The 71,732-nt window shown below is 47.3% G+C and overlaps 1 protein-coding gene across 1 annotated transcript; it reads right to left on the bottom strand.

Annotated features, from left to right (window-relative positions):
- Nucleotides 1-18,397: 18,397 nt before the first annotated feature.
- On the bottom strand, nt 18,398-48,415 carry LOC133264976 (AF4/FMR2 family member 1-like). The gene is made up of 20 exons (XM_061445173.1): nt 48,411-48,415; nt 48,147-48,267; nt 46,677-47,582; nt 40,202-40,246; nt 38,812-38,898; nt 38,404-38,440; nt 37,980-38,031; nt 34,187-34,244; nt 30,134-30,184; nt 27,959-28,059; nt 25,129-25,378; nt 23,936-24,027; nt 23,581-23,584; nt 23,369-23,428; nt 22,445-22,575; nt 21,221-21,292; nt 20,507-20,609; nt 20,379-20,416; nt 19,576-19,790; nt 18,398-18,510 (listed from the first exon to the last, which is right to left on the bottom strand). The coding sequence occupies exons 1-20, from the start codon at nt 48,413-48,415 to the stop codon at nt 18,398-18,400; spliced, it is 2,541 nt and encodes an 846-aa protein (XP_061301157.1).
- Nucleotides 48,416-71,732: the final 23,317 nt, after the last annotated feature.

Raw genomic sequence — 71,732 nt, 5'->3', positions numbered from 1 at the left:
ATACTGAATGCAGTTACATTTCTTATTTCTCCATGCCATAATTCAACTTCTGTATTTCAGTGCTTGTCTCACTAATGCCTATGAAACCCTGCGAGACAGTTAAAAAACCTAACCCTGCTTCACGCTGCCTACCATCCATTTCTTCAAAGCACAGAGCACAGACTTCTGCTGAGGCTCTGAAGAGACTGCAAACCTGCAAATAATCAAGAGGATGACCCAATAGAACTGTGGCACAGAGGTACCTGCTGGCCTTTTTTTGAACATATTCCTTAAACAGATACACTGTGATGAAAAGGGCACTTAAGAAATGTTAGAATCACTGACACCCAGGCACTGACCAAGACATGACCATGAACCACTGGTAGTCTTCAGGACAAACCTATCCTGGCAGTGAAATACCTGCTTACAAGAGAAGGGGAGTCAGTGTTCGTAACAAGCTCTTTGGGTCTTGCTCCTCGAGCCTCTACCCCAGTGCTGTCATTGCCCCAACAACAAAATGAACGCCATTTTCATTGCAAGACTTGATGAAAAACGCTAAGTTCCTGGGGAACATTTCAAGTCTGATAAATGAGCGTTTCCCTGAAGAAAGCTTCCTGCCAGAACATACCCTGTAACCTGTAGACCCCCCCTCCCTTGCTTCTCTTTTCAACATTAGCACACTGCAGCTTTTCCCACCTGTGTTTTTATTCACTGATCAGGGATAGAAGTGTCCCCTTTTTCAGGTCCTTGTCTCTGACAGATGTGTTGCAAGTGAAGGAAACTGACCCCATTAGGTACAATGCAAACAAAACAAATCGATAACATAAGCTTCTTGTACTCTGCAGCTTATCCTTAACTCAAAAGGGCACTTCTGAGGTGAAGAGGATTACCAAAGTAATACTTCTGAAAAACCTAACAGGACAAGCTTCCTACTGGTGATCCTAATTCCAAATGTATTTAAGCTGTTTATGAGCATGTGAATTTTAGAAGATCCATTCTTACCTACTTATGCACTGAATAAAAATGGGGGTCTCCAGAGAAAGCCTCTCATTTAAATAAACACTGCATAGAAATTCAAATCCAAGAGAAGAACAAGCAAAGGTGTGCAGGCAACCTGGATGCCGTTGTTTCTCAATTCTGAATTCCTGAAAATGCCGCGCTACTGACCTCAGGCATCAGCGATGAAGCACAGGTGGTGGGAACATTAGATGTATTTTATGTACACAGCACCATCTTACCTCGCCATATACTTACAATTTTACATGGGAGAAAGAAAAAAATCCACAACACGACTCAGAGGTTTCAAGCCTAAAGTGACAGCGTTTCCATACAAAGTGCAGGTGCTGATACATTGCCCAACCCAGTACTTCCAGACGGAAGTGTGGCATCTCTTTGCTCTCCATTTAACAGTGTCTGCCCTGAGTGTTGGTTCAGTCCTACTCACCTCACACACCCATGGATTTTCAAATCTCTTCCCTTGTTCCTCTGTTCAACTGAGTCCTCCTGAAGCACCTGAGAGTTTTCCACATGTCCCCAGAGCTTGGGGAAGTCAGTAATTTTCACCTGCTGTGAAATTTCCTTGCTCCTGGGTCTCTTCTGTTACAATGCTACTTAGGGGGCTGGCTGGGTGGGCACGCATGGGGGTAATATTACGAAATAAATCTTTGCACATTGTGTTTTCAAGAAGCATTAAATAAAACAAACACCAACAGAAAGAAAAACTTAACAGTAGCAATCAGTACCTAGCGTTGGTTGCAAGATTCCAACAAAACCGAATCAGGGACTGTTCAAAGGGGAATACAGCATCCCTTACCTCAAGAAAAAATGCAGTGTGACATTACACTAATAAAGATATGATAACCCATTAAGTTTCTGGCACAAATCCCAGAAGCTTAAGTATTGTGAAACAATCAAGCAGAGTACCAATGAAGAAGGAATAGATACCAAGCGATATTAAAATCATTAAATGCATGGCTAGTAAGCTTTCCTAAAATCCCTTTGCTGTAAAGTAGAACATCTTGCGTCTTTCTCCACCAGTAGTCCAGGAATAGCCATGCAGCCTGTGCTACTGTAAAGCACAGGTTATAAACCATAAACCACACAATTTTAAGGGCTCCATGTACCTGGAGAAATAGATTCACCTGATCCCCGAACTTCTGCTTCCAAATACACTTGGAAGGCAAGCAAAATTCAGAAACCCATACGTGGAAGCATACACAAAAACCAGCTTAACAAGGTGAATGAAGCTGTGTGCTGTAAGCAGTGGCAAGTCTGAAGAAGGCTGAGGCAGCAAAATTCTCTGCTGACCCTGAATCAGCAAAGCACTTTTACATAGCCTTGCTTTATAGCACCTTCTTAAACTTGGCACTTTCCAGAGCCAAAGCTGACTGCCAGCAGCACATCCTTGCTGGGCAAATCATGAAAAGCAGTTAGATTTCACCACACAGCATAGCTACGGTGAGGCTAGAGCAGCAGCAGGCCAAAGGGAAGAAACTGAGTAAAATACCTGAGAGAATCAAAAAAAAAAACCCAACGACTTTAACAACAACAGAAGACTAAGTTGGATGCAGCCTGTTACGAAAGAAACTGCTTTACAGATGTTAGGAATCGAACAATTCTGAGAAAAGAAATTGAAACAACCTTTTCTCCTTCAATATTTAAATTGATGAAAATAGATTTCAAAGAGAAATCACCTTCTCCCAGGAACCAGACCGCAGCAGAGGCTGCGCCCTACAAGCTTTTGACAGCCATCGGGAGCAATTTGCATCGTCTTCCTTGGCATTATCCACTTATCGTTCCGAATGCCATAAAATATTCCATAACCATATGAACCAGCACTGCTTTTCTCAATCCAAATGCATGCAGAAATCCAAATGAGTGCAGAAATCCTTACTTTAAAGGCTGGCTTGCTTCACACAGATCACTGGGATGGCAACATTGCCCCCTGCTACGCTGAGGCTGTGAAAAGGACAGGATGCGAAGCAGGAAGTATCAAGGCAAGGTGTGTTGTAAACAAACACCTCACCTCCCTGCGATGAGTAGTTTCCATGGGACAAGGGACTGCTCTCATCCGTGAGAATCACAGAATCATTTAGGTTGGAAAAGGACATGAAGATCATGCAGCCCATCCATTAGCTAGCACTACCATGTCCACCACTGAAAGGTGTCCCTAAGCGCTACATCTACACGAGGGTCACGTTGATATCCAGTGTTAATCACTGTCCGTTTTGCAGCAGATTCTGGTTTACCAAAGAGCTGATGCCTTTCGTAAAGACAGAATGTTAGATATGAGACTCCTCCTCTCCCACTCAGTCATTATGATGCTTGCATTGATGGGGGGACTATTGTTTTCAAACCTCTCAGAATTTGTCACAGCACCTGGGAAGCCACGGATACATCAAATTATCCATACCTGTCGCTGCTGCTCTTGTCCATTATGACGCCTTCAGGTGAGTCACGTCAATACTAATGGAGTATCTTCAACTGGAAGACGAAAAAAAGATATCAAACATCTTTTCTACAAAAGAACAACGCATTGTGCTCAGTAGATGTCACTCAAGCTGTGCTTCAACGGTCACAAAGGCCAACCCAGGAACGTCCTTCCTCAGAGTCAGCAGAGAGAAAAAAGAGAAAGTCAAACGAGCAAGCGTGAAAAATCTTGGGTTTCCAGAGCAGCGACTCATTACAGTACAGTGATGGCCAGAATGCCTGTTACAGCAAACAAAACATAAACCCCAACTGTTAATTTCCTTTGTCTGTGTGTTTCGGTGCACACAGTCTCCAAAGTTATTTTTTCACTGCAAAATTTAAGACTCACCCCTCTGCACTCTCCTGCAGGTATTTCAGAGCTGTGTGAATCCCTCAATTCTCCCCAGCAGCCTAAATCGTCTTTCAGTTACGTTCAGGACGATGGTGTGAAATACTACACAACAGGAAGGTTAGATGTAACCTAAAGAACAGATTTCTTCCGCAAGACAACAAATCCTTTGAATTTCTGAGGTTCACTAGTTTGACAGATTTCTGCACAATCCTCAATATTGGCAGGCTGAGGCACAATCTCTGCATCAAACACACCTACAGTTCAAGACACCGACTTCTGGAAAAGCTCGTAAATGCTGGGAATGCTCCCGTAAACACCTCTGCTGGTTTCAGAGAGACCTGTTAGAGCCACAAACAAGCCACAAGCACTCATCACTATATTGTAACGAGTGTTTGCAGAGATTGGCCTTAGATGTTTAGGAACAACAAAATATGTTCAGTATTCACCTGCCTGGAACAGCAAGGCAGCAGGAGCCCCCACGTGACGCTGGCTCTCACGGCAGGTTTCCCAAAGGACTAGCAGCTACCGAAGCCAGCATCTGTGCCAATCTCTGCTGAGCCCTTCATCATTCAACCCAGCGAGCTACATGGCAGCTGTTCTGAATACCTGCCTAAAGCAAGGGGTCTGGGTCAAGATCTCCAGGGAGCTATGCACAGAGCCTGAGCTGTCCCACTGGCATCCCAGGAATTCCAGGATGAATGGGAGAACCAAGATACCCATTTTCCCCTTCCCCCAGCAGTGATGCTGCATTTCAGGGCAGCTCTTAAAGAGAACTACAGGCTTGGCCAAGAGTATGACAAGCCAGGCTATAGGCTCCACTACAGTTAGTTCAACTTCAAATATGCCATCAGGGCACTGCCTTCAGACAGCCAGATAGCCCTGTGATGAATGGAAACAGCTGTGAAAAGGGGAAGGAGTGGAGAGAAAAAAACCAAGCATTAAAAATACAGCTACAGATTAAAAGGTAACTCCAAATACAAATTCAAAGCAGCAGTGTTGAGGAAGCAAGGAGAAAACAAGGGGAAGGACGTTGCATCAATTACCGCAAGAGAGCGACCCCCTCCCATCCCTGTAACAGCAGAAGAAAAGAAACAAGCCTGGAAACACAAAGACATGGAGAGCAAGCCTAGATTAAAGCGCAGGAACACCTCAGTAGAAGCAACAAATCTCCAACAGGAAGAAATACGACTGAAAACATTCCTGTTTCAGTTTGTGACATTCATTTGCAGCATCTCACACTCCTGAGTGAGCAAAATGATTTACGGCTGGGGAAGAGGCCACACTAGCATGATGTGAAACCTTGTGAACCCACTTAGAGCAAGTGACAGTCAACAGGAGCACAGATGCTTTGATGATTAGATGAAGGAGCTGATCTCTGGGTCATGGTTTTAATCCCAGGTAAGATAACATGGGATAACCCTTCTGCAAGCCATACAAAGATACGGATGGGAAAGACGGGATGCCTCTCAGGCACCCACCTCAACCTGCAGCTAGCGAGACTAAGTAGTAGATGTGCACACTAAGTTTACAGATCTGAAAGCAAACCAACCCTTAATATTTGTTCCCTCCTCAGAACCATGAAAAATGTCACTTTTGCTGGTAAATAAACAGCCTTAAAAGAACAAGAGGTCCACTTGAATTTAAAAATAAACAAAGGCAGGAGAAGCAGGAAGCACATACTGAAAGAATTCCAACTTCTTTTTAACTCCTGTTTCTTTAATTCTACATTCCTGGTCTCCAAACGTTCAGCCACTGCACGGATGTCACAGGGTAGTAACATATGCAGAGAGATGCATGCCCATGTTTGACTAAACAGGCTGCTGGGGAAGCCTGCTCTGTCACCAACTTATCCTTGACAGGGCTATGAAGCATGTGAGCGGCCAGCAGTAAAATCTACATTTCCCTGAACAATCCAGGGTTTGCAGGTGCCTTTGACAGGGCCAGCTTTTCAACCGTACTGATGCAGCATCCATTTGAGGGTGCACGGGCATTACTACTGTAACCTATTTCAACAAGGTACAAACGCCTTTGCTTTTACTTTCTGCAAACAAGCTGTGTATGTAAACCCAAGCTTTCCTCCCCGACGGCTTCTGGCCTAGCTGGTTAATTCAGTCAGGAGCTCCCGTCTTGCTCTAAAGCAACTGTTCCGTTATTAACTTACACAACGGGAGGTGGCAGAGCTCACGTCGCCGCGCGACGACCGCGACGGGCTGCGGGGAGCACCAACGGCTGCTGGCCCCGGCCCGCCCTTCCCCGCGGGTTGTCCCCGGCAGCTGCAGGCAGGCGCCGGGAAGCTGCTCCCGTCCGCCTTAACGTGCACCTCCGTGACGCCGCTGCTGGCCGCGCTTCGGCGCTCCGGCCTGATGCGGATAAGCCGCCCCGCACCGCCGCAGGGGGAGCAAATAACGTGAGCTAACAATGGGAGCTCCGTCGCGCCGCGGCGTGCCCGGGGGTTCCAGAACGTGCTAAGGGGCAGTAGTGCAGAACTGAGCCTGCGAGCGCTTCGAAGCCATTTTTAAATTCCTTGGGAACTGGATGAGAAAAGCAAACCACAGAAACAACAAAAACAAACCAAACCCCAAACTACCCCCCCCCAAAAAAAAAAAATAAAAAACAACCAAACCACACCCCCCAAAAAAACCAACAAAAACCAACCAAAACCAAACCACACCCCCCCCGCAAAAAAACAAAAAACACCAAAAACCAACCAAAACCAAACCACACCCCCCCAAAAAAAAACAAAAAACAACAAAAAACAACCAAAACCAAACCACACACCCCCCCCAAAAAAAACAAAAAACAGCAAAAAAAAAACAAAACCAAAACACACCCCCCCCCCAAAAAAAACCAAAAACCAAAAACCAACCAAAACCAAAGCAAAGCAAACAAAACCCCACAACAGAACCCCACAAAAATAGAAGGGGAGGGTTGTGAGGCCTCACTTGCAGCACCGTGCACGGTTCCCCTGTCCTCAGCGGAAGAAGGACATGGAGTTGTTGGAGCAAGTGCAGAGGAGGCCACAACAGACCAAGATAGGCTGAGAGAGTTGGGGCTGTTCAGCCTGTAGAAGAGAAGGCTGTGTGGAGACCTCATAGCAGCCCTTGCAGCTCCTGCAGGCTTTGCTGAGTAACCCCCTTAGCTTGTGAGTGCAGTATTAAATCATCTCAGTCAAATACACTCTGTTAATCTAAAACACAATAAATGAACGCATCTCTGATGCGGTGCGAGTTACCAGTTCCACAAATTGCTCATGCGCTGAACAAGAGGATTTGCTCAACCCTATGCTGGAAACTACTCACCAGGTGATTGCTTGGTGAGAGCTGATCCCTGCAACTCAATTTCTGAGATTCCCTGCCACTTCCACAGTCTTCTGTGATGTTTGGTTGAAGATTTTCTGTGGAAAGGGCGAATCCTGTGTCAGGTTCCTGTTGAAGAAAGCTTTCCGTCACGATAGCCTGATCCCCTACAGCGCTGGTGGGTGATCGACTGGTCTCCAGGGGCAGGCTCTGCACACATAAATAGTGGAATGCTGTTATTTCACAAAAAGGATACCGTATCAAAAGGCACAGAAATTAACAAGAATTCTAGATCTTTCTCCCCATCAGCCGTGCACAAACCAAAACAAGCTTCCAGCCTGTTCCATGGGAGGTTAGCGTAACACGCCTTGTGCAATGCGTTCAGCTGCCTCATTTTCAATCTTCCCACACACAGCTCCACATTCTTCTGCGTTTTCCTCAAAGAGCCGCAGGCACGAGATCCTGAACCAAAACATACTGCCTGAATGATTTCATTTTGGTGCAGCTGATCCTGTGGAGCTTATGGATCTTCAGTATACCACTTCCTACAGGAGACTTGAGATCCATCAAACAGCACTGAACTCGGAATCAAAACTGCACCGTCGTTTCCAACTTGAAAGCCCAAGTAACCGTTTTGCTGCCTGTACTGACTGGGGACACAATACTGCCCAGCCTCTTTCCACCTAACCCAGGTTCCCAGCCTGAACTTGTGCGCTTAAGAGCTTGCAGAGACACAGATTATGGCAAGAATCGGCGTGCCCTTCTGCAAATCTGACTTTGCAGACCGTTACCCTGCGCTTGCAGAGTACACGTATCAAGCCAAACGTGTACGTCAGCGCTCTCCTCTAGGAAAAGTTCTGGGCTTCTCCACCTTTCTTCCTTTAATACTGGCATGTGACCGTCAAGTCTACCTTAAATGCTGCTTGTGACATGCGTTATAACAACACGTGGCAGGACCTACTTACAAGCAGCTGCCTTATGAGGAGGAGCTGAAACAGACTCAGTGAGTCTGCCCGACACTCTTCTGTTCCTCACCTGCTTGGCTGTTTTGGCCTTCCTTTCGAGTTAAAACAGGACTCACACCTCACCCACCAGGACTGCAGCTGAGAATCCCCTTAGCTCCAGTGTGATCTTCAGATACAGTGGAGGTGGTGGTGGGGAAGAGGAGATGGGGAAATATAATTCTGGTTCATACAATTCTAGTACATATCTAATTCTGGAGTATTCATTTCTCATTGGAGCTTTCTGTAAAACCTCACACAACTAAAGCCAATTTTCAACAGCGGCTTTGGGCTGCTAGAAACCAAATGCTGTGCCTAGAGGAGATACTGCCCAGCCTCTTTCCACCTACCCCAGGTTCCCAGCCTGAACTTCTGCAGTCACTGGCAAGAAAATCCAAGGTTTAATGAGTGTGGAATTTTCTGCTTCCTCACCTTTAAGCGTGCAGTTTTGGTTTCAAGCACACCAGCTCCTGAGTCCCCACGTTATTATATGGGATGCTGAATTATGTAAAAAATAAATCAATCCATGTTTATTTCTTGGCAAATTTCCTTTCAATCAAGCTTGCCGTTTCCCAGTTATCACCGCTCATTGCCCACTTACGCTGCACTCTCCTCTTCGGGCAGTCCTAAGGATCCACTGAAGAAAAACTGCTGCCACATACACAGCAACACTGCTGCAGATACCTAGAAAGGACAACATGCTCTAGAACTCACAAATTAGAAAATGAGTTTCTTAATTGGCGACTGAGCTAAAGAGACAAATATTCAGGTATCACCTCAAAGTTATGCTGCCACAGGGTGAAGGCACGACCCTACTGGACAGGAAAGCTATCTCACTAAGTATCAAAGGATCTCTAACAGAACAAAGATGACAACAAGGGCTTTGAAACAGCCTAGTGATGATACCTTCTTTGCTCCTCTGACCACTTCTTTGGTAAAGACCAGCTCCGCCTGATACACGGTAACTCTGGACCTCGTAACAAAGAAAACCCCTTCCCAACAAGAAGAGGTGGGAAAGAGAGAGCAGAAACATACTCATGGCCCCTAATAGAGTAGATTTCAGGTGGCAAGAAAGAGCAAATGGAAAGGCACTCTCACATGCAGCTTGCAACTCAAATACTCCAGCTGCTGTTTTCACTCACACCCTTATGGGCACATTACAACCCATGTATTTTCAAATCTTACCTTGCAACAGACGGAGAAGGTGCTTTTGTGGGAAATCTCTGCAGCAAGAAAAGAACTCTTGTTAGATTTGGGCTGCTCAGCTGCCATCAGTAACTAGCGCAGCCATGCATCTGGCAGCTCAGTTACGCGTGCCCTACCTTGAAGTGGTCGTTCAGAATGCTGGAATACTTTGCTGCAGTCTCTTTTTTGCCACGGAACAGGGCCATGTTCAGAAGGGACAGGCAGCGCATGCTGTCAACAGAAACACACCCAAGCTTCGTCAATATTCACGCTTGCTGCTGCCTGCTCAGCAGTCAGCAGCCTTGCGGGACGCAGGCAGGCATGCCTCAGCTCTACTGCAAAGTCCAGAAAGCTCGGGATTTCTCCTCCTTCTGCCTATCTTTAAAAAAGTCACTGTGAAATAATCACAAGGGGAAAGAAACCAAACGAGGGCGGGGTCTGGTCTTTCATATAAACAGGTGCCCAGCCTCTTACAGGTGCCACAGGCTGAGTAAGCCCCCCTGCAGCCACGTGCCTCAGCTACGTTCAAGCTACAGCTTCAGTTAGGTGGCTCCAACATGAGCAGCCAAATTGCATTCTTTCACCTTAGGTGAAAGCCCTTAGGTGCTCTCGAGTTACCAGAATATCAGATTTTAGAGCCTGTGCCTTCCACGTGTGGTCCCTTGTGATATGTTGGCTCACACTAGAGGTGTTCCAGTTCAGTCTGGATTTTCAAGTGTGAGGATTTCTTCCTTGCAGAACCCTGATTCCCATTTCACTCATTCCTTTTCCCCTGAAAGTAATGAGTCGTTCACTCGATCAAGTCTAAAAAGTACGAAGGCACAGAAAAAGAGTTACGCACCATAACACGGTAAAGATTTCTTCATGTGAAGGTGCTGAGGGGCTCATACAGTATTTTAGCGTCATGATGAATCTAAGGAAACAAAAGAAGGAGAACCTTGTCAGCCGTCAGTGATCTGATGGCCCGCTCTTTATAGGAGAAAACAGTGCATGCCATTATCTCAAAGGCTGGTCCAAAAGTCAGGGAACCTGCCCTGAGGAGGGGCAGGACTGAAAACATCCGTAAAACGGAGGTTTCTTCCTTAGTAATATTCCCCCCCATAGTCCCGTTCCCGATTGCTCACCTTTTCCAGGTGATCGCATGTCCAGACCTCTTCAGTGCTACCCCAGCAGCCTCCTCACCTCTGCCAGGTGACAGGTCCGTGTCTGGATCACTTCGGTGCTCCCCCACCGGACTCCTCTGAGTTCAGCAGAGCTATGCCACCGGCCGCCGACTCCGAAAGATTAGCCCGAGTTCCTCCTGTTTGGGCACCGTTTGTGGGGTATCAAAGATGGACTCCAGCTCTGGTGAAATCTGAAGACCTTTATTTCGCCTCTCGCATCCCTTTTAGAGTTTCCTAAGTGCTAAGCAGTAACTTTCACACTTTTACTCCCTTATCATCCCCATTTAGCAAAACTGCTAGGGGTTACAAATATTCACACTCTTTGGTCTGTCTTTGAGATGCACATCCTGCTTTATCTTGCAAACTGCCTGCTTTGTTTTGCTAACCAATGTTTACCCTTCATTGTTCTCTTTACAGTTCCCAAGGCTTAGGCCTCATCAGGGCAACAGCACCTGGTATTTTCTTTACCATTCCCAAAGGCTTAAGCCGGACCAGGGCGATAACGCCTGGATCCATTTCGTTAACTATTTTTATCCCATCACCCACAGAACGCTTGGTGGATAAAAAACTGGTTGGATGGCCGCACAAGAGGAGTTGTGGTCAATAGCTCAGTGTCCAGCTGGAGACCAGTCATGAGTGATGTCCCTGAAGGATCAGTGCTGGGACCAGTCTTGTTCAGCATCTTCGTCGCTGACAGGGACAGTGGGATCGAGCGCGCCCTCAGCGAGTTTGCCGATGTCACCAAGCTGTGTGGTTCGGTTGATACGCTGGAGGGAAGGAATGCCATCCAGAGGGACCTTGACACGCTTGTGAGGGGGACTGATGCCAACCTTAGGAAGTTTAACCATGCCAAGTAAAGGTCCTTCACCTGGGTCAGAGCAATCCCAGGCACAGCTACAGGTTGGACAGAGAAGAGATTCAGAGCAGCCCTGCGGAGAAGGACTTGGGGGTGTTGGTCGATGAGAAACTGAACTTGAGCCGGCTTCAGTGTGCGCTCGCAGCCCAGAGAGCCAACCGTATGCTGGGCTGCATCAAAAGGAGCGTGACCAGCAGGTCGAAGGAGGTGATCCTGCCCCTCTACTCTGCTCTCGTGAGACCTCACCTGGAGTATTGTGTGCAGTTCTGGTGTCCTCAACATCAAAAGGACATGGAACTGTTGGAATGAGTCCAGAGGAGGGCCACGAGGATGACCAGGGCACTGGAGCACCTCCCGTATCAAGACGGGCTGAGGAAGTTGGGGCTGTTCAGCCTGGAGAAGAGAAGGCTGCGTGGAGACCTCATAGCAGCCTTCCAGTACCTGAAGGGGGCCTATAGGGATGCTGAGGAAGGCCTCTTGATTAGGGACTGTAGTGACAGGACAAGGGGTGACGGTTTAAAACTGAAACAGGGGAAGTTTAGATTGGATATAAGAAGGAAGTTCTTTACCGTGAGGGTGGTGAGGCACTGGGATGGATTGCCCAAGGAAGTTGCGAATGCTCCATCCCTGGCGGTGTTGAGGGCCAGGTCGGACAGAGCCTTGGGTGACACGGTTTAGTGTGAGGTGTCCCTGCCCGTGGCAGGGGGTTTGGAAATAGATCATCTTAAGGTCCTTTCCAACCCTAACAATTCTGTGATTCTAAGGTATGATTGTGGCTGGGGACTCCAGATGACTCCCACCATTAAATGGGGCTTTCTATCTTGAATTAGGCTGAAACTGCTTTCAAAACTGTTCTCAGCACTGCTGCAGTGCAGAGTTGTGCAAACCCAAGTACTTTATTCCAGATGCTCCACCTGAATTGTTTGCTGGCTGCTGTTACCACATCTGTATTTGTTTTCTGAACCTTTGCATGTTCTCTCGACTGGAGCCGGCAGCAAATAAAGCGCTTCTAGCCAAGAGATGACACTTAGATCTGCAGTTCCTTCCTGGCTCTAGCAGCAAGGTTGGTGGTGTTGCTGCCACTTCGTGGCATTCCAGCGCAGCTCCTTGGATTCCAGACTGTTGCATTTCCGAGCTGTTCCAGCACAAGAAAAGCCACCAGGAAGCTGTGTGGTTCCTGCCATCTGACTTGCCTGGTGTGCAGGGGTTGTGGCGCTCCATCGCTCCAGGCCAAAAGCCCATGCCAATCCATACCTGCCCTCAGTTTGCCACCAGACCGGTGACTCGGGCTTCCAGTGAGTGCACACAACCTATGGTAGGTGGGGCAGCAGTGTCCTCACAGAGATCAGACACACGGGCACTGGGCTGCGCTGAAGAGAACGCACGTGTGCCTGCGGCTGCCTGCCTGGCTTCTGAATCAGATTGGATTGGGTTGGGTTGGGTTGGGAGGGACCTTCAAAGCCCATCCAGTCCAATCCCCCCGCAATGAGCAGCGACATCAGCTACATCAGGCTGCCCAGACAGACCCACATCCACCCTGGCCTTGAACGTCTCCGAGGACAGGGCGTGGACCACAGCATCCCATGGGCACAGTTCTGCCAGTCCCTGCCTTTGCCTTCTGTGACTTGGGCAGTTGGCTGGAGCTCCGGCGGGTGAAGACCGAAGCAAAAAACTGTCCCTGAGTACCTCAGTGTCCCTTCTCCATGCCCCAGGTAACTTGGTCTTTCATTTCCTTCTGCAAGGGGGCCACACTTTCCCTCGGCTTCCTTTTATCATTGACACACCTGTAGGAGTTTTTCTTGTTGCCCCTAACGTCCTTGGCCAGATTTGGTTCTGCCAGGGCTTTTACCTTTCCTAACCTGATCCCTGGCTGCTCTGACTTTTCCTCAGTATTCCTCCCAGGCTGCCTGTCCTGGGTGACAGCGGACAACATTGCCGTATCGTTACAGTACGGAACGCTGGACCCAAGGAAACATTAACCTCAGCGATACGGAGTAGGAGAGGACAAAAACCAGTGGGAATCCCAGGAATCCCGTACCTTGACTGAACACGTCGCTTGTGTTTGACATGGGCTGTAACGTGCCCAAGTCCTCACTGCAGGAGCATAAAGGTTACAGAAAATGGTGGCCCAAGAGCACTGCTGATTTCAGGTAGTGATGGGTTACTAAAAGTGCCATTAGCATACAGAAAGCAGAGGCTGCCAGCAGGCTATTTTAGTGTTTGGAGAGCAGCACGGGGCTGAGAAACCGCAGTCAACTTGAATGCAGCTGCTTTGCCAAATGTAACATTTGGCTTTGAAAAGGATAAGCCAAGCCGAAGCGACAAAGCCAGACAGTTTATGGTACGTAACAAATCTCAAAAGAGATTAAACACAGTTGCAAAATGAGATTTAGTCAAGAAAGGCTCAATAAACAAACAAACAAAATCTGATTGCAAAGCAACCCCAACGTAGTTTTGGCTGCTTTAGCTGGGGATGGGGCCACTGCCTTGGGCACAGAGCTGAGTAGGGCCGTGGATGCTTGCTGCAGCCCCACGGCCTCCTGCTCCCCCTTTGCCCTCCCTGGCTTTGAGATGACCTCCCTGCTGGCACGTCACACCTCCTCTTCCTGCTGCGTCCCTCCTCTTCCGCTCCCCATCTCCATCCCACCTCCAAAATGAACCCTCCTCCCTTTAGCCCCAAGCAAGGATTGTAGGAAACAAACCTTTTGGGGTGCGAGGGGTAGGGAAATGATGGAACAGAGGATGCGAGTGACACAGGTGCAGCTGCACCCTGGCCAGCAGAGAGGGCAGCTTGTGTTCAACTCACCCTCGCTCCCCACCAGAACCACAGCAAGATCCACACATGTATGGCCACAACCACGAGCTGCCTTCCCATGCTCCTCTTCTTACCTTCCATGCATCTTGCAGCCGGCCTGGGGGAGACCTGCTGTCACACCACTTGAAACACTGGTTGATGGCAGTGAACTGAGTCCCAGTCCCACCTTGCCTGAGCAAAGGCACCACCAAGCTCCTCCTGTCTAAGCCTGTAACTAAAATTCCCACCAGATGCTCACATGGGGATGTTTCACATCTGGGTTATTTTACTAATGAGATACTTCTTTCCTTTACTCTTTCTTCAGTACCAGTTTTGCCACTGGGGCTTTACGTGTGCAGCAAAAAAGCGAACTGAGCCCCCCAAAAGTGTACCTTTTCTCTACGTCTGTAACAGGAAAGTGTCTGGTGGGTATTACAACAGGCTTCAGAATCCTCTACAGTTTACAGACTACGTTAGAAAACCACATCCATGCTTAGCAGACGTCTTTGGCGCAGAGTCTGATGCAGAAAGGACCTGAATAATGCACGAACTGTATCACAATAGTGCATAGAGACATGCAGAAATCATGCTTCCAAGGCACAGTTACACTGCCCAACATAAAACCAAATAATGGGAAAAGCCCCAAACAAGAACTGTTAAGGCCGTTGCAAAGAGCTCACCTCACACAACCCACGAGAAGCAGAGCTACCACGGGGCATGGAACCCTGTGGGATTCCCTGAGGCAACGGGATTTCCCTGTCAGCGAGTGCTCAGAGCCAGGCTCTGGTGGCTGCCGGCGGCGGACTCTGGCACAGTCTTCTCTGAATCCATTTCAGGAGGAGAAGAGGCTGATGCCTTGAATCATGACCCTCCTGCCACTCTGAGCACCTAGATTTGCACACATTCTTGTTCCCAAAGGAAAGGGCAAGGGGTGACAAACAGGGGAGCAATTGAAACGGAGACTTCTTGTACATAAATTCATACTTAAACCTCATTCAAAAGGGAAACGCTATGACCAGTCAGAGAGAAAAGGCAACCCGCAACTTCTCTACAAGAAGCACGAAGACGCTTGCAACAACTCATAACAAATGGGCTATTTCATTTATTGTTTATTTCCCCACATAAATGAATCGGCCAACTCAGAAACTCCATCACACACAGGGCAGAAAACATCATTTACAAGACGAACCTGTGTCCCCAAAATAAGTTTCAGGCGTATAGATTTAGAATGGGAACCAAGAGGGAAGGGAGAGGACAAAACAAAACCAAGGACATCGCAGTCAGACTTTGACCTTAATTTACAGAAGAGATCAGGGCAAGGGATGCCAGAGGGGACCAGAGGGCTAAGGCACACTGTGAGATATGAGGAGGGCAGGATGCTGCTGCCACACAACAGGAAATCTTTGGGTAGAGAACGGTGTCCCCCTACTGAACACACAAGTGCCGCAGATGCTGCCCTCACAGTTACTGTCACCTGCAAAATCACATTTTCAAAACGCAGCCCCCAACAAGGAAAAAATTGCTTGCAAACAGCTCATTATTCCCTCGGGTGTCCCCTTGACAAATTCCTAAGTTGCTGGGCCCATCCTATAGTTTGGTTCAGAGAGAGCACATGAGTTACCTCCCACACGAAGGAGGTCCTACTTTGCTACCAAACCCTGCTTTTACATAGTCACTGACACCAGCAACGGTTACAGGCAAATACCCAAACACAAAATTTGTCTTGTGTTCCACATTCAACCACTCAGCCCCTCCTTAGAGAGAAGCGATTCCTCCCCGTGTAAGCTCTCAGACCCAGAACAGCGTCCAAACAACCACAGTGACCCAGTACAAGCCGAGTACCCCCACTAGTCAAAACGGCAAAAAGCAACAGGACAAGGAGTCCTCAGTGTCAGTGATGTCCCTTCACCACAGCAGAGGCAGAGCTCTTTCCAACCACACTTCGTCATTTTGCCACCCCAACTGTGTTTGGCTTACAAGGTTTAAGCCAAACAAGACCCTAAGTAACACAGTTCAAGTGCTAAGAGCATGTGTGCGTGGCCAGAAGGACCAAAGCAGCGATGACTGGAGGGAACTTGCAGCACTGAAGGCGGTGGCTTTCCCCCAGTTCTCAGGACAGCGGGTGGCTGACAAATGCCAAAGGGTGACGTCAGACACAGGCAAGGCAGTAATTTTTGCGGCTTTTATTAGAACGTAACGCTGCCCGGCGCTGGTGAGGGTGTTACTTGCCAATGCAGAGGTAAAGACAACAAAGACTGCACCTGTGCTTGCAATAACACTTCTCTCAGATGTCTTCTGTTCAAACAGCTGTTGCAAACACTGGGATGTTGCATAATAACCTCAGGAGGAAGATGTCCTTCTTGAAGGCACTTCTTAATGTATAATTATTGTTCCGCTGGTTATTCATAGAAATGTTTGTAGACCATCAATACATTGAGCCATTCAGACACTTCATTGCGCTTCGTTGTTTTAAAGGAAGGTGCCATCAACGCTGTGGCTTTCCTCCCCAGAACAGTTCAATGTTTTTCCAGTATACCCAGATCTATCCCACGATGATTCCTCTTCCTCTGCAGGCGCTTTGTAGCTGACAGTTCCACAGTTCAACACCTGAACAATCTAAGAATTCAATAAAGAGAGGCTGAGACATTGAAAGTGCAAAGAACAAACAAAACCCCAAGGGCAGAAAACAAAAATAAAGAAATAATAATAATAGAAATAAGAATGATAGTAAGAAAAAGAAGTTCCAGGTACTTCAGAAGAAAAAGTTGTTCCACGTACCTACGACGTTCTTCCAGGTACCTACGACGCTGTTCCAGGTACCTAAAAAGTTCTTCCAGGTACCTAAGAAGTTCTTCCAGGTACCTAAGATGTTCTCCAAGGTACCTAAGAAGTTGTTGGAGGTACCTAAGAAGTTGTTCCTGGTACCTAAGAAGTTCTTTGAGGTACCTAAGAAGTTGTTCCACGTGCCTAAGAAGTTGTTCCTGGCAGTTAAGAAGTTGTTGGAGGTACCTAAGAAGTTGTTGGAGGTACCTAAGAAGTGGTTTCAGGCACCTAAGAAGAGGTTTCAGGTACCTAAGAAGAGGTTGCAGGCACCTAAGAAGTGGTTGCAGGCACCTAAGAAGTGGTTGCAGGCACCTAAGAAGTTGTTTCAGGCACCTAAGAAGTGGTTGCAGGCACCTAAGAAGTGGTTGCAGGCACCTAAGAAGTGGTTGCAGGCACCTAAGAAGTGCTGGGAGGTACCTAAGAAGTGGTTGCAGGCACCTAAGAAGTGGTTGCAGGCACCTAAGAAGTGGTTGCAGGCACCTAAGAAGTGGTTGCAGGCACCTAAGAAGTGGTTGCAGGCACCTAAGAAGTGGTTGCAGGCACCTAAGAAGTGGTTGCAGGCACCTAAGAAGTGGTTGCAGGCACCTAAGAAGAGGTTTCAGGTACCTAAGAAGTTGTTGCAGGTACCAAAGAAGTTGTTGCAGGTACCAAAGAAGTTGTTGCATGCACCTAAGAAGTGGTTGCAGGTACCTAAGAAATTGTTGCAGGTACCTAGGTACCTAAGAAGTTGGTCGAGGTACCCAAGAAGTTGGTCGAGGTACCTAAGAAGTTGTTCCAGCTACTTAAGAAGAACAACCAACTTAAGTAACTTGAGCACCAGTTAAGGCATGTTGTTTTCCAGTCTCAGCCAGTGTAAACCCTGTCTAACATAGCGGACTAGTCTGATCAAGCTGCTGGTCAGTGACAGCTCCTCCGATGCTGCGCCGAGTTCCCCAAAAAACTCTGGAAAAAAAAGAGAGAAAACATTTGGTTGGTTTCACACAAGAGGCACGGAGGAACAACAGCAGCACACTGTCACTTGGGAAGTCCCGTTAAACACGTGGTTAATACAGACAGCTCAGCGGTATTAGAAGGCTGGGAAGTGTTAACAAGCACGCACGGCAGGGCATACGAGAGGAAAAGGCACTCGCGTGTGCATACACACTGAACCACCTCCCCCAGTGCCTGTAAAAGGACATTGAGACTCCACGGCAGAGGGCAGAAGTCTGGGTGTTCACACCCCAGTCCCTGCCACATGCTCCTCCAGATGTTGAACCGGCCAGATTTGACCGTCTTTCTGAAGGATGCCCAGAAGCACACACAGCTGTCAGAACAGCCCTTTCCTTTCATCCATCCTCAAACCCTGGAGCCATCACGATTTCTCAACTGAACAGGTTTAAACATTTCTAAGGCTTGACAGGCTATACAGCTCTAATTTGAGTTGCTTTTAGCTGGGCACTTGAGGCAGGGTTAAGGTAGTGCTCCTATCCTCCCACCAACTTCAGGCACCATGCTCCTTCTCCTGCACAGGTAGGAGACGGCTCTTGTAGCCTATCTGAGGCTGCTGGGAGGTGCCGTCAGGCCGCACACCCTGCTCTGTACTGGCAATCTTCTCTGCAGGTGACAGCAAGTTATGGGAAATCAGCCCACCTGTTCCTTTCCGGTCACCTTTCTGAGACGTTCCTGTAGGACCTGCCTTCCAGTGACATGGGCTTTTCCCAGTCCCTTAGTCCCTCCAGTCTCAATCATGTTGCAGAGTATCTTTCGGCTCTTGTTTTTTACACACAAAGATTGGAGGCTGAAAATTTCTGCTCAGCTGTGTAAGGAACATTTCGGGAGTATTCTCTGAATTCCAGCCACTGCCTCGTTAGCGAATTTTTACAACCTTCCAGCAACTGAGCCAGGCACATTGGTCTTTTTGGGTTTTTCTGAGTTTGCCAACAGATTGTGACACTACACCCCTTCACCCACAGCAGCTCAGAAAGCTGTGGTTTATGGAAAATGACTGCAATGGCTGCAAATGCCACGTGGAATAGCAGGTTACACACTGAAGGCACCCAATCTAGGGCTTTTGAGCATTCACCGCTGCTTGTACCTGTCGCGGCACCACAGGACAGTACAATCTTTTTAACAATAAAACTGTAAAACACAAAAAGTAGCAGCAATGTCAGGAGATGCTACCGGCAAATACTGATCATGTGCCCCAGAAGAACTCCAGTTCAAGGGCAGCTCAGCCTCTCTGTTACAGGGTGATGCCAGCCCCACTGCTCTCAAGACAAAACTACCTGGAAGATTGACCAACAAAAGCACAGGGCTGCAGGCCAAAATGTTTCTAGTAAAAGTGAACCCACTCAGCAAACCTAAGCATCCCAAAGGGAAAAGTAAAGAGCAAAAAACTCCTTATGCCTCTTGTGTTACCAGGAAATGCGAGTTGGCTGGTTCCCTGCACTTGATACGCTCACCCCTTAGCTCTTAGACATTTGAGGATGCCGAGCCAACCTTTAAATGGCAACACTCATCAATATATCATCATCTGGCATCTCTGCCAACATGCCATAGCTGTCTGTATGTAATGCTTTGATCTTTAGGTATGGTGCTTGCTACACTGTTAGAATTTAGGCATGCACATACGTACAAACACAACACAAAAGACAGAAAAGCCAGAGGGCAAAAGCTCACCCTGATTCTTCAGGATCAGTGCATCAGCTCGTTCCCAATTATTAAGCGCAGAGAGAACATAGGAAGTGATGTTGACGTAGGAATAGGTGATGTCTGGGATATCGGAGGAGACGGTGGTTGAAGAGCACATACTGTTGCCACTGCAGTTGCCAGCTCCCCGCTGAGAAGTGGTAGGAGACGGCACTGGAAACGATGGAGAAGGCATGCCTGTGCTCCTGCAGGAGAAAGAAACACCATCATGAACATTTAACTTTCGCTGCCACATACACAGCAACACTGCTGCAGATACCTAGAAAGGACAACATGCTCTAGAACTCACAAATTAGAAAATGAGTTTCTTAATTGGTGACTGAGCTAAAGAGACAAATATTCAGGTATCACCTCAAAGTTATGCTGCCACAGGGTGAAGGCACGACCCTACCGGACAGTGGCCAGGAAGACAGGAAGGGTATCTCACTAAGTATCAAAGGATCTCTAACAGAACAAAGATGACAACAAGGGCTTTGAAACAGCCTAGTGATGATACCTTCTTTGCTCCTCTGACCACTTCTTTGGTAAAGACCAGCTCCGCCTGATACACGGTAACTCTGGACCTCGTAACAAAGAAAACCCCTTCCCAACAAGAAGAGGTGGGAAAGAGAGAGCAGAAACATACTCATGGCCCCTAACAATAGATTTCAGGTGGCAAGAAAGAGCCAATGGAAAGGCACTCTCACATGCAGCTTGCAACTCAAATACTCCAGCTGCTGTTTTCACTCACACCCTTATGGGCACATTACAACCCATGTATTTTCAAATCTTACCTTGCAACAGACGGAGAAGGTGCTTTTGTGGGAAATCTCTGCAGCAAGAAAAGAACTCTTGTTAGATTTGGGCTGCTCAGCTGCCATCAGTAACTAGCGCAGCCATGCATCTGGCAGCTCAGTTACGCGTGCCCTACCTTGAAGTGGTCGTTCAGAATGCTGGAATACTTTGCTGCAGTCTCTTTTTTGCCACGGAACAGGGCCATGTTCAGAAGGGACAGGCAGCGCATGCTGTCAACAGAAACACACCCAAGCTTGGTCAATATTCACGCTTGCTGCTGCCTGCTCAGCAGTCACCAGCCTTGCGGGACGCAGGCAGGCATGCCTCAGCTCTACTGCAAAGTCCAGAAAGCTCGGGATTTCTCCTCCTTCTGCCTATCTTTAAAAAAGTCACTGTGAAATAATCACAAGGGGAAAGAAACCAAACGAGGGCGGGGTCTGGTCTTTCATATAAACAGGTGCCCAGCCTCTTACAGGTGCCACAGGCTGAGTAAGCCCCCCTGCAGCCACGTGCCTCAGCTACGTTCAAGCTACAGCTTCAGTTAGGTGGCTCCAACATGAGCAGCCAAATTGCATTCTTTCACCTTAGGTGAAAGCCCTTAGGTGCTCTCGAGTTACCAGAATATCAGATTTTAGAGCCTGTGCCTTCCACGTGTGGTCCCTTGTGATATGTTGGCTCACACTAGAGGTGTTCCAGTTCAGTCTGGATTTTCAAGTGTGAGGATTTCTTCCTTGCAGAACCCTGATTCCCATTTCACTCATTCCTTTTCCCCTGAAAGTTAATGAGTCGTTCACTCGATCAAGTCTAAAAAGTACGAAGGCACAGAAAAAGAGTTACGCACCATAACACGGTAAAGATTTCTTCATGTGAAGGTGCTGAGGGGCTCATACAGTATTTTAGCGTCATGATGAATCTAAGGAAACAAAAGAAGGAGAACCTTGTCAGCCGTCAGTGATCTGATGGCCCGCTCTTTATAGGAGAAAACAGTGCTTGCCATTATCTCAAAGGCTGGTCCAAAAGTCAGGGAACATGCCCTGAGGTCTTAGTCCTGGCACCAAGTGCTTTTATGACCTTGAGCAGAGGACTGTCTCAAAACGCCTTGTTTTCCATGCCACAGGAACAGATAACGGCCTCTTATGTGACTCACTCTCCTCTTACACGATTAACAGGCAGCACCCCTTCAAGTAGATGTTCCCCATGGGCCACCTAATGGCCTGGGGCAGACATCTCAGAGGAAATGCGTCGCTTGGTAAAACACAGCCAAGCAACTCTGCTTTCTGAAAGCAAAGCAAAGCAACAGCAGCAGCTGGGAAATACAGTCCTTCAAGAGGAGAAAGCAAATAATTCCTTTTAAAAGTTTGCAGGCTATGACAGAAAAACCTGACAGCTGTTTCAGCTGTGAGGCAAGGCATCAAATCAACTCTCAAACACACTCATACATCCCCTCATTTCAATAGGAATAAACTGATACCTGTCTCCCTCCTATCCAATACATGGTTCCTCAGGTTGTGCTGCCTGTACATGTCACACGGCCCGTGTATGTCATACTACCTGCATATATCTACTATGGCTCTGAAACTAAATGGGGAAGGTTGCTAAAAGAAGCCCCAATAAAGCGTACTGGTAGAAAAACACATGGCAGAAACCAGTAAAGTCTGCCTTCAATCAAGTTGCAAGACCTCTGGGGCACTGACTGCTCTTCCACATGCTGTATTGCTGCTTTGCTTTTTAAAACTGAAATGCTACTGAGCTCGCATGCAAAAGCAACTTCAGGTCTGGATAAAGGAAAAATCCCTTCATGCCCTTTCTTGTCAGAACCGGTGTTCTCTGGTGTACCTCAGCTGCAAGGCTCAAATGCTCAAGAGGACATGGCGCCTACGTCTTCCGATAAGCAATGCTGAACCATTTCAAAGGATTTGTCTCTGGTGCCTTTGCATGGCCTGTCTCGTGCTTGTACAGCAACCTGAACTCTGCTCCATGGTGGGAACCCACAGCTGCCACAGGTGCAAACAAGCAATGCAACTAACCCTTCCCCTCCAAACATGCTGCTTTGAAAACTGCTTACTTGATGAAATCTGTGGTGTCCTGGAATATTTTGTAGGCGAAATTCTGTGCATTCGCTTCCAAGGCAATTCCGTACTCGATGAAGAAAAGGGCAGATTCTAGGTACTGAAAGGCCTTCGCAATCTTGTCAGTCTATTGGGAAGAATATTCTCATTTTTAGACTACGACAAAAATGGCTTAGTGTACCCAAATGTCTCAAGTGTACCCACATTCCCTTTTTCTCCCTAGTAAGTCAGGAGTTGAAGGAAGAAAAAGATGCGGGCCAGGCCTCCAGGTGACAGTTAATGTGGTCTGGGTGTGCTCTGGCTGTTTGTAGCTCTTCCTCTTGACCAATGGTTTCCCCAAGTATTTATTATCTGTACAGTTTTTGGATATTACTGTCTGGTCTTGGAGGCCTGCCTCATGAAAGGCAGGTTCCCTCACTTCATTTTCACAGGTAAATGGCAAGTAGCATATGTAACTTATCTGACTGAGGCCTAACTAGCAAAAACTACACTACTTCATGTACACTGCTAAACTGCACATAAAGAAGAGAGCTGCTTACATCTGCAAAGGGAACTTCCAAGTCTTGTCCACCAGCAACACAATTACTGTCAGGATCGTGACATTGCAGGGTAAACTGTCCTATAACTGTTCTGACAAGGGCTTTGTCATAGCTCTGCAAAGCAAAGTGGCCTGCTAACCTCAGACAACATCTGCTCTAAATCCTGTTCTTGAGGCATGTTCTCTAGATGTGTTTATAACAAAGGGAAATGTCTGAACATTTTGGGAAACAAAGACAGCATCCCCACATATGACTTGAACAGACTCCAAGTTTGGAGTATGGGAAGTCATTTTAACTGGTGAATCCTTATGCACATGAACACAAATACTGGCTCCCAATGCATGAGCTGCTTTACATTTCTAGCACAGAGCCAAAACTTACCATTGCATCAGCTTTGTGTTTCAGCCTCCTGGCCTCTTCTGCGTAGTATTCTGCTGGATACTTCAGATGTCTGAATTTGGGACACAGAGAGGAAAAACAGAAAACAGGGAAAAGGCAGTGGGATAAACTGTTCACCGTGCAAATGGCACACAACCAGTCGTGCACTAACAAAACGAGCAAGTAAAGAGTCATGCCCTCTCAGAAAAAGTTACCTGCCTGCCCAGCACCTTGTCACAGAGTAGTTTACCACTTGCCAAGAAGGAGGCAAATCAAAACCTATCATTTGTAGGCAGGCACAAGAGGTACCTCCTCTCAGAGTGAAAAAGTAACTAATTTCTAGAGTAGTGCTTCTAGTCCAAGAAATGCTGTAATTAGACCTTTGCTTTGGGGTAGGTGGGGTAAGTCCCAGACATGAGAAGACAGTACAGGGCAAGTCGCCGACACCTCTCCTTCTCTCTTTCCTCCCCAGAGAAATGCCTATTAAGGCAGAAGCCAGGGTAGCTGCAGGGCCAGGCTGGCCTGGTGGCTTTACAAAGTACAGATGACGGGTGTAAGACAAAACCTTACCTTTCAAACTTGAGTTGAGGTCTCTTTGGCTGGGAGGTACCATTTGGCAAAGAAGGCACTGGGAAAAGTTTTGTGACGTGTCCGGCAGATCCCTGACAAATCACAGAATACAGATAAATCTGCTTAGAGAGATGTCGAAAACGATTCCAAAGCTTGCCTTTCCTGAATTTCAATAGGAAATATTTTGTTGTCCCAGGCATAGTCTATCTCCCAGGCTCTACCTGTCTTCTAACCTACTTCCCCAGCACCTCCTCCAATAATGGAAATGAAAACCTGGCTTCTTACCTGACTGCTAGTAGAAAGGCTTAATACCATTCACATCATTAATACTTTTCCCAAGCATGGGGAAATTAAGTAGCAGCTTTCCTTGCACAATGGCTAAGATAGCAGTAAGGCTGCAAGCAGCACATTTTTCAGGAAACCTTTCACTAACCAAGGCAGCAAGAGGTAATATCCATTCACACTTATTTCCAGCTTAACCACAAAATCGTTGATTCTCCATTACCAACTACATTATAAGGAAAAAGCAAGCAGTTAGAAGCCAGCTGAGAGAGCGAGCACAGTCGGGCTTGACTCACACAACATACTAGAGCACACCCACCCAGTCACTAGTAAATAGGAAGACAACTGAATTTTACAACCCAAAAATGCAAAGATCCAGCTGCAAGGATCACTAACAATTTCATAAGCAAACTGTGAGGATGGTGAGGCACTGAAACAGGTTGCCCAAAGAAGTGGTAAATGCTCCATCCCATCCCAAACCATTCTATGATACTATGAAAACCTTACACGCGGGTTGTATGTTTCTTATTTTTAAGCAGCCCACTTTTCCCTTTTGTAAACACCCTTATTTTACACCAGTATTGTACTTGCAGTTGCCTACAGTCAGAAACAGTTACTGCCATCAACACGATGCCTTTGGTTTTTACACGGGCACCTCTTCTCACTAAGCTCCACTAAATGAGATGAAAACAAACGATGGCAAGTCAGCAGAGAAGTTACAGTGTAGGCTTCTGGGCTAGTGACGTACGGTTACAGATAGCCGTGAAAGGGGCAAAATGCCTCAGAGAGCTTTCTCTGGTGGCTGGTTTATCTTCTTTCCTTTTCTATATCCTCAGAGCATGTTTCTAAAGAGAATCACGCAGCACCCACGGGTTGCAGGGAACTTCCTGTTAGTTATAACAGATACCTACCTTGATATCCTTTGATAGTTCAGCTTCATTACTCTGCACTTTGCGGTGCTTGCAGATCAAAGGATCCTTGTTATTGCTCTCGGTCTTGGTTGTGTTGTCGATGGCAGACAGCTCGTCGTTCTGGCTTCTGCGTCTCTTCTGGGCCACCTTTGTTGACTTTGGTGCAGGAGGTATAGGACACAGTGGTGGCAGTGGTGGAGGTTGAAAATCTTTCTTCCAGTATTCATATGAAGCCTTGGAGTTTGATGCTCTGGAGACGGGAAGAGCATTCAGCAATTGGGATGAATACGGTGCATCAATAATGTGGTGAATTTTTACAAAATTCGTTGCATTATGTACCGATGATGCTGAAATCTCTCTGGAAGTGAAGATGACATTAAGAATCCAACAAAGGCAAAATGAAATTTCAGTGTGCATTAGATACCACATCTTCAGCTGCTAACAACAGACAAGCGAGTTGCGTTTCAAGTAGAATTAAGCCCCAGGACTTGTCCTTGGAATACAAATTTATAACCAGGATAGCAGGATATTGCAAAAAAGGCATCCCTCCAACACAGCCGCTTTTTACTTAAAGACAGAGACAGTCAGTTCTCTAGGAGAAATCAGCCAACAGGGCAAATAAACTGCAACACTGCCTCTCTTGCCCCATTACAGTAGGAGGTGTCTTCTATGGTTACAGATACTCACCCTGACACTTGATCCTGTACACACTTGGACAGAATTAAACCGAACTGTTCCTTTAAGACTTGCCTGCTCAACTAGACAACACTCACAAGACTGAGAGGGTTCAAGTCAGAGATTTAAAATGTTGCACTTTTTGAATGGCAGGGACTATCACATTTAAGAATATGGTGGCATAGCAGATTTCTGATCATCTGAAGTTAGCAATACAAGGGAACTCCGGCAGCTCGAAGCAACACCAAATAACTCTAAACCTTGTTTCACAACTGCTCCTTTCCATCACTTTGATTCAGCTTCTCAAAGTTTACACAAAAATACTCAGCAGTGCATTCCACCTCAGGGACTGCAACATCACAAGGAGGAAATTAAGCTAAACCCAGAGAAAAGACTGAAGTGTAACGTTGCGCATCTGGCTTCATTCTGCTGTGCATGAGACAGTCCTCTCCCCTGCTCCACAACCCACTTTTCCCATGGCACAGTCCCTACTCACTGCACTCGTGCTCCCTAACTTCACTGCCTTGTTACAGCTCCAGAGAGGATTATAGCACAGCAGCACCCTCTGACCTGATCCAGTGCCCTCTCTCCTCCAAAATACATATTCTCCTTTCACTCCCAAAGCCGGAACATGGGGTTTGCCTTCACTGAGAAAAAGGGAGGAATGAACCCCAGTGTCAAAGCCCCTCCGTTATTACACCAACTGAAATACCACCCAACTAAACGTTAGCCCAGCGTTTCAGCGCTTTAAGAGTACGTCTCTATTTTCTCGGCAGAAAAGCAGATTACTCGTATTTTCAGGCCACAAACCTCAACACTATACCAATCCAAGGCAATGCCTCAAATTCAAGCCACAAGCAAGAATTTAATGCAGTAGCCCATGACTGATGCGCAAGCCTCCCATTTGAAGACATGCGCCTGGAAGCATTTGCTCTAGCAAAGATCTAGCCAAAATGCTGGCAGCACAAATTAAGCAAATTATATAGGCAAAATCTCAGTACATCCATTAGAAGCACTGCAAACGCTATGCTGGAATAAAGGAGAAATTCCCGGCCATAAAGGCCCCCTGAAATTCCAGACAGAGTCATGATTCAAAACACACGCTTGTCTGCCCATTAAGTCACAGATACAAAAAGACAAAACCAACAAGATGATTTTAGTGGAGAAGGGAAATGCTCGCCACCTGCCTAGAAAGCATTTTAAGGCTACTTCTGTTTCTCATGAAAGCAGAAATAATGAACTCTCTGAGAGTTCAAACATCACAGAATAGAATCGTAGTTTGGTTTGGAAGGGACCTTTAACACTTGTCTAGTTCAACTCCTCTGCAATGAGCAGGGGCATCTTCAGCTAGACAGCAAGTTCTCTTGCCATCCCCTGAAACACCTCAACTACCATGCAGAACAAGCAGATGCCACTCCCCATAGAACAGCTAACACCCCCCAGATCATCTAGAGCAATCACCTGCTGACAGATTGCCTCCACGGAGGTTTGGAGAAGGGGAATGACTCCTGCATCCCAGCAGGCAGGCAGTCTACCGCACTGTATGGAACTCAACCAACAAATCTGGTTGGCACAAATATGTTTCCTGCATCTGGTCCAAAAGGCAGCAGCGCAAATGGTTGCCTACCAGCTTAAAAAGACAAGCAATATGGGCACAACTGGCAATTACATTTCCTGCAGCGTAAAGAGATATCCCGAGCTACGCGCAATACACGGATCAGAGCATACGGTAACGGAAGCTGCAGGATGGGAAGCATTTAAAATCATGTCCATCTCGACGGTTAGAAATCTGGACAAATGCCACAACATTCAACGCTTGTGCAGCAGCGAACAGCATGAATGGGAGGACGATCGGCCACTGCAACATCAGCTTATTCTTGAATGGTTAGAACCATAATCCTCAGCATTAAGAAGGGATCGGAAACAGGTGACACCCAAGTATCACTTCACACCTGCAACAAATAATAAGGTGAATAAATTCCATTCCCACAGCCACCTGGTGGGTTCCAGGAGTTAAAGACAAATCTTCAGCAGATGAAGCCTCAGGAGGCACATTACGTTATAAGCAAATGTGTGAGGACAGAAGATACAGTTCCTTGTTTAAGACACACTCACTTTCGTGCATCTTTCTGCCATTCCACCACCGTATACTCACTTCAGTTTCTTGGAGTCTTTCTTAGGTGAAGAGTTCAGTGATTTTTTTTCTTTCTCTGATTTCAGTTTCTTCCTATTCGTCTCTTCGTCCACCGCTTTCCTCTAACAGGAAGAAAGAAAACCAAATCACTCAGGTTTTTAAAGTTCACGTAAAGTATAAACCAATGCAGCTAAGTTTGATCAATTCTTGTTAGAAGTATTGAAAAGATAGTGGAACCAACAAAGTGGAAACCCAGACCACAGCAGATACAGATTTCAGGTTCACTGAGCAGTATCCTAAGATGACATTTTATCTCCTTCTGCTTGGATATTTTGTAGTGGCAGAGACGGAACTGCTCAACCTCTTGCGGCTAATAGTAATCAAAATTAAGGCACTTCCATTGCTCAAAATAAGCATTGCATCTGTTCTGGCTGGGCTTTTTTTCTTCTACTTGGTATGAATTATACAGAAATGTATTCAGATTCCTCCTGATGTAGTCATGAACTGCAGACAGTTGGGGGTTTTGATAAGTCTTATCAAAGGGAAGGAAAACGCTGCATTCAGATGTGCAGGGGTTTTTGGGTTTATTAACAAAACTATGATCTAGATGAAATTTTAGGAGTCAGTTAAAATTGCTGCCACTGTCTTCCAACAGGAACCATTAAGGTAGAGAGGTAATAAATACTACTTTTCAATTACACTCCCTGGATGGAAAAGTACAAGATATCAAAAATCATCAGCTCACATGAATGAAAATCTTCAGAATACTTTGCTACAAGCCAAGAAAATGTAAAAGAACCTGCACTTATCAGTCAGCGTTATCCACTGGCTGTCAATAGCCAATAGCATGCTAGGACTTTGTGTCCCTCCCAAGAGTACATCCAGGTTTATGTCACTATCACAGAGCTCAGTGGGCTGCGTGCAGCACCGAGTCTACCTTTGGCAGTGTGCTCAGGGCAAGGCTCCAGATCATGACCTTCAACTGTCTCTCAGGTTGAGCTCCACACTGCTGCAAAAGATGTCTGACAGCTGTACTGACCTAGCTGGCTGTGATGAGCCTCCAAGGACAGATGCATGCTTACATAATACAGACAGTGAGGCTCTGAGGGGGGGGGTCCTGAAGTCAGACGCTCAGACTGCCAGGCAGGACATGTCTAAGATCAAACAGCTCCTGCCTTGGGTCTTCTGAGGCAGCAGGAGAAGTGACAGATTTACTGCCTCTTCACCTTTCCTTGTGCTCTGCACAAGGGGGACTGCTGGGGTCTCTCAAATTTCTTCACGATTTCCCCACCCTCCTGAATTCTCCCCTACAACTATGGGAAGTTCAGAAAATGCCAAGACTAAACTAAACCCACATGGGAACCAGGCTTATTCACCTACACATGCTAAGCTACCCGCTTGGTGCGGACCACCAAAAAGGTATACAGGCACAGAAATATCCATAGCGAATACCCATCCACCATAAGGCTTGCAGCCAACTTTCTCTGTGCCTGCCTGGAAGCTTATTCACAGTCCCCTTTGGGAGATAGATAGCTTTCCAAAAACCACTTGTGAGCAATTACTATCTTTGCTAAATAAAGGGCTGCCTTTAATTCAAAGGAAAGCAACTATTACAGCAGAAGGACTCTGCAAGGATGTGTCTGGAAAGCCCCTTACTGGACATACGTGTCTTTTCACGTATGTCTGTTCACTGCTAGAACCACGACAGCTCCAGGGAAAGCCAAAGAAACCTTCTATGTATTTATCCAAGCACTGAGATCCAAAGCAGGGTTTAGGGATGGTTGTTACTGTCAGTGAACCTGCTTCAGTTAAAAGCTTGCATTTATGGAAAAGCAAAAGGCACGAAGCTTCTACCATCGCCCCTAAGGAATAACACAGTTCAAGCCTGCAGAATTCCTTTCTCTTTGTGTAAGCAAGCAATCACAACTGTTTCAGACTACTCCACACAGGAAAAGGCTATGCTACTCAGACTGAGGTTACTTGGCTAATGGCAGCAGAAGGGGCACCCATGGACAAAACTGAAAAGCACAAACTGGGATGGCTGGGTTAGTTCTTCGGGGCACCCCCCCAAACTGCAGACAAGGTGCTCTCCCACAACAGACATTAAACGGGTAGCACAAATGACTGCACACTCTAGCAGGCATTTCAGATACTGTGCTGCTTTTAAATGGGTTGCAGGGAGAAGGGTGGGCTTACCTTGGTTAGGCAGTTGCCAGGCTGCCACTTACTGGAAGTTGGTGGGTCAGGCTGCAGGCAAAAAGAGAAAGGAGAGATGAAAGACTGAGGGCTTCATGAGCTATTTTCCTTCTAGCACAGCTTACTAGAACCCAGGAAAATTTCCTCTTTCAACTGTTTGAAAGAGCTTGAGAGACCATGAGACCGTGGGGATGCTCTAGCATGTGCACATCGACATCTGCTTCAGAAACACGGACCCCATTTCTCCACAGGATCAGTCAAACGTCTTGCACAGCACTCCTGGATCACTGCTAGCCCTGCCTGTCACTCACTAAGACACCAGTCTACATGAAAGCTTCATCTTTGTTTGCCACTAACCAACCCTGCTGCAAACTGAGACAACATCTATAAAGAGCGTCAACTGTAAAAACAGATTAGGTGCTGTCCTCGCAACGCTTGCGCAAAACTTCCTGCACGCAGCACTGCTTTCAAAGCGACAAGAACCTGTGCCAGCTGTCACACCTCTCTGCAGTCTGACAGGTCGGCTGTCAGGCTCCTGTGGTTTAACCATGAGAAAACCATTTACCAGAATTGTATAGCACATCAAGTCCGGCCTCTTCCCACTCCTCTGCCTACACAGCCCAACACACGCTTCCCTCCGCATCAAGCAAGGCATAAGCAATGACCGAGGTCTGAAGGCCTCTGGAGTCAGTCAGATAACAGAATGGGATTGCTACAAGCCCTGCCTAATCTAATAGCAGTCTGACATATTACAGTAAAGAAAACTAACTAAAACCAGACAACAGAAGCTGCAAATCAGACACAATTCTCTGGGACCCATGCTGAAACTACCATGTGTGGGTCAGCATCACTCAAATGTGTAGCTCATTGTCTGGTCACCAGAGCACAGCTATGCTCTTGCCCACATCAGTTCTCCTCAGTCACAACTCTGCTTCCAAGAGGAACCACAGTTCTTCTCCAAAAAGACAGCCTCTACTACATGAAAGGTTTACCGAGACTCCTGGGTCCCTTCCGCTGTGATTTTCTTCTCTATCCACATTCAACTCGCTGTAGAACACGTCGATAAACAAGACATGTCCTCAACTTTCTTTGAGTGAAACTACCTAGAAAACCGGTTTAAAACCCAGTTTGTTTCCCCATGGGTTTAGGGGTTTTCATTAGGTTTTCCAAACACTAGACTTCTGTTTAAGAAGAAGAAGGAACTATGGCCTGTAGGTCAAAGTCTGTGCTTTTGCATGGGAAGAACTAACTATAAACAAACAGGCCGTGTGCACTAACTTGCTCCTCGAGCATCATGGATGAACAGTTTGCTGTATAAAACAAGGATAAACCATCAGTGGCAAATAGCTGATCATTGGCAAACAGTGGCAAATAACTTCACTGGAGCAAGAAGGGTCTTTCAATGGAGGGTTCTCAGGACAAAGCAGGCAGCATTTGGTAAAAGAAGAGAAGCACATAACACTGCTTCCTTCCAAAGACACCCACGTTGCAAAGGGCAAAGTCTGTAACTGAACTGCTGGATGGTAAAGCGTGTAGATGCAAGATGAGAAAGATACTCCTTTTCAAAGTCTGTTTTCTGCACATAAAATTTTCCCCGTTGAGGTGCTTCTCAGGTAAAAGACAGGAAAGCTAGGGCTGGCGGAGGGGGAAGAAATAAATTATAGGGTTTCTGGGGTTTGTGAGAGCACCTCAAAACTGTCAGCAGACTGCTTACATCAGCTGTGGTCCATAGGATATAGGCATGCGCTTCCCTTCCCACTGGCCTGAGAACGTTTTGCAAGCTGGAGGAACTGTCTGAAACCATGGGACACGAGCACTTCCGCAGCAGACTTTTAGAAAATGCATGCTCTCAGTAATGAAACCTTAAGGCACCACATTCTGTTTGTCTGCTTTTCCCAATAAAAGCCTCAGAATTGCCAGTGCAGCACTATCTGAGCCAAATCCAACAGAAGCAAGTCTAAGCACATTCCAGCCCTTCCTGCAGGTCTGATCACTTCAGCTGCAATCTGGGAGAAGCTCAATCTGTCACTTGTGCACAGGAGCTGCACTGAGAGAGGGGCTCCTCTTAACCTATCAGGAAAGTGGTCTTATCCTGAAGCAGTCCATAGCTTTAGCACCCAGAAAAGCCCCGTGAGCAGAGGTGGGTCCCAGACACCCCCAGACGAGCTGTGCTGCTCATCTGCGCCTTCTTCCTTATGTTTTGCCAGTGAAGTCACTAATTCCTCAAGGAGTGCTAGACAAACACTTCAAGGTTAAGCAGGTAAAACTCTAATTATGCTGTTAACAAGGGTTATAGAATTGATCAATTCTAGAAGGGGAGCAAAGGGCAGGAAAAGTCTGATGATGCAGCATAGACGTCACAGGGACACCTGAGCCATGAGAGGATTTCAGGTCTCCTGTCCTGGCTGCATTCAGACAGCGGGGAGGCTGAGGCAAGAGGCTGTATTAAGCAGCCTCTGCATTTTATCTGCATTCACCTCAGGCGCTGACGCTCTCAAAGGTTCCTTGGCTTCACTGCCACTTGTCTCTGAGTCTGAAGAGCTGTCTGAGTCACTGGTGCTCCCTGAGTCACTGGTGCTCCCTGAGCCACTGGTGCTCCTTGACTCCGAGCTGCTGGAATGTGCTGATGCTACAGTCTTGGCCTGGGACTGTTGGACACTGCAAGGCCACCATGAGATAAAATTAGAAAGCAGCATAGGTGAAGTTTCTTGTTATATTGACATGACAAGATTCAAAACTAAAACTGAAACCCCTGTTTTGGTACTGAGACGAGAAAGGATAAGGCCAAGGAATACAGTGCCATGCTCAAAAGATAAAGCACCGGAATAAAAAACCTCTAGAAGTAATAAAACCTCCAACTCTATAACCAGGTCAGAGAAATCTCTGAGCAGGACTGCTGCAGTCTGCAGCTGCATTTAGCCAACTGAATTTTAAAAAGGAACCAAAACTGGCAAGTGCTCTTTTGAAAGCCTCATCCCTCAAAAGAAAAGGGTGCCGTAAAGGCTAATGACACAGAAACATCCACGCCAGGATGATTTCTCTTTTCTATATTCTTCCCATAAAGTTTTCAATTCATCTGTGTTACTTGGGCAAGGTGCTGGAACTGCTTCTTTAACAACCACGTCAAGCACCAGCAGTTTTTGCAAGACTCTCCTCTCTTCAGGAGTGTTTTCCTCCAGCACTGGCAACAGGAGTGAATGGAACTGAGGAAGAGCCATGACTTGGATGCAGTCCTTTGTTTCGAAATGGGCTTGTGAATATTTTTTTTTCTCTTTGAAACTTGTTCCATACGTCAGAATCAACACATTTGTATGGATTGGAGGCAAGTTTCTTGAAAATCTTGAAAATTCTGTGCTTCTCAACTTCTTGTAATACTGGCAGGTGGCCGTTACGTCTACCCTAAATATTGCTTCTGACTAACAATACATGGCAGGAACTACTTATAAGGAGCTGCCTTATCAGGAGGAGCTGAAACAGCCTCCGTGAGTCTACCCAACGCTTTTCCGTTCTTCGCCTGCTTGGCTGTTTTGGGCTTCCTTCTAAACTAAAACTGGACTCACACCTCACCCAGCACTACTACAACTGAGAACCCCCTTGGCTCCAGGGTGATCTTCAGATACTCTGGTGGAGGGCAAGAGAACTTGGGGAAATATAATTCTGGTTGATAAGAAAAATCCAGCATGCCTGGATTATTCATTTCTCATTGGAGCTTTCTGTAAAACCCCATACAACTAACGCCAATTTTCAACAGCAGCTTCGGGCAGCTAGAAACCAAATCCTGTATCTACAGGAGAAACAAGGAACCCCTTACCCATGCACCCCATATATTAAGACGTAGTTTGTTTTTCCCTTCTTATTTAGTCTAGCTGTTAGTTCAAGAACAAAGCTGTACCTTGGAGGAGCAAGTGGATTGTCAGCAACCTGTTTTGTTCACAAAAAAGAAGGAGGAGAATGAGAGTAAAGGTTAGCTTAAGGCATTCGGAACAACGCAACAAGGCCTGATGATTTAAAGGCATGTCTGCGCGCCCAGCGTATAAAACATCTAAAACCGACTTGGTTGTCATCGCTGTCTTCGCTATCACTGACTTGCAGGTCTTCCTGGAGCAGCACTCTGAAAGACAACCAGAAGATAAGTATCAGCCAAGGCAGACGTACTTTCAAGTACCAGACACTGAAAACGACTTGGTTTGTGTGTGCTTGCCAAAAGAAACCAACCTCCCACATTCTTTAGGAATGTTTGGCATTCTCTATCTGCTAAACCCTGTCTTTAATGAATGATAAAACGATAACACACAATCTAGGAACATTATATTGTACTTTTCAACTAATCTCAGGACATTTTGAAAAGGATGTCAGTATCATTGGCTGCCATCTACACACAACAAAGATGAAGCTCTGTGAGGGGAATGCTCCTCGCTTAAGTTTGTCCAGCGCACTAACGCAGCAGCACAGGGTGGAAGAACTCTGATCCTTGTACATTAAGAGAGTGGCGTGCTATTGGGCTGCACTGAGTCCCCAAGGGACAGAAAGCATCATCTGTGCACCAGAAGCTGCGTGCGCTCATGCTCTCTGCTCTCAGGGGCTGCAAATGTTTTTCTGTCACAAGGGTTCTCTTTTTGCTGCTCAAGTGTTCTACCGTACATACGTAAGTAAATGCCAAGGGCAAGCCTCCCTCCTCTTTCTTCTCTACACAATGAATTTGATGCTCCTGCACATCTCAGCAATAACTGTAAATCAAGCAGTTCAGACACTCCAAGCAGCTTACAAGTGGGGAGTCGCAAACTCTCTTTTACTATTGCTAGAGAGCAGGCTGCCTGCAAATGTTTCTAGAAGCATCATTTCGTCCTCTGCCTGCAGGTGGTAACTACTGCTTGCTATTTCAATGTATTACTGAAGGCCTCGAGAGGCTGGAAGGGAAGGATCTGTGGGCGGGGACCCAGCCTTCCCCCAGGTGTTATTCTCCTCTGGAAATCACACAGGCATATTCAAAAGGAGCTGGAAAACAGACAGGCAAAACTCCTGCTGTTCGAAAGTACAGTGATTCAAATCCTGAAACTAGCTGGAGACCAGCTCCTCAACCCAGAGAATTACACAAGTGTCATTTCAAAACGGGATGAAAGCTTGGCCACTGACACAGGGATTTTGATCAATCAGGTCAAAGCTGCGTTTATTTCAACCTCATTTCCAACTAAGGGCTTTCTGTGAGAAATTTCTCTCATGCCCAAATAAGAAAAGTAAGCCTCCAACCCCTCAGGACAAGACATTTTAGAGCAGGAAAACAAGTAAGAAAGATTCCCAGGAAACCACATCCACCTTGAAAAGTGGGGGCAGAGTTTGTGTTCCTGATACTTGTGGGGAAAAGGAAAACGACACAAAACTTCACGTTCTTTCACGCCTTCATGTCCGATTATGAACAAAGCAAAAACCATTTACAGCTCTGGAGGTCACCTCTGATGACCCTGAGGTGACCTTTGCTTTCCTAATTCTGCGACATCGGAGGAGTGAAAACCTTGAGTCAAAAAAGTGATTCCCTCCTTTAAGCACAAAAGAGACACGCTATTTTACAGTCACACCAAAGCAGCTGCCATGCACGGAGATATTCTCCTTGAAACAGGACCACATTTACTGCCAAAGCTGACCACGGACTCCCAACAAACAATTCCACAAATCAGATGTGACAAATCCACTCTTGTCCACGGAGCAGGACAGCACGAAGAAACCCCAAAGGTCTCCTGTGTCTACCAGTACAGAGCCAACCCTTGCCACACAGATGATGCCTGTTGAAAAGGCACCAACCCCACAGTCCCCGAGTACCTTACCCTGATGCACAAGAGGTTCTCTGCGCACACAGACTTTGATTACACCCAAAGGCCTACCGTGCTCTCTTTGCATTTGGCCCGTGCCATTGCCCTGTGGCTGTCCTACTCCATCCCCCCGTCTCCTCTGCCTCGTTTCCTCACACACCTTGTCAGTGGAATTCACCTCTTGCCTCTTCTTTTACAGGAAACACTGAAGGGAAGCGCTATGAGACACCACCTTGGAAAACGAGGCCCCTGAACTTCCTACAGAAGGCAAACGGCACACAGTCTGCAGCAACCCTGCACGCTCCAACTTCACACGTGGGCTAGAGCCGAAACTCGCTGCCAGTCCACCGAGACACAAAAGGGAAAAAGCAAGAATAGCAACAACACAGCCACTTCTGGGCAGTTTGGACAAATGTCTACCGGCAGCTCTATGAATTCTTTTCTTTTCCAACTCGTTAAGGGAAACAGTTCTTCAAAATGATAATGAAAGAACTTGCAGATACTAAAACGTTCTGAAAGTGATTTTGGCTTGCTTTGAGAGTTGTGGGCTAAAGATACATTTCCCTTTGAGGTAGGAGGATAATGCAAAGAAATGTTACCTAGAGCTTCTTCTAAATCTGATTTAACTGCTCCTAATAAAAATGTCTGCCTTTTCACCTGAGCTGCTGGTAAATAAAATGCATCGGCATAAAAGAACATTGCAACTACTTTAGTTCAATTTAGGATCAAGGAAGAACACTAAAACTTGGAATAAGTCCTATTTCTGCAAGGACAGACAAAGCCAGTTTCCCCAAAACAAGGTTTCAACAAATTCCCAACTAGCCTCGTTAAAGACAATCAATCTGCTTCAACAACTACACTGCCTTAATTAGCTCATGCCTTAACAGACGCCAAGTTTTCATTTGCAGGACCTGTTCTATTCCAGCTTAGATACACACCATCAATCTCCCTCCAAAGCTATAGAAAAGCTCTGTTAGTGAGAGAAGGAGCACTAAAATCAGCATCGCTTGAAAGCAAAGGCTGGTCCTTCCCCGCCAGCTGGGCTAAAGATGCATTACCACAAATGAGTGAGACGTTTCCCCTTTTAAAAGAAGGGCTCTTCCATTCCAGCACTGCCAGGTGCTAACTTCAGGCTGTATTCAAGAATGAAAGCTGTCTGGGAAACCCTTGCACGCTCTGTAAAGCCGAATGCTTAATTTGGGCACACGAGCACCCTGGGATTTCAGGGCTGCTTCAAATTAAGCAGCACAAGTGCTGTTTGTTTTCAGCCAGCTACACTTGGTAAGGCAAGCTACTCCAGGCAGCTGGATTTTCAGTCATGTGTGCTTTAAACAGCAAAGAAAGCAAGCCCTGTTGTGCGAGTGAAAACAGAAAAACAAAGAGGAAGGGATGCATCGGTTCAAGGGACAGGTGCAGAGGAAGTCCCTGGGGAAATCCTTCTTGACTCCATTTTGGACATTAGCCTAAGCCACCCTCTTCCTCCCACTTCAGCTGTCTTTGCTGACTGTGGGTACACTGGCTCTGAAGAGCCTGCACGGACGCTGAGCAGAGAGGGGATGTTGGCGAAGGACAGAGGTACGTACCATGCCGAAGTTACAATTCTGGACCTCTGCGCTAAGAAAGGCGTATTTTCAGATTCTTGTCTACAGTAAAAGTCTCTTCTCTCTCTGCTGCCTGGAAAACTGACTCAAGCTCAAAAGGGATTTTTACAGGCAGCTGAGAAGAGCTGAAAAAGATTGTCTGTGGAGGAAGGCAGAGCCTGCAGCAGTTGAAACGAGTATGTTTAACAGCGCAAAGAAAAGTCCCAGAAGTCCTTCAGGAGGAGCAAGCTGGGGTGGAAGAAGGAGCAGCAAAAGAAAGAATGGATTAAAGCAGCAGCTAACTACTCAGGAAGACACTATCCCACACTACCAGCCAGGGGAGGCTCCTCTGCAGAATGTCAGAACAGCACGAAAAGGGTTGAGTTTTACAGACCTGACAGAGCTTGAGTGCAAGACTCTACAATCTCAACCAAGAGATGGCAACTGAGTCTGGTTACTTACGATACTGTTGTCTGAGAACGAGGCAACGTATCCGAAGGTCCATCGTACTGTCCTGGAAATCAAAAGAGAATCAGCGGGGTTTATCTGCCTCAACGGTAGCGTATTTTACCCTATGGTCTCTGAGCATCAGGTTAGAAAGTCACTTTCTTCCAGGACGTAACTGATTGCCACTGAGATTATTTATCACTCCAAATGGGGCTTCCTAATGAAATACTGTTTGTTCTCTGCTGAACTGCTGCCTTAATTTCTAGGTAAGGAATGCATACAGTCTCTTCAGCATTTTCTAAACTCATCAATGTTTAACAAAGCACAGGAAACCACGTCCCTTAATCAAGGTAAACATTTGATGTTCTCAATGTATGACACTCAAAACCGTCTGTCAATACACATAGAACAGTGTGCTTTCCTTTGGATTTCTACTTACTCTGGTTCTGTGCTACACATCCAACAGGCTGCGACTCCTAGAAAGCAAGCACAAGGTGCAAGTTGAGAATCAAATACATCATCTCTCAATAGCAGCGTATCAGTGATCCGATTTCCTTGTGTTTGTTACTCTAATCGATACTTTGAGCAACGTGACAAAGAATAACTCCGAAGTCTCCAATAGTCTAAGCTTGCCTGATGTAGCTTAGCACGGACAGAAGTGATGCATTGCAAGTAACCATCACACAATTCAAAATCCATTGTGACTTCTAAAGATAATTTCTCCTAAAAGCCTTTACCTATGAAAGGAGGTGCAAGAGTTGGAAAGCTCATCAGATGAAAGTACGTGCAAGAGTTGGAAAGCTCTCTTCTAATTTATCAAAAGCCTTGGCAAAAAGAGGGTGTTTACCTTTGTTGGTAATGGAAATTTGGAAGGCTCTGCAGTAGGAGGAGTAGGAATATCTGTCAGAAGAGGTGGCCATGACTGGGTCATTTCCTGGAAAGCAAATGACAGAAGTGGGTTACAGTATTTTTGCTGATACAGGCAACTGAAGTTGTACCTCAAAGACATTTATATTCATGTACAATAAAAAGCTGAGCCCATCGTAAACCCAAGAGGCAATACCACAGCAAGAAGCCCTCTTTGAGCTCAGCGAGCCAGACCGTCATGAGCACTTGCTCTTTTTCTCCAAGCATACTTGCATTGCCCAATTAGCAGCAATCTCGGTGAAGCTTGTAGAGAGTTAAATACTTCCTATGTTTGCAGGATTAGGCTATCACAGTTAATAAAGGGAAAAGGACATAAAACCTGTCTACCAGTAGCTCTGGACTTTTTCAAAGTTCAGGAACTTCCTATTATGTTCCTATTACAGCAACAACACCCCCCTGAAAGGCTTTTCAAAACTCAAGGGGGTCAGCTAGGGAGCTCTGACTGCCAGCCATTCCTCATGCTATTCTACCTGAAACACTGCCTTTTGCTCTGACTGGCCAAGATGCCTTTGCTGCAGAGCTCCAAGACGTGGTTTCAAACCAAAGAGAGCGACTGCCTGATGGGCTATGTCTTTAGGAGCCTTTCTGCCCTGTTGCCCTGCCCTAACTCTCACCCAGGGACCAGCTAGTTGGGCTAAGCCATGGTCCGGCTAAGAGCACAGCACACAGACCGCAGCCAGGAGATAGGGATCAACCTCCAACCTGCCTCTTCTGGCACCACAGCTGGACACAGAGGACTGGGCTAAAGCTTTGGCTTGCACTGCAACAAACACGTGAACAGCCTAGCACAGACAACGATCTTTGTCTTGAACATACGCTAAAACACCTTAATGGGGGTCAATCTAGACAAAACCTTTGGGGAAGCTGGGGCTCAGAAATTCAGAACCACTCTGTTGAAATCACACAAGACAAGACTTTTCTTGTCTCCCTATTAAGTTTAAATCCTGAAGAGTGTAATACTCACTCCCAGAAATAAAGGAACTCATATGGCCTGCCACCCTCACTGCCTCTCCTGGAACACTTATCTTATTTGCACTCTGTGCTCGGTGAAAGGGTCCCATGTACTCAGACCCAGCTGAGTACTGGCAGCCTGTGCGCTGCCCACAAAGCCATCTCTGACACAGGTTGCAGAGGCAGTTTTGCATTAAGAGCTGGCTCAGATTGGCGCAAATGTACCATAATTACAGGGACAGAGAAGCCCAGTCCAGCAGCAGTGCCATGCACGCGGTGATATTCCTCCTCCTCCCCCCACCACTACTTCAATGTATACAAAACACAAACACGTCGATCTATTATTTAAGAGCACCTACCTTCAAAATTTCCTTAACGGCTTGGGCATCCCAGCGGAAGGTTTGCTACAAGCAAATAAAAAGAAGGAAGCAGCATGAGTTTCTTTGTTCCTTTACCAGCTGACTGAGATAAACAGAGGCACTCATCAAACGTTTGCTTACCAACAGTTCTACAAAGGCCACGGGAGTCCCTTAATAAGAAAAGACTAAAAAGCCCCATCAGAAGGGCACTTTATTCTACAAAGCCTGTTGTTTTCAAGTCTTTAGTAGAAGATATATTCCAATAAAGATGAGAAAGAACCAAAGTGAAAGAGAGTTCATTAAACAGTGGTGCTTGTCCAGCTGACAGGATTCCCCCTGCTTCCTAACTGGTGTCCTTCTGTGCACCCACGTGCACTCAGCAGAATAAGAAGCCAGTATAAAGCCCTAAACTGGGAGCAGGCAAAGTAAAGGTGGCTGTAAGTGGAAGAATAACCCACCGGACTCTTAAATGCCAGCTCCTGGACTCAAGGGAACACCAACTGTGATTAGAAAAGTTGAAAAGCAGTATGACTAACTTGTGCAGTTCAGGATAAAACCTTGAATGCACCGCCGGGTTAGAGCAACACGGGGAGGAACTAGCCTGCCTTCACTACAACAGGCTTGCACAAACGCACAGGTGCACACACCCGCAAAAGAAGGGAGGGAGATTTTCATGTAGAAAACAATTTAAGAAATGCACAGGCATTCTGTTCAAGCTGCACAGCAACTGTGTGACAAAACTCTCCGAAATACCTCCAAGTCCTCTTTTCACCGGCAATTCCAAAAAACCCACACACTTCCATAAGCACATGCCCTGAGGCTTACAGAGATCTCTTAGACACACTAGAGAGAGATGAACAAGGAACTCGGGATAATAAGAATCACCCCAAAGCAAACTAAATTGCTTGAGGAACCACCTGGTACACAAAGGAGATGTCCACTGGCCATGATGTGTGGGCCAGACACCCAGCCATCAACCAGAAGCAGTGCAGTGCCCCAACCAGGCAGTAACTCAAGACAGGGACGGCATCAGCCTGCCCGGCACTGCCGTCTTTTGTGGCAGACTCAGTTACAGCCTCACAGCAGGAGGCACCAGTAGCCTGCTCCTTGGTCTCGGTGTGATAGCTGGAGGCGGAAGGGCAAAGCACGAGAAGCATTGACAGAATAGTGGCAAAAGCCCAGCTTTCTCCTCTCTGCACAATGCAGTCAACGCTCGCCAAAGCTGGGAAACTCAGAAAGTGGGCATCTTTTTGAAAAGAAGGTTTTGCCACAGATACTACAAGGAATAAGCAGCGCTGGTTTGGGGTAATGGCTGAAGAGCTTTTAAGGCTGCTGCTTTTTATCAAAGGTATTCCATTAGAAATTACAGCACACATTTTTATTCCACTCTGCCAAGGTGTGCCAAATGGAGCTGAAGGACCACACAGCTCTGGCATGTGGAAGTAGGGGGCTGAAGCTTGCTCCCTGATTTGTAAACAGCCTGCCTCGCCTAAAGACCTTTCTGCTCCTTCTCATTTCAGTAATTTCCGCCTGCTTATCTGTATGCCTCTGTCGTCACAGCCCACGTAGAGCTGCCCCTCTGACACCAATCAGCCCTGTGCTGCTTCTCAGTCCCTTTCACCTCAGGTGAAACTGGTGCCTGTAGATATGCAAGCAGCGTAGGTCAAGAAGAGCTAGAGCACGCAGGCATTTCCTATGTTGCCTGCTATCTCCTCCTAATTGAAATGGACTCGCAACGTGTGTGTGTGTGTGTGTGGCTCAAGAATACCAGCTACTGCTCTTTGCCTGGTTTCAGGCTAAATTATTAGTGCTGAGAAAACCCGAGCGAGCAGGATCAGAAAAGCCAATTTGAGTTCCATGCCCTTCACTGTGCTGGCAGTTTTCTTTGTTTCCTAATGAGAGCTTTGCCACTGCAGCTATCAATTATCAGCAGAGAAGGTCACCTCTTCAGGCTGCTGAAAAAGTTTCCCATTTACAGCTGCTTCCAATTTAATACTATATTTTAATAGAAATATTTGGTTACAAATTTATTTTTCCATGTCAACCGCATGGGCTTTTGCCCCTTGAATGCAATGGGGATCACAAAACTGCATATGCATGAATGAAGACTTAGTTTGAATAGAACAGGCGGGGCAAGATCAGACCAAAACCTACCACCCTGTCCTCACTTCATCTGTACGTGCTTCGCTAGCTCAGAGCGGGAGGAGATCTTGCATATTAAATGCACTCTCTGTTCACACACAAGTCACGCTAGGAATAACACACTAACTTACTCTTCAAAGTGATTTTCCACCTGCATTTCTGTGTTAAGAATCTACCCTCTAATACTATAGATAGATGCAAGATGCACACACATAGGGCACGCTTCCAAAATGACCCAGCCAACAGAAGAGACTGTATGTATTTTAACCAAGCCTCTAATCATCTTGATTAGGGATGCAATAATGTTCTGCTGTGTACTGAAAAAGCCTGCCAAAACTTGAAGCTACAATCAACTTGATGAAAACAAACACGTAAACACAGAAATCCATACAGGTTTTTGCAGGCTATCTTAAGGAACACCAGACACCAAAGCAGATGCTCTGCCAAAGATTTACCACTAAAGAGATTATAATACATCTCTGATACAAAGACAGGTCCAACGATCTGAAGCATGGCTTACTCCATCCACCTGGTTTTAGAGGATGTGGTGACAAAGCTGCTTTTGGGGAAAGCTGAAGCAACCGTTCCTAGTTACCTATTCAGGAAAGCATTTATTGGAACAAATACGAAGACTGTGTGAATATACCTGTGATTAAAATAATTTCTAGTCAGGCAGGCACCATCCTGCAAGCAAACTAGCAGCATGGGTGGTCCTTAAGCATGTTTTTAAGGGATGTTTATCGCTTGCTGCAGACACAGTGCACTTGTTCAACAGATCTCTTTCTTTCATCCGCTCACCGATTCCCACAAGTGTTTGACGCATGGGGAATGTCTACCCTTTCTTAAGAGGGCAAACAAAACTGGCAGCTGCTGCAGTAAAAAAGGCCCCTGCAAGCCACAGGAGAACTGGCTACACAGGGGAAACCGCAACACTGGTGTCGAGCAAACAAAAGCAGCAAAACCGCATCAAGTACGGGAGGTACAGGCAGGTAGTTAACACAAGATTTTCTTCTGACTTCTTTCAGGTTCAGGAATTGTAGGGGTTGTTTTTTATATTTGTTTCTGTTTTAAAGTTCACACAAAAAGAGTTATTAGCCTTTTTATAAGGAAAAATATGGAACTTGAGCTGAAGCTTACCGAGGTGTCTTCGCACTGTTGCCTGTGGGCTTTGCACTAAGCCAATAACAAACCAGATAAAGTGTGCACAGACTTCGAAACAAGCTGTATTTTAAGGATGAGTATCCCTTCCCTGACTTCAGCGTGGGAATACTTGCACACCCTTAGGTTTCCCTTGGTGCTATTTTTGTATTGGCTCAAAACCATTCAAATCAGAAGCTCAAAAAGGGACTTTTGTTATCTAGTCACAAAATCTTGGTTGATATAATTTGTTTAAATTCTCAGATTGCACAGAGCTAAATATGTCTTTCATGACTGCTCCATGAATTATAGCTACAGACTTTAAAGGCCATTTTGTTACGTGGAAATTGCCTGAGGGTTCGTTGCTACTGCAAAATAACGTACAGATACTGTTTGGCAGCCGAGTCCCCGTAGCAGCAGCTCGAGCTGTTCTACGAAATTCGGGAAGCTGCAGTCAGAGAACGACAAACCCATGAGCAGAGAAGGCAATTTTCTGAGCAGATTGCCTAAGGCTAGGATTAATTTTCACAGAGGGTTAATAATTACCGCAAGACGCACCGTTTTTAGCGCAGAAAATTCACTTCATTTCATCAAAAACACAATGGCCACAACAAACAAGACAAAAGGTGGAAGAGAGAAGGAAAGGCAAAATGCAACTCAAAGAAAACTGAAACGGAAACCCAACTTTCAAAAACCTTCCTATCCGACTGTCCTTGTGGAAAGAGAAGAAACTTGGTTCCAGTGCTGCACTAACAAGGCACCTCACACTGCAGCAGCTGTAAAATGTACGTTTGGGGATGCACTTGTTCAAGTTTTCTTCTAGCTTCAGGTAGCCAGCTGGGTGGGTTTAGCAGTGCAGGAGGAGCAGAAACAAGCAACGCATCCTACATCTCCCCTCTCACCAGCTTAGTTCTTGACCGTAATGGAGCAAGACTCTTGTAATTCCAGCAAAGCAAAGCTAAAGTCCATCTGCTTGCCATTGCTCCCAGCGTTAAGTTTCACTTCTACATTTCATGAAAAACAAAAACCATGCTATACTTTTTGCTTTATGCACACTAAAGCAATACTGAGGCACCACAGAAATGTACAGAATGGCTCTGCCTCATCCAGCGAGACAGAAATCTTCAAAGTTACATCAAAATCTACTTGTTCTCATATTTGTGTTTACGCTGCTCGCTTGGTTTTGACACCCGCGACTTCATGGCAGACTACAAATCAAAGCCACCAGGCTCAAAGTCCACAGGAGCCTTCTAAAATAATTTATCTGGGTGCTATTTCAGGTCCTCTGTGAGCCCCAGTTTAACCAGCAGGTTGCATGCAGCCAAGTCCCCTGTGGACGATTTCACAAGCGCGCTTAACCCATTCAAGTCCACTCCTCTCCTTTCCAAGGCAACCTAAAGTTGAGTCACTGAAACAATGCCATACCTCCAGGCACTCTCCTGCTTCTGTCCCAGGGTCAACCCAGAAGCCCCACTCACAGACAAGACAAGACAAGACAAGACAAGACAAGACAAGACAAGACAAGACAAGACAGCAGCTCCAGCCTGCCACCACCCTTGCTGCAGGTTTGAAAACAAACCAAACCGTTTCCATCAACTTCTACTCTTGCTTTCTTCAGCTGACAATGAAGGCTCCTGGCAATGGAAGCATTTTACATCAAAATGCTCAGTAAACAATGGGTGCACTGTCCTGTTCCTGCCTGGCTGCCTGGAGGAAATAAAACAGTCCTCAAAGATATTACATGCTTTTCTAACTCCAAGATGGATTATTTTGCTCAATCTCAAACTAAATGCATGGACCTCTTTCTTGTGTCCAAAGAGCTTCGGAGAAAAAGAAAAAAAATCACAGGTTTGCCTTCCTTTGCCTGAAGGTTTCAAGTTTCTCAGAAGCTCTAGCTTTACTTCCTAAAGCAATTTAACCACTTGAGGGTTTATGTACTGCTGGAGGTCAGCAGGAATCAGGCTATTAAAAGCTAAAAGGCATTTTGCAACAAAATTCTAGTCACTTAGATCCAAACCCAGCATAGCTACTGTTTGGTTGGGTTTAGTCTGTGTCTATTACTTGTTTCTTTTCAAACCTGGGCATTAAGGTACCTGTTAACTTCTCATCAATGTCATTTTGCCAGTTTCCTCTCCTTTTCCACAAGAAATTGCCTACAGCCGTTTGCAGCTGATCAACACCCTCTTCCACAAAAGGCAGAAGGCACCCACACTCTCCCTTTCTCCTACAAAGGCAAAACACAATCTTAAAACTCTCTCCACCTCTCTCCTTGCCCAGCTGCCTTAGGTCTCAGTCCTTGGCAGAGAAAGGACAAGTGCAGTGACCAGAACTAAGATATGCTCGAGCTTGCTGCCCAGGATGCCTTCTGCTGACAACAACAAACAAAAGAGCTCTGCTCCTTTTGCTCATAGCTGGGGGACAAGAAAGAGCCTACAGTCTTTCCCTGAATGCAGAATTTTAGAGGGCTTTCAGGGTCTTGCTTATGATTTACAATCCCACTTCTGCACTAAATTTCCTTCGAGAAACTGCTCAAAAAACATTCCATGGAGCGGGAAACAGAATGGTCTCGTGCTTCCCAAGGGCTAAGTCCATCTGGTAGAAATCTTCAGGATATTTTTTGTTTACATGGATACTTCCCTGAGGGTCTACAGTTACATCGTACAAACTCACTTAGGAGAGCCCTGTGGTGTTCACAGACAACTACCCAAAACCCCAAAAAGCCCAAAAACCTTCATCCTACCAGGTGACCATAGAACTCCCTGCACAGTCAGCTGTCCCAGTACTCAGCAAACATATGGGACTTCTACCCACCAGCACTCAGACCGAGTACCAACGCTCTGCATGCACTGACTGTAGGTACATCACCCCCTGACCTCTCAGCGTATCATTTCCCCCCTTCTTCTTTTCAACAATCTTTACAGGCAAGAAAAAAGTCACAGCAACAGAAGCAGTCGCTCTAACCATAAGGCCTGCTGCAGCCTCACTGATAAAACAGACACGGAATCATGGCGAGTGCTGCATTTTCACCATCCAGGTATCTCCCCCAGATGTACTGGCAAAAGGCACTCTTAAAATACACCTTCTAAAAGTGATAAAGTGTGCACAGCCATCAATGCTGCTCGTAGTCTCTGCCCTTTGGTGACCTGTCCTCCCATAGCTGAGCTTACCCTGCCAGCAACAGAGTCTCCTAACTCACCTTTACGGGCTCAGAAGGGATTTCTGATTTGAATAGTCTGGCTCTGGCATTCACCTTCAGATCTGAGATCTTTTCAAAGGGCTCTCTATGGTATTCCTCCAGGAGAGGTTTGAGATCTGGCGATTCCTCTCGCGCCTGATCTTGGACATCCATTGGTCTCACACAGGCAGTTGGTTTCTGCTGCATCGCGCTGGGCTTTGATGGCAAAGCTGTAGGAACCGTCCGAGAGGAAGGCCGAGTGTTGCTGCTCAGGTCAATGTCTGAGCCGTCCTGACTTTCCTCTTCCTCTGATCCTGTCACTAGGTCCTGAAACGATTTTCTTTGACTGTAGGTCAGCTCCTGGCTTTTGCTGCTCTTTTCTGACTTGGAACTGACGTGCAGGTCGGAACGCAGAGGTGACAGAGGTTCCAGTGGAGGAGGCAAAGGTGTCAGAAATGAAGAAAATGAGAAAATGGAGTAGTCCAGATCATGAGCACGACCTTCACCAGCCGCACGCCTGTCACTTCCCTTGCGATGAAGACCTTCGTGACTTTCCTTGTCACCACAACTGCGTTTGCGACTTTGGCTCTGACCGTTGGATGAGCTGCCGCTCTGCACGTGCAAACCTGAATGCGGTTTTGTCCTTGATTGTGCCTTTTCGCAGGGACTTGAGCGGTGAGCAGGAGGAGCACTTACAGCCGTAGTGGGTGGATGGTGGGCTGTGTCGTGGAATGAAGGTGATGATGTAGGGCTGGTATTTTCATCAAGGGAGTGTGGGAAATGAGGTGCTTCAGGTGAGACCGGAGGAAGGACTTCCTGAAGCCCTAAGAAATTCCATTGGGTTTTGGAGTTGATGAGCCCCATGACATCCTCATAATTGCCCAGCACGTTCCGAATTTGGTTTGACAAGTCATCTCCTTTATGAGTCTGCAACAGAAGAACAGAGGCAGAAATGGAAAAAGCACGGACCCTCAACTTCAGGAGACTCAGCTCTGTAAGAGAGATTCGTCAGGATCTTAATTGCATCACTGTGTATCACCACAAGCAAAGTTAGGCAAGCTCATCTTGATCCTGCAGTGCAGTCCCTCCAAAGCAAGTGGGACTGCTCTGCTCACTCTTAGTTCTTCTGAGCCAAACTTGTAGGTGTGCCTGCAGTCTTCAGGAACACTAACAGCAGACCCGTTTGTTTCTATCACAGCTGCACACAGACAGGCAGCCAAGCTGCTCTTGGGTGCTCTCCCTCAAATTCCCAAACTACAGGAAGTAGCCTCCAAATGAATCTGCCCAGCCCAAAGACCTTACTGCGCTTGCACCATCTTCAGAGCTTTAAACCCATACTCTGATGAGCTTAAGTTAAGCAGATGGGAAGATGCTGGTTCTGCACGTGTCACACTCAACTCTGCTACACCATATGCAGAAGCCACAGCTCTGCTCTTACGCTCCAACCATCTTTCCTCCTCTCCCTCCACCACACCGCCCCCCCCCCATTACCTTGTAGGGTGCTGCAAAGACGGGAGGCTTCTCAGGGAGCTTGTTTTTCTCCTGCTGAGCCTCCCCAATTCGTCTCTCTCTCTCTCTAGCATGCAGCAGGTTTCTGTCCTCATTGCATAAGCTTTAGGAAAGAGAGAAAGAAAGGATGGTTAACGCTTTACACCACTGTTACCAACGAGTACCTACTGTGCTTCTCAGACAACAGTGCATGTCCAGCATGAAAGTCATTTTGAACAGGATGCTTACAGTTGGCAAATCAGTTACGTCATGTCACCGCATGGTGCTATAATACATACAAGGTACAGCAAGCATCCTTCTCGGGGCTTTCTACTCTTGATACCATACATCAAGAAAGGTGGGAAGGGAAAAACTATCCGTCCATTGAATCATCAAACACTGGTTCCAGACTCTTTTCAGTGGTGCTCAACGGCAGGATGAGGACCAATGGCCACAAACTAAAAGTCAAGAAGCTTCACCCCAACGTGAGGAAGAACTTCTTTACATCAAGGGTGGCAGAGCACTGGAACAAGCTGCCCAGGAGAGTAGTGGTGGCCCCCTCTCTGGAGACATTCCAAACCTGCCTGGGCACCTTCCTGTGTCATCTGCTCTAGGTGGCCCCGCCTTGCCAGGGCGGGTGGGCTGTATGATCTCCAGAGGTCCCTTCCAACCCTCACGGTTCTGTGATTCTGTCTAACTCTTCACCTGAGGGTAAAAAAGAATCTACTATTTTGAAGGTGTTGCCACTTTCAGAGACTGAACTTTGCCAGCTTTATAAAGAGGCTTGAAAACTTAGTCTTTACTTTAAATTGGCAGTCAGAAAGCTGCTTGCTTACCTGCCAAACCATGCAGTTCCATTTAAAGCAATCGTGCAAATGTATTTAAAGTGGTGGTCTCAGAAATCTGGAAAGCACCAGGTCAAATCCCCCTGTTCCTCCTCAACCGCATACGCATACACTCAATTCCGCCAGCCCCACATCAAAACAGCAATAAAGCTGCGTCACATGCGCAGCAGAATAACTTCACGGAAAGCCAGACACTTTAAACTACACCATCTCTGTGAAATACTCCTGCAAAATCTGGGACTATTAATGGACATTTGTCAAGCAGCAGCACGGAGGCACAGTATGTGGATGCAGGCATTGGCCTCCTCTCCTGCTTCTACTCTACTCACAGGCACACTATGTGGATGCATTATTTTTCTCTCTTCCCTCCTCTTTCTACCCTACCGCACAGTCTACTGCATACATGCAATTCCTATATTCTTCTTAGTACACTCAACTTCTCGAGCGTCCCAGTTTGGAAGGGAAGAGCCTTGCCTTCCCCACCACTGACATTTTCTCAAAGACCACACCGATGATCCCCAACTGAAGGTCAAGCTAGAGGCCTGGCTTTCCTGAAACAGTTAATCAAGAGGTCCAATTCCTGCAGAAGTGGCTTCCTGACACAATGTGAGCTATGGAAAACTGCTGTCTGATGGCAAGCTTCCTGCTAGGCCCTGCTCCCATGTGCCCTCCTGCCACCCAAGAAAACGGCTGTGTGACCTCCAAGACATCAAGCGTGTCCCTAGCCTTGGAGCCAAGCCAAGCTTCACAGCCAGCCAGTGGCGCTAACACTTATGCTGTAGCCCCTCTTAGCACGCAGCCTATTAAAGCAACGGGCTGATACAGCAGGCCAGTAAATCATGCCAGTAAGTCATCATACAAAGGAAAGGGAAAGGATGCCGCAAACTTAAGCCTTTGCCACTTGAAGTGCTCCCAGTCTCCCCACATGCAGAGAGAGCAGGTAGTCAGAGCTAGAGAAGAGGTCAGCTGTTAACGAAGCAGCCAACCTTCCCGTCCTGCTTCCCCAAAGCTCAGGGCTCTGTCATCTTGCAGTCTGCAACGTAAAGCCACCTCTTGGCTTCAAGCCTGTCGAAAAGCACCACTGTGAAAACACACTGCGGAGCGCCAAACTTCTGTGCAGGATATACCACCAGTTTTAATTCTTTGTAATCATCCCTCGCCTGAAGCACAGGGGAGCAGGGTGGGGGGGGCTAAAGAGCAACGAGAGGAGTTTCTCCCCTTGGCATTTCTGACACGCTCGTTAAAGCATCCTAAAAGCTAACAAGGCATTTAACGGGTACCTTAAACAGCACTGCGTCATCAAACACCGTGACTTCAGAAAAGCTGCCTCCCCCATGCCGAGGGTGAAGTTGACTTTAGACAGGATGCCCCCCGCCCCCCAGCAGCCAGAACACAGTCACCCGAAAACGATTTAACCGCCACTGCTGCATTCGCTTGAATTCTACTGCCTGACAGCAACGACATCGGACCCTTCGTTTCCGTACTCTTCTCTACAACCATTTCCCACCTATCCAGCAGACCTGCACACAGGCAGACGCAACCTCCCATTTACACTGCCAGTTCTCCAACCCAATCGAACAGAAACCATTTACCACCCCTTCAAACAGCGCTGCGGGCAACCACAGAAACCTGTTTAGGCTGGGCTGGCTACAAGAGAAAACCACCAAAAGAGATACGGACAAGTCCCCAGGGGAGGAGAAAATCAGTTTCCCAGTGTTGTTAACTTGCTGGGGAGGGGTTTGACAGCGAGAATTAGGACTCTGGGTATCCAGCTAAAAGCAGCTTTATGCTGAGCTGAGGCAGCGGCGCCTCAGTGAGCGAAACACATCAACGGAATCCAGCCAGGACGCCTCTCCACACACACCGCACCAACAGCAAACTCTGCCCGGCAAGGAGCGAAGGCATCATTACCACACCAACAGCGACACAAGCTCTTTAACGCCCTACCTCGACTGGGCAGCCGTCGCCAAGTTTAACGCCCCAAGTGTCTTCTCTCCATGAGTTCTCTCCCCAGCTACCCAGGCTCTACCCGGCTGCCAACGCCTCCTCGTCCATGTGGCGGTGCCGCGTCGCCCTCCTCCGGACGCCCGTCAGCGTGCGGCTCCAAGCGGCCACCGCACCGCAGCCCTCGCTCCCCGCAGCCCGGCGCCCCGAGCCCGGCCTGCCTCACACTCATCTTGACAGACATCCGGGCAGCCGCGCCCTCCTCCGGCGCCAGTCATGCCCGGCCGGCGACGAGGAGGACGATGCGGGCCTCGGCACTTTCAGCTGGGAGGGGGGAACTCACGGGGGGGACCGGACCTGACCACACGGCCCTCTGTGAAAAACCAAGATCTGGCTCGCAGCGTGCCAACATCAACCGCGGCCCGCTGCTCTTTTAGTCCTCTGTCGCTTTATGGGGAGCGGGTCTGGCAGCAGCTCACTGCCCCCACGAGTACCCGCACTGTGGTGCGCCCACCACCCTTTTTAGCAGCGCTGTCATGGTACGACCCAACCTCCTAAATTGGGCAGGCGGTTCTGTCAGTCAGCGCAGCAGAGCGGCGCGATTGGACAGGAGCGGGCGGGTGGGCGGGCACTGCCGCCGCCGCCGCGCACGAGTCTCTTCAGCCTGGCCGCTTGCAGCCGGCGCTCTGTGGACCGCGGGCGTAGCGCTGCGAGCGGCGGCTCCCTGCCCGCTGCCGCATCCCTCCCAGCGGCTTGCGCGTGTGCGTATGGGTGTGCAACGTTTGCTTGCTTTTGTAGAGGAAAAGAGGCTCGCGTGGCTTTTAGCGTTTTCAAAAGCAAGTACAGGACGCACGTGGCTACGCAGGTGTAGCGAATGGAAAGCCGAGGCGGCTGCTGCTGCTGCTGCTGAAGTTGCAACTGCCCATGCTTGAAATTGCAGGCTAAGAAACTTGGGGAAAATAAAGCCTCTGGTGGCGGTTTGTAGACTCACTCGAAAGCAGATTTAAACCAACACTGAAGCAAGGTTACACTCCTCATTTTCTGGTTCAGGGCACAACTCCCATCAAAGCACTGGGCAGATAACCAGGGAACAGTTTATACCCCATTTATAGCAAATAGTAAATTACAATTTTAGAGGCCATTTACAGAAAGCTTCTACATAAAGCTACATAATTTTAAGTGCATAGTTTAAAAATGTAAAAACAACCAGAAAACGGTTGGGTTCTTCCCATTCCACATCTTTGTCCCGAAAGGAAAGATCCCTCAGGGGAGGACTCCTCACGCTCTTCCCCTGCTCCAGCGTGGGCTCCCTCCCAGGGCACACAGTCCAATGTGAATCCTCCCCAGAGGTGGCAGTTCTTCAGGAATGGCTCCAGCATCAGCCCCTTCCATGGGGGGCAGTCCTTCAGGAACACTCTGCTTCTAGCATGGGGCCCCCATAGGGTCACAAGTCCTGCCAGCAAACTCGAAGGTTACGGAAGGGGCCAGGATTTTCTTTTTCCCCTTCTTACATACATTATCCCAGAGGCGCTACCGCTGTTGCTGATGGGCTTGGCCTTGGCGGGTCTGTCTTGGAGCCAGCTGGCATTGACTACACTGCACACGGGGGAAGCTCCTGGCAGCTTCTCACCGAAGCCACCCCTGCAGGCACCACCCCAATACAACTCAGCAAAGCTTTTGCCTGTGCAGGCTACACAGACCCCCTGCTTAGGGAATTTCAAGGGGTGTGACTTGTCATATGGCTTGCAGGATATGTCATACGGCTTGCAGCATATGTCAGTCATATGGCTTGCAGCAGGTTCCAATGCTAGATGTGGACATAACGTACACTATCCAATATCACAGCATTGAAGAAATGCGCTGCACCGCAGCGAGCCAACTGTATCTACACCCCCCCTAGATGTAGGCAGCAGTCTTGCATTTGCTCTGCGGTATGAGGTTTAAACACGCATTTTCTTAACGGGTCAATGCTTTAATGTTTTCCTGCATAATCAGTCTTGTAGTCATGGAAGAAGCCATTGAAAAGAAGGCTTTTCACTATGATACTGAATGCAGTTACATTTCTTATTTCTCCATGCCATAATTCAACTTCTGTATTTCAGTGCTTGTCTCACTAATGCCTATGAAACCCTGCGAGACAGTTAAAAAACCTAACCCTGCTTCACGCTGCCTACCATCCATTTCTTCAAAGCACAGAGCACAGACTTCTGCTGAGGCTCTGAAGAGACTGCAAACCTGCAAATAATCAAGAGGATGACCCAATAGAACTGTGGCACAGAGGTACCTGCTGGCCTTTTTTTGAACATATTCCTTAAACAGATACACTGTGATGAAAAGGGCACTTAAGAAATGTTAGAATCACTGACACCCAGGCACTGACCAAGACATGACCATGAACCACTGGTAGTCTTCAGGACAAACCTATCCTGGCAGTGAAATACCTGCTTACAAGAGAAGGGGAGTCAGTGTTCGTAACAAGCTCTTTGGGTCTTGCTCCTCGAGCCTCTACCCCAGTGCTGTCATTGCCCCAACAACAAAATGAACGCCATTTTCATTGCAAGACTTGATGAAAAACGCTAAGTTCCTGGGGAACATTTCAAGTCTGATAAATGAGCGTTTCCCTGAAGAAAGCTTCCTGCCAGAACATACCCTGTAACCTGTAGACCCCCCCTCCCTTGCTTCTCTTTTCAACATTAGCACACTGCAGCTTTTCCCACCTGTGTTTTTATTCACTGATCAGGGATAGAAGTGTCCCCTTTTTCAGGTCCTTGTCTCTGACAGATGTGTTGCAAGTGAAGGAAACTGACCCCATTAGGTACAATGCAAACAAAACAAATCGATAACATAAGCTTCTTGTACTCTGCAGCTTATCCTTAACTCAAAAGGGCACTTCTGAGGTGAAGAGGATTACCAAAGTAATACTTCTGAAAAACCTAACAGGACAAGCTTCCTACTGGTGATCCTAATTCCAAATGTATTTAAGCTGTTTATGAGCATGTGAATTTTAGAAGATCCATTCTTACCTACTTATGCACTGAATAAAAATGGGGGTCTCCAGAGAAAGCCTCTCATTTAAATAAACACTGCATAGAAATTCAAATCCAAGAGAAGAACAAGCAAAGGTGTGCAGGCAACCTGGATGCCGTTGTTTCTCAATTCTGAATTCCTGAAAATGCCGCGCTACTGACCTCAGGCATCAGCGATGAAGCACAGGTGGTGGGAACATTAGATGTATTTTATGTACACAGCACCATCTTACCTGGCCATATACTTACAATTTTACATGGGAGAAAGAAAAAAATCCACAACACGACTCGGAGGTTTCAAGCCTAAAGTGACAGCGTTTCCATACAAAGTGCAGGTGCTGATACATTGCCCAACCCAGTACTTCCAGACGGAAGTGTGGCATCTCTTTGCTCTCCATTTAACAGTGTCTGCCCTGAGTGTTGGTTCAGTCCTACTCACCTCACACACCCATGGATTTTCAAATCTCTTCCCTTGTTCCTCTGTTCAACTGAGTCCTCCTGAAGCACCTGAGAGTTTTCCACATGTCCCCAGAGCTTGGGGAAGTCAGTAATTTTCACCTGCTGTGAAATTTCCTTGCTCCTGGGTCTCTTCTGTTACAATGCTACTTAGGGGGCTGGCTGGGTGGGCACGCATGGGGGTAATATTACGAAATAAATCTTTGCACATTGTGTTTTCAAGAAGCATTAAATAAAACAAACACCAACAGAAAGAAAAACTTAACAGTAGCAATCAGTACCTAGCGTTGGTTGCAAGATTCCAACAAAACCGAATCAGGGACTGTTCAAAGGGGAATACAGCATCCCTTACCTCAAGAAAAAATGCAGTGTGACATTACACTAATAAAGATATGATAACCCATTAAGTTTCTGGCACAAATCCCAGAAGCTTAAGTATTGTGAAACAGTCAAGCAGAGTACCAATGAAGAAGGAATAGATACCAAGCGATATTAAAATCATTAAATGCATGGCTAGTAAGCTTTCCTAAAATCCCTTTGCTGTAAAGTAGAACATCTTGCGTCTTTCTCCACCAGTAGTCCAGGAATAGCCATGCAGCCTGTGCTACTGTAAAGCACAGGTTATAAACCATAAACCACACAATTTTAAGGGCTCCATGTACCTGGAGAAATAGATTCACCTGATCCCCGAACTTCTGCTTCCAAATACACTTGGAAGGCAAGCAAAATTCAGAAACCCATACGTGGAAGCATACACAAAAACCAGCTTAACAAGGTGAATGAAGCTGTGTGCTGTAAGCAGTGGCAAGTCTGAAGAAGGCTGAGGCAGCAAAATTCTCTGCTGACCCTGAATCAGCAAAGCACTTTTACATAGCCTTGCTTTATAGCACCTTCTTAAACTTGGCACTTTCCAGAGCCAAAGCTGACTGCCAGCAGCACATCCTTGCTGGGCAAATCATGAAAAGCAGTTAGATTTCACCACACAGCATAGCTACGGTGAGGCTAGAGCAGCAGCAGGCCAAAGGGAAGAAACTGAGTAAAATACCTGAGAGAATCAAAAAAAAAAACCCAACGACTTTAACAACAACAGAAGACTAAGTTGGATGCAGCCTGTTACGAAAGAAACTGCTTTACAGATGTTAGGAATCGAACAATTCTGAGAAAAGAAATTGAAACAACCTTTTCTCCTTCAATATTTAAATTGATGAAAATAGATTTCAAAGACAAATCACCTTCTCCCAGGAACCAGACCGCAGCAGAGGCTGCGCCCTACAAGCTTTTGACAGCCATCGGGAGCAATTTGCATCGTCTTCCTTGGCATTATCCACTTATCGTTCCGAATGCCATAAAATATTCCATAACCATATGAACCAGCACGGCTTTTCTCAATCCAAATGCATGCAGAAATCCAAATGAGTGCAGAAATCCTTACTTTAAAGGCTGGCTTGCTTCACACAGATCACTGGGATGGCAACATTGCCCCCTGCTACGCTGAGGCTGTGAAAAGGACAGGATGCGAAGCAGTGGGGCTGGTGCAGGAAGTATCAAGGCAAGGTATGTTGTAAACAAACACCTCACCTCCCTGCGATGAGTAGTTTCCATGGGACAAGGGACTGCTCTCATCCGTGAGAATCACAGAATCATTTAGGTTGGAAAAGGACATGAAGATCATGCAGCCCATCCATTAGCTAGCACTACCATGTCCACCACTGAAAGGTGTCCCTAAGCGCTACATCTACACGAGGGTCACGTTGATATCCAGTGTTAATCACTGTCCGTTTTGCAGCAGATTCTGGTTTGCCAAAGAGCTGATGCCTTTCGTAAAGACAGAATGTTAGATATGAGACTCCTCCTCTCCCACTCAGTCATTATGATGCTTGCATTGATGGGGGGACTATTGTTTTCAAACCTCTCAGAATTTGTCACAGCACCTGGGAAGCCACGGATACATCAAATTATCCATACCTGTCGCTGCTGCTCTTGTCCATTATGACGCCTTCAGGTGAGTCACGTCAATACTAATGGAGTATCTTCAACTGGAAGACGAAAAAAAGATATCAAACATCTTTTTTACAAAAGAACAACGCATTGTGCTCAGTAGATGTCACTCAAGCTGTGCTTCAACGGTCACAAAGGCCAACCCAGGAACGTCCTTCCTCAGAGTCAGCAGAGAGAAAAAAGAGAAAGTCAAACGAGCAAGCGTGAAAAATCTTGGGTTTCCAGAGCAGCGACTCATTACAGTACAGTGATGGCCAGAATGCCTGTTACAGCAAACAAAACATAAACCCCAACTGTTAATTTCCTTTGTCTGTGTGTTTCGGTGCACACAGTCTCCAAAGTTATTTTTTCACTGCAAAATTTAAGACTCACCCCTCTGCACTCTCCTGCAGGTATTTCAGAGCTGTGTGAATCCCTCAATTCTCCCCAGCAGTCTAAATCGTCTTTCAGTTACGTTCAGGACGATGGTGTGAAATACTACACAACAGGAAGGTTAGATGTAACCTAAAGAACAGATTTCTTCCGCAAGACAACAAATCCTTTGAATTTCTGAGGTTCACTAGTTTGACAGATTTCTGCACAATCCTCAATATTGGCAGGCTGAGGCACAATCTCTGCATCAAACACACCTACAGTTCAAGACACCGACTTCTGGAAAAGCTCGTAAATGCTGGGAATGCTCCCGTAAACACCTCTGCTGGTTTCAGAGAGACCTGTTAGAGCCACAAACAAGCCACAAGCACTCATCACTATATTGTAACGAGTGTTTGCAGAGATTGGCCTTAGATGTTTAGGAACAACAAAATATGTTCAGTATTCACCTGCCTGGAACAGCAAGGCAGCAGGAGCCCCCACGTGACGCTGGCTCTCACGGCAGGTTTCCCAAAGGACTAGCAGCTACTGAAGCCAGCATCTGTGCCAATCTCTGCTGAGCCCTTCATCATTCAACCCAGCGAGCTACATGGCAGCTGTTCTGAATACCTGCCTAAAGCAAGGGGTCTGGGTCAAGATCTCCAGGGAGCTATGCACAGAGCCTGAGCTGTCCCACTGGCATCCCAGGAATTCCAGGATGAATGGGAGAACCAAGATACCCATTTTCCCCTTCCCCCAGCAGTGATGCTGCATTTCAGGGCAGCTCTTAAAGAGAACTACAGGCTTGGCCAAGAGTATGACAAGCCAGGCTATAGGCTCCACTACAGTTAGTTCAACTTCAAATATGCCATCAGGGCACTCCCTTCAGACAGCCAGATAGCCCTGTGATGAATGGAAACAGCTGTGAAAAGGGGAAGGAGTGGAGAGAAAAAAACCAAGCATTAAAAATACAGCTACAGATTAAAAGGTAACTCCAAATACAAATTCAAAGCAGCAGTGTTGAGGAAGCAAGGAGAAAACAAGGGGAAGGACGTTGCATCAATTACCGCAAGAGAGCGACCCCCTCCCATCCCTGTAACAGCAGAAGAAAAGAAACAAGCCTGGAAACACAAAGACATGGAGAGCAAGCCTAGATTAAAGCGCAGGAACACCTCAGTAGAAGCAACAAATCTCCAACAGGAAGAAATACGACTGAAAACATTCCTGTTTCAGTTTGTGACATTCATTTGCAGCATCTCACACTCCTGAGTGAGCAAAATGATTTACGGCTGGGGAAGAGGCCACACTAGCATGATGTGAAACCTTGTGAACCCACTTAGAGCAAGTGACAGTCAACAGGAGCACAGATGCTTTGATGATTAGATGAAGGAGCTGATCTCTGGGTCATGGTTTTAATCCCAGGTAAGATAACATGGGATAACCCTTCTGCAAGCCATACAAAGATACGGATGGGAAAGACGGGATGCCTCTCAGGCACCCACCTCAACCTGCAGCTAGCGAGACTAAGTAGTAGATGTGCACACTAAGTTTACAGATCTGAAAGCAAACCAACCCTTAATATTTGTTCCCTCCTCAGAACCATGAAAAATGTCACTTTTGCTGGTAAATAAACAGCCTTAAAAGAACAAGAGGTCCACTTGAATTTAAAAATAAACAAAGGCAGGAGAAGCAGGAAGCACATACTGAAAGAATTCCAACTTCTTTTTAACTCCTGTTTCTTTAATTCTACATTCCTGGTCTCCAAACGTTCAGCCACTGCACGGATGTCACAGGGTAGTAACATATGCAGAGAGATGCATGCCCATGTTTGACTAAACAGGCTGCTGGGGAAGCCTGCTCTGTCACCAACTTATCCTTGACAGGGCTATGAAGCATGTGAGCGGCCAGCAGTAAAATCTACATTTCCCTGAACAATCCAGGGTTTGCAGGTGCCTTTGACAGGGCCAGCTTTTCAACCGTACTGATGCAGCATCCATTTGAGGGTGCACGGGCATTACTACTGTAACCTATTTCAACAAGGTACAAACGCCTTTGCTTTTACTTTCTGCAAACAAGCTGTGTATGTAAACCCAAGCTTTCCTCCCCGACGGCTTCTGGCCTAGCTGGTTAATTCAGTCAGGAGCTCCCGTCTTGCTCTAAAGCAACTGTTCCGTTATTAACTTACACAACGGGAGGTGGCAGAGCTCACGTCGCCGCGCGACGACCGCGACGGGCTGCGGGGAGCACCAACGGCTGCTGGCCCCGGCCCGCCCTTCCCCGCGGGTTGTCCCCGGCAGCTGCAGGCAGGCGCCGGGAAGCTGCTCCCGTCCGCCTTAACGTGCACCTCCGTGACGCCGCTGCTGGCCGCGCTTCGGCGCTCCGGCCTGATGCGGATAAGCCGCCCCGCACCGCCGCAGGGGGAGCGAATAACGTGAGCTAACAATGGGAGCTCCGTCGCGCCGCGGCGTGCCCGGGGGTTCCAGAACGTGCTAAGGGGCAGTAGTGCAGAACTGAGCCTGCGAGCGCTTCGAAGCCATTTTTAAATTCCTTGGGAACTGGATGAGAAAAGCAAACCACAGAAACAACAAAAACAAACCAAACCCCAAACTACCCCCCCCCCAAAAAAATAAAAACCAACCAAAACCAAACCACACCCCCCCAAAAAAAAAACCAAAAAACAACAAAAACCAACCAAAACCAAAGCAAAGCAAACAAAACCCCACAACAGAACCCCACAAAAATAGAAGGGGAGGGTTGTGAGGCCTCACTTGCAGCACCGTGCACAGTTCCCCTGTCCTCAGCGGAAGAAGGACATGGAGTTGTTGGAGCAAGTGCAGAGGAGGCCACAACAGACCAAGATAGGCTGAGAGAGTTGGGGCTGTTCAGCCTGTAGAAGAGAAGGCTGTGTGGAGACCTCATAGCAGCCCTTGCAGCTCCTGCAGGCTTTGCTGAGTAACCCCCTTAGCTTGTGAGTGCAGTATTAAATCATCTCAGTCAAATACACTCTGTTAATCTAAAACACAATAAATGAACGCATCTCTGATGCGGTGCGAGTTACCAGTTCCACAAATTGCTCATGCGCTGAACAAGAGGATTTGCTCAACCCTATGCTGGAAACTACTCGCCAGGTGATTGCTTGGTGAGAGCTGATCCCTGCAACTCAATTTCTGAGATTCCCTGCCACTTCCACAGTCTTCTGTGATGTTTGGTTGAAGATTTTCTGTGGAAAGGGCGAATCCTGTGTCAGGTTCCTGTTGAAGAAAGCTTTCCGTCACGATAGCCTGATCCCCTACAGCGCTGGTGGGTGATCGACTGGTCTCCAGGGGCAGGCTCTGCACACATAAATAGTGGAATGCTGTTATTTCACAAAAAGGATACCGTATCAAAAGGCACAGAAATTAACAAGAATTCTAGATCTTTCTCCCCATCAGCCGTGCACAAACCAAAACAAGCTTCCAGCCTGTTCCATGGGAGGTTAGCGTAACATGCCTTGTGCAATGCGTTCAGCTGCCTCATTTTCAATCTTCCCACACACAGCTCCACATTCTTCTGCGTTTTCCTCAAAGAGCCGCAGGCACGAGATCCTGAACCAAAACATACTGCCTGAATGATTTCATTTTGGTGCAGCTGAACCTGTGGAGCTTATGGATCTTCAGTATACCACTTCCTACAGGAGACTTGAGATCCATCAAACAGCACTGAACTCGGAATCAAAACTGCACCGTCGTTTCCAACTTGAAAGCCCAAGTAACCGTTTTGCTGCCTGTACTGACTGGGGACACAATACTGCCCAGCCTCTTTCCACCTAACCCAGGTTCCCAGCCTGAACTTGTGCGCTTAAGAGCTTGCAGAGACACAGATTATGGCAAGAATCGGCGTGCCCTTCTGCAAATCTGACTTTGCAGACCGTTACCCTGCGCTTGCAGAGTACACGTATCAAGCCAAACGTGTACGTCAGTGCTCTCCTCTAGGAAAAGTTCTGGGCTTCTCCACCTTTCTTCCTTTAATACTGGCATGTGACCGTCAAGTCTACCTTAAATGCTGCTTGTGACATGCGTTATAACAACACGTGGCAGGACCTACTTACAAGCAGCTGCCTTATGAGGAGGAGCTGAAACAGACTCAGTGAGTCTGCCCGACACTCTTCTGTTCCTCACCTGCTTGGCTGTTTTGGCCTTCCTTTTGAGTTAAAACAGGACTCACACCTCACCCACCAGGACTGCAGCTGAGAATCCCCTTAGCTCCAGTGTGATCTTCAGATACAGTGGAGGTGGTGGTGGGGAAGAGGAGATGGGGAAATATAATTCTGGTTCATACAATTCTAGTACATATCTAATTCTGGAGTATTCATTTCTCATTGGAGCTTTCTGTAAAACTTCACACAACTAAAGCCAATTTTCAACAGCGGCTTTGGGCTGCTAGAAACCAAATGCTGTGCCTAGAGGAGATACTGCCCAGCCTCTTTCCACCTACCCCAGGTTCCCAGCCTGAACTTCTGCAGTCACTGGCAAGAAAATCCAAGGTTTAATGAGTGTGGAATTTTCTGCTTCCTCACCTTTAAGCGTGCAGTTTTGGTTTCAAGCACACCAGCTCCTGAGTCCCCACGTTATTATCTGGGATGCTGAATTATGTAAAAAATAAATCAATCCATGTTTATTTCTTGGCAAATTTCCTTTCAATCAAGCTTGCCGTTTCCCAGTTATCACCGCTCATTGCCCACTTACGCTGCACTCTCCTCTTCGGGCAGTCCTAAGGATCCACTGAAGAAAAACTGCTGCCACATACACAGCAACACTGCTGCAGATACCTAGAAAGGACAACATGCTCTAGAACTCACAAATTAGAAAATGAGTTTCTTAATTGGCGACTGAGCTAAAGAGACAAATATTCAGGTATCACCTCAAAGTTATGCTGCCACAGGGTGAAGGCACGACCCTACTGGACAGGAAGGCTATCTCACTAAGTATCAAAGGATCTCTAACAGAACAAAGATGACAACAAGGGCTTTGAAACAGCCTAGTGATGATACCTTCTTTGCTCCTCTGACCACTTCTTTGGTAAAGACCTGCTCCGCCTGATACACGGTAACTCTGGACCTCGTAACAAAGAAAACCTCTTCCCAACAAGAAGAGGTGGGAAAGAGAGAGCAGAAACATACTCATGGCCCCTAATAGAGTAGATTTCAGGTGGCAAGAAAGAGCCAATGGAAAGGCACTCTCACATGCAGCTTGCAACTCAAATACTCCAGCTGCTGTTTTCACTCACACCCTTATGGGCACATTACAACCCATGTATTTTCAAATCTTACCTTGCAACAGACGGAGAAGGTGCTTTTGTGGGAAATCTCTGCAGCAAGAAAAGAACTCTTGTTAGATTTGGGCTGCTCAGCTGCCATCAGTAACTAGCGCAGCCATGCATCTGGCAGCTCAGTTACGCGTGCCCTACCTTGAAGTGGTCGTTCAGAATGCTGGAATACTTTGCTGCAGTCTCTTTTTTGCCACGGAACAGGGCCATGTTCAGAAGGGACAGGCAGCGCATGCTGTCAACAGAAACACACCCAAGCTTGGTCAATATTCACGCTTGCTGCTGCCTGCTCAGCAGTCACCAGCCTTGTGGGACGCAGGCAGGCATGCCTCAGCTCTGCTGCAAAGTCCAGAAAGCTCGGGATTTCTCCTCCTTCTGCCTATCTTTAAAAAAGTCACTGTGAAATAATCACAAGGGGAAAGAAACCAAACGAGGGCGGGGTCTGGTCTTTCATATAAACAGGTGCCCAGCCTCTTACAGGTGCCACAGGCTGAGTAAGCCCCCCTGCAGCCACGTGCCTCAGCTACGTTCAAGCTACAGCTTCAGTGAGGTGGCTCCAACATGAGCAGCCAAATTGCATTCTTTCACCTTAGGTGAAAGCCCTTAGGTGCTCTCGAGTTACCAGAATATCAGATTTTAGAGCCTGTGCCTTCCACGTGTGGTCCCTTGTGATATGTTGGCTCACACTAGAGGTGTTCCAGTTCAGTCTGGATTTTCAAGTGTGAGGATTTCTTCCTTGCAGAACCCTGATTCCCATTTCACTCATTCCTTTTCCCCTGAAAGTAATGAGTCGTTCACTCGATCAAGTCTAAAAAGTACGAAGGCACAGAAAAAGAGTTACGCACCATAACACGGTAAAGATTTCTTCATGTGAAGGTGCTGAGGGGCTCATACAGTATTTTAGCGTCATGATGAATCTAAGGAAACAAAAGAAGGAGAACCTTGTCAGCCGTCAGTGATCTGATGGCCCGCTCTTTATAGGAGAAAACAGTGCATGCCATTATCTCAAAGGCTGGTCCAAAAGTCAGGGAACCTGCCCTGAGGAGGGGCAGGACTGAAAACATCCGTAAAACGGAGGCTTCTTCCTTAGTAATATTCCCCCCCATAGTCCCGTTCCCGGCTGCTCACCTTTTCCAGGTGATCGCATGTCCAGACCTCTTCAGTGCTACCCCAGCAGCCTCCTCACCTCTGCCAGGTGACAGGTCCGTGTCTGGATCACTTCGGTGCTCCCCCACCAGACTCCTCTGAGTTCAGCAGAGCTATGCCACCGGCCGCCGACTCCGAAAGATTAGCCCGAGTTCCTCCTGTTTGGGCACCGTTTGTGGCGTATCAAAGACGGACTCCAGCTCTGGTGAAATCTGAAGACCTTTATTTCGCCTCTCGCATCCCTTTTAGAGTTTCCTAAGTGCTAAGCAGTAACTTTCACACTTTTACTCCCTTATCATCCCCATTTAGCAAAACTGCTAGGGGTTACAAATATTCACACTCTTTGGTCTGTCTTTGAGATGCACATCCTGCTTTATCTTGCAAACTGCCTGCTTTGTTTTGCTAACCAATGTTTACCCTTCATTGTTCTCTTTACAGTTCCCAAGGCTTAGGCCTCATCAGGGCAACAGCACCTGGTATTTTCTTTACCATTCCCAAAGGCTTAAGCCGGACCAGGGCGATAACGCCTGGATCCATTTCGTTAACTATTTTTATCCCATCACCCACAGAACGCTTGGTGGATAAAAAACTGGTTGGATGGCCGCACAAGAGGAGTTGTGGTCAATAGCTCAGTGTCCAGCTGGAGACCAGTCATGAGTGATGTCCCTGAAGGATCAGTGCTGGGACCAGTCTTGTTCAGCATCTTCGTCGCTGACAGGGACAGTGGGATCGAGCGCGCCCTCAGCGAGTTTGCCGATGTCACCAAGCTGTGTGGTTCGGTTGATACGCTGGAGGGAAGGAATGCCATCCAGAGGGACCTTGACACGCTTGTGAGGGGGACTGATGCCAACCTTAGGAAGTTTAACCATGCCAAGTAAAGGTCCTTCACCTGGGTCAGAGCAATCCCAGGCACAGCTACAGGTTGGACAGAGAAGAGATTCAGAGCAGCCCTGCGGAGAAGGACTTGGGGGTGTTGGTCGATGAGAAACTGAACTTGAGCCGGCTTCAGTGTGCGCTCGCAGCCCAGAGAGCCAACCGTATGCTGGGCTGCATCAAAAGGAGCGTGACCAGCAGGTCGAAGGAGGTGATCCTGCCCCTCTACTCTGCTCTCGTGAGACCTCACCTGGAGTATTGTGTGCAGTTCTGGTGTCCTCAACATCAAAAGGACATGGAACTGTTGGAATGAGTCCAGAGGAGGGCCACGAGGATGACCAGGGCACTGGAGCACCTCCCGTATCAAGACGGGCTGAGGAAGTTGGGGCTGTTCAGCCTGGAGAAGAGAAGGCTGCGTGGAGACCTCATAGCAGCCTTCCAGTACCTGAAGGGGGCCTATAGGGATGCTGAGGAAGGCCTCTTGATTAGGGACTGTAGTGACAGGACAAGGGGTGACGGTTTAAAACTGAAACAGGGGAAGTTTAGATTGGATATAAGAAGGAAGTTCTTTACCGTGAGGGTGGTGAGGCACTGGGATGGATTGCCCAAGGAAGTTGCGAATGCTCCATCCCTGGCGGTGTTGAGGGCCAGGTCGGACAGAGCCTTGGGTGACACGGTTTAGTGTGAGGTGTCCCTGCCCGTGGCAGGGGCTTTGGAAATAGATCATCTTAAGGTCCTTTCCAACCCTAACAATTCTGTGATTCTAAGGTATGATTGTGGCTGGGGACTCCAGATGACTCCCACCATTAAATGGGGCTTTCTATCTTGAATTAGGCTGAAACTGCTTCCAAAACTGTTCTCAGCACTGCTGCAGTGCAGAGTTGTGCAAACCCAAGTACTTTATTCCAGATGCTCCACCTGAATTGTTTGCTGGCTGCTGTTACCACATCTGTATTTGTTTTCTGAACCTTTGCATGTTCTCTCGACTGGAGCCGGCAGCAAATAAAGCGCTTCTAGCCAAGAGATGACACTTAGATCTGCAGTTCCTTCCTGGCTCTAGCAGCAAGGTTGGTGGTGTTGCTGCCACTTCGTGGCATTCCAGCGCAGCTCCTTGGATTCCAGACTGTTGCATTTCCGAGCTGTTCCAGCACAAGAAAAGCCACCAGGAAGCTGTGTGGTTCCTGCCATCTGACTTGCCTGGTGTGCAGGGGTTGTGGCGCTCCATCGCTCCAGGCCAAAAGCCCATGCCAATCCATACCTGCCCTCAGTTTGCCACCAGACCGGTGACTCGGGCTTCCAGTGAGTGCACACAACCTATGGTAGGTGGGGCAGCAGTGTCCTCACAGAGATCAGACACACGGGCACTGGGCTGCGCTGAAGAGAACGCACGTGTGCCTGCGGCTGCCTGCCTGGCTTCTGAATCAGATTGGATTGGGTTGGGTTGGGTTGGGAGGGACCTTCAAAGCCCATCCAGTCCAATCCCCCCGCAATGAGCAGCGACATCAGCTACATCAGGCTGCCCAGACAGACCCACATCCACCCTGGCCTTGAACGTCTCCGAGGACGGGGCGTGGACCACAGCATCCCATGGGCACAGTTCTGCCAGTCCCTGCCTTTGCCTTCTGTGACTTGGGCAGTTGGCTGGAGCTCCGGCGGGTGAAGACCGAAGCAAAAAACTGTCCCTGAGTACCTCAGTGTCCCTTCTCCATGCCCCAGGTAACTTGGTCTTTCATTTCCTTCTGCAAGGGGGCCACACTTTCCCTCGGCTTCCTTTTATCATTGACACACCTGTAGGAGTTTTTCTTGTTGCCCCTAACGTCCTTGGCCAGATTTGGTTCTGCCAGGGCTTTTACCTTTCCTAACCTGATCCCTGGCTGCTCTGACTTTTCCTCAGTATTCCTCCCAGGCTGCCTGTCCTGGGTGACAGCGGACAACATTGCCGTATCGTTACAGTACGGAACGCTGGACCCAAGGAAACATTAACCTCAGCGATACGGAGTAGGAGAGGACAAAAACCAGTGGGAATCCCAGGAATCCCGTACCTTGACTGAACACGTCGCTTGTGTTTGACATGGGCTGTAACGTGCCCAAGTCCTCACTGCAGGAGCATAAAGGTTACAGAAAATGGTGACCCAAGAGCACTGCTGATTTCAGGTAGTGATGGGTTACTAAAAGTGCCATTAGCATACAGAAAGCAGAGGCTGCCAGCAGGCTATTTTAGTGTTTGGAGAGCAGCACGGGGCTGAGAAACCGCAGTCAACTTGAATGCAGCTGCTTTGCCAAATGTAACATTTGGCTTTGAAAAGGATAAGCCAAGCCGAAGCGACAAAGCCAGACAGTTTATGGTACGTAACAAATCTCAAAAGAGATTAAACACAGTTGCAAAATGAGATTTAGTCAAGAAAGGCTCAATAAACAAACAAACAAAATCTGATTGCAAAGCAACCCCAACGTAGTTTTGGCTGCTTTAGCTGGGGATGGGGCCACTGCCTTGGGCACAGAGCTGAGTAGGGCCGTGGATGCTTGCTGCAGCCCCACGGCCTCCTGCTCCCCCTTTGCCCTCCCTGGCTTTGAGATGACCTCCCTGCTGGCACGTCACACCTCCTCCTCCTGCTGCGTCCCTCCTCTTCCGCTCCCCATCTCCATCCCACCTCCAAAATGAACCCTCCTCCCTTTAGCCCCAAGCAAGGATTGTAGGAAACAAACCTTTTGGGGTGCGAGGGGTAGGGAAATGATGGAACAGAGGATGCGAGTGACACAGGTGCAGCTGCACCCTGGCCAGCAGAGAGGGCAGCTTGTGTTCAACTCACCCTCGCTCCCCACCAGAACCACAGCAAGATCCACACATGTATGGCCACAACCACGAGCTGCCTTCCCATGCTCCTCTTCTTACCTTCCATGCATCTTGCAGCCGGCCTGGGGGAGACCTGCTGTCACACCACTTGAAACACTGGTTGATGGCAGTGAACTGAGTCCCAGTCCCACCTTGCCTGAGCAAAGGCACCACCAAGCTCCTCCTGTCTAAGCCTGTAACTAAAATTCCCACCAGATGCTCACATGGGGATGTTTCACATCTGGGTTATTTTACTAATGAGATACTTCTTTCCTTTACTCTTTCTTCAGTACCAGTTTTGCCACTGGGGCTTTACGTGTGCAGCAAAAAAAGCGAACTGAGCCCCCCCAAAAGTGTACCTTTTCTCTACGTCTGTAACAGGAAAGTGTCTGGTGGGTATTACAACAGGCTTCAGAATCCTCTACAGTTTACAGACTACGTTAGAAAACCACATCCATGCTTAGCAGACGCCTTTGGCGCAGTGTCTGATGCAGAAAGGACCTGAATAATGCACGAACTGTATCACAATAGTGCATAGAGACATGCAGAAATCATTCTTCCAAGGCACAGTCACACTGCCCAACATAAAACCAAATAATGGGAAAAGCCCCAAACAAGAACTGTTAAGGCCGTTGCAAAGAGCTCACCTCACACAACCCACGAGAAGCAGAGCTACCACGGGGCATGGAACCCTGTGGGATTCCCTGAGGCAACGGGATTTCCCTGTCAGCGAGTGCTCAGAGCCAGGCTCTGGTGGCTGCCGGCGGCGGACTCTGGCACAGTCTTCTCTGAATCCATTTCAGGAGGAGAAGAGGCTGATGCCTTGAATCATGACCCTCCTGCCACTCTGAGCACCTAGATTTGCACACATTCTTGTTCCCAAAGGAAAGGGCAAGGGGTGACAAACAGGGGAGCAATTGAAACGGAGACTTCTTGTACATAAATTCATACTTAAACCTCATTCAGAAGGGAAACGCTAAGACCAGTCAGAGAGAAAAGGCAACCCGCAACTTCTCTACAAGAAGCACGAAGACGCTTGCAACAACTCATAACAAATGGGCTATTTCATTTATTGTTTATTTCCCCACATAAATGAATCGGCCATCTCAGAAACTCCATCACACACAGGGCACAAAACATCATTTACAAGACGAACCTGTGTCCCCAAAATAAGTTTCAGGCGTATAGATTTAGAATGGGAACCAAGAGGGAAGGGAGAGGAGAAAACAAAACCAAGGACATCGCAGTCAGACTTTGACCTTAATTTACAGAAGAGATCTCTGGGGGGTTTCAACTATTGAATAAATGGCATCTTAAAAATAGATCATTTGACAGTTTCAACACGTGCATTATTTCTCCTAAATAAATAGGGCATGGAAATGGTTTCGCTTTGCTACCACAGCTGCCTCCTTTCCTTACAGGACTTCACCATCACCCGTTTCCCTTGGATTCATGATTTTGTTCCTCAATGGCAAATGTTATTTCCTCCACTATTACGTGTTTTGGTTTTAGTCATTCCTTCATTCCTTCATTCGCACTTGTTAAGACCTGATACAGGCCCAAGTGCAAATGATGAGCATCTTGCCTAACCCTTCACAGGCCTCTGAGCTGGCTCGAGGTGGAAACATGATGGCTTTTAAAAAATTAACTATTATTGAAACAGTCTCCTCCATGACCTGCAACAAAGCACAGCTTCCTATGTAGCTTGGTACAATCCTCAGATTGCTTTTGAAACGAAAGCCCCCAAATACCGCCCTGCACACCTGTGACATGAACTGCCCAGGATCCCATTTCCTCCAGTTCCAGGGGAGTTTGCTTTGGGAGTGGGAGCAGTCCTTGCATGACCACTGCCACACAGTAGCAGAGCACATGTGCCCTTTCCCAGCTGTAAAGAGGCAAATGCCAGTACATCTGCCTTGCCCAGGCGTCTTCTTACCAACTCTGCTCACATAATGCACTTGCATGAGCTTTCCAGGGCAGCAGATGATTGCCATCTGGGCAGCAAAGTGCCTAAAGGGCCGGCAAGGACAGGACCTGGTGCACCCACAGCTTACAGCAGGGGTGGGCAAGTGGCTCTCCAATGGGAACACGGTCTGGCAGCAGGGAGTGAGAGGGGTGTATGCAAAATTAGAGTCCCGAGGGGACCTGCGTCCCTGCTTCACCTTATGCTTACCCATAACTAACACTCTGCCAAGGCTCTTGCAGACTCCCACAGTGGTTTTCAGATTCAATAAAGCTTCCTTCCTCTTCCTCAGCCGGTGAGCCTAAAAATTGCTAAATTGCTTTGAAGACAGTCGCAAGGCGGCATCAACCCACTAGTATGGAATCGAGCTCCAAAGTGCATGTCAAGCCTTCAGGCTGGCTGGCCATCCCCATGCTTCCCGAGAACAAAACACTTAAAGCTGAGCCCCTCTCTGTCCCTGGCTCACCCAGAGCAGCCCAGGGAGAAGGAGCGCAAGTGAAGTTTGATAGGTAAAAGAGCGAGGGGGACACATGGACCTTCCTTCCACTGGTTAGGACAGCTTATCCCTGAAAGGCACTAAGGCACGCACACCTTTTGCTCTCCACTTTCGTGACCATCCAGACTACTAGCAGGTAATTTACACAATACTGCTGCACACACGCAGACCTGTTCCTCCATCCTGAAATCATGGGGAAAACGGAGCTCATCCTTTCCTGTAAGTACAGCTATTTTAGGACACCATTCTCTTCACCACTCCCACAGGTCTGTCCGAGACAGGGCAAGGGGTGCCAGAGGGGACCAGAGGGCTAAGGCACACTGTGAGATATGAGGAGGGCAGGATGCTGCTGCCACACAACAGGAAATCTTTGGGTAGAGAACGGTGTCCCCCTACTGAACACACAAGTGCCGCAGATGCTGCCCTCACAGTTACTGTCACCTGCAAAATCACATTTTCAAAACGCAGCCCCCAACAAGGAAAAAATTGCTTGCAAACAGCTCATTATTCCCTCGGGTGTCCCCTTGACAAATTCCTAAGTTGCTGGGCCCATCCTATAGTTTGGTTCAGAGAGAGCACATGAGTTACCTCCCACACGAAGGAGGTCCTACTTTGCTACCAAACCCTGCTTTTACATAGTCATTGACACCAACAACGGTTACAGGCAAATACCCAAACACAAAATTTGTCTTGTGTTCCACATTCAACCACTCAGCCCCTCCTTAGAGAGAAGCGATTCCTCCCCGTGTAAGCTCTCAGACCCAGAACAGCGTCCAAACAACCACAGTGACCCAGTACAAGCCGAGTACCCCCACTAGTCAAAATGGCAAAAAGCAACAGGACAAGGAGTCCTCAGTGTCAGTGATGTCCCTTCACCACAGCAGAGGCAGAGCTCTTTCCAACCACACTTCGTCATTTTGCCACCCCAACTGTGTTTGGCTTACAAGGTTTAAGCCAAACAAGACCCTAAGTAACACAGTTCAAGTGCTAAGAGCATGTGTGCGTGGCCAGAAGGACCAAAGCAGCGATGACTGGAGGGAACTTGCAGCACTGAAGGCGGTGGCTTTCCCCCAGTTCTCAGGACAGCGGGTGGCTGACAAATGCCAAAGGGTGAGGTCGGACACAGGCAAGGCAGTAATTTTTGCGGCTTTTATAAGAATGTAACGCTGCCCGGCGCTGGTGAGGGTGTTACTTGCCAATGCAGAGGTAAAGACAACAAAGACTGCACCTGTGCTTGCAATAACACTTCTCTCAGATGTCTTCTGTTCAAACAGCTGTTGCAAACACTGGGATGTTGCATAATAACCTCAGGAGGAAGATGTCCTTCTTGACGGCACTTCTTAATGTATAATTATTGTTCCACTGGTTATTTATAGAAATGTTTGTAGACCATCAATACATTGAGCCATTCAGACACTTCATTGCGCTTCGTTGTTTTAAAGGAAGGTGCCATCAACGCTGTGGCTTTCCTCCCCAAAACAGTTCAATGTTTTTCCAGTATACCCAGATCTATCCCACGATGATTCCTCTTCCTCTGCAGGCGCTTTGTAGCTGACAGTTCCACAGTTCAACACCTGAACAATCTAAGAATTCAATAAAGAGAGGCTGAGACTTTGAAAGTGCAAAGAACAAACAAAACCCCAAGGGCAGAAAACAAAAATAAAGAAATAATAATAATAGAAATAAGAATGATAGTAAGAAAAAGAAGTTCCAGGTACTTCAGAAGAAAAAGTTGTTCCACGTACCTACGACGTTCTTCCAGGTACCTACGACGCTGTTCCAGGTACCTAAAAAGTTCTTCCAGGTACCTAAGAAGTTCTTCCAGGTACCTAAGATGTTCTCCAAGGTACCTAAGAAGTTGTTGGAGGTACCTAAGAAGTTGTTCCTGGTACCTAAGAAGTTCTTTGAGGTACCTAAGAAGTTGTTCCACGTGCCTAAGAAGTTGTTCCTGGCAGTTAAGAAGTTGTTGGAGGTACCTAAGAAGTTGTTGGAGGTACCTAAGAAGTGGTTGCAGGCACCTAAGAAGTTGTTTCAGGCACCTAAGAAGTGGTTGCAGGCACCTAAGAAGTGTTGCAGGCACCTAAGAAGTGCTGGGAGGTACCTAAGAAGTGGTTGCAGGCACCTAAGAAGTGGTTGCAGGTACCTAAGAAGTGGTTGCAGGCACCTAAGAAGTGGTTGCAGGCACCTAAGAAGTGGTTGCAGGCACCTAAGAAGTGGTTGCAGGCACCTAAGAAGTGGTTGCAGGCACCTAAGAAGTGGTTGCAGGTACCTAAGAAGTGGTTGCAGGCACCTAAGAAGTGGTTGCAGGCACCTAAGAAGTGGTTGCAGGTACCTAAGAAGTGGTTGCAGGCACC

Source organism: Pezoporus flaviventris, unplaced genomic scaffold, assembly GCF_033815535.1.
Source record: "Pezoporus flaviventris isolate CSIRO_AGI_PZ_B2104156 unplaced genomic scaffold, CSIRO_AGI_Pfla_v1 ptg000002l, whole genome shotgun sequence".
NCBI lineage: Eukaryota > Metazoa > Chordata > Aves > Psittaciformes > Psittacidae > Pezoporus > Pezoporus flaviventris.
This window is presented reverse-complemented; position numbering and strand designations above follow the sequence as displayed.

Coding starts and splice junctions, on each gene's coding strand:
- LOC133264976 (XM_061445173.1), bottom strand. Junction 20,610..21,220: donor GAAATCTTTACCGTGTTATG/GTGCGTAACTCT, acceptor TTCTGTTGACAG/CATGCGCTGCCTGTCCCTTC. Junction 20,417..20,506: donor ACCACTTCAAGGTAGGGCAC/GCGTAACTGAGC, acceptor TTCTTGCTGCAG/AGATTTCCCACAAAAGCACC.